At 56.7% G+C, this 68,550-nt stretch overlaps 3 protein-coding genes across 6 annotated transcripts in view; 1 reads left to right on the plus strand and 2 right to left on the minus strand.

Moving 5' to 3' along the window:
* The first annotated feature begins 17,108 nt into the window (after positions 1–17,108).
* LTF (lactotransferrin) lies at positions 17,109–42,302 on the plus strand. The gene is made up of 17 exons (XM_045857027.1): positions 17,109–17,212; positions 21,284–21,447; positions 24,212–24,320; positions 24,638–24,820; positions 25,142–25,289; positions 26,210–26,265; positions 27,260–27,438; positions 27,889–28,063; positions 28,959–29,113; positions 30,280–30,370; positions 32,131–32,178; positions 33,119–33,274; positions 33,902–34,043; positions 36,982–37,049; positions 38,925–39,109; positions 40,316–40,505; positions 42,067–42,302. The coding sequence occupies exons 1-17, from the start codon at positions 17,170–17,172 to the stop codon at positions 42,099–42,101; spliced, it is 2,127 nt and encodes a 708-aa protein (XP_045712983.1). The 5' UTR covers positions 17,109–17,169; the 3' UTR covers positions 42,102–42,302.
* An 8,724-nt stretch (positions 42,303–51,026) lies between these two features.
* CCRL2 (C-C motif chemokine receptor like 2) lies at positions 51,027–54,563 on the minus strand. Of its 3 annotated transcripts, XM_045857207.1 has the most exons (3): positions 54,428–54,563; positions 53,915–54,036; positions 51,027–52,146 (listed from the first exon to the last, which is right to left on the minus strand). In XM_045857207.1, exon 3 carries the CDS (start codon positions 52,132–52,134, stop codon positions 51,070–51,072), a length of 1,065 nt encoding a protein of 354 aa, XP_045713163.1. In that variant the 5' UTR covers positions 52,135–52,146; positions 53,915–54,036; positions 54,428–54,563; the 3' UTR covers positions 51,027–51,069. The 3 variants fall into 3 exon arrangements, with proteins under 3 accessions (XP_045713163.1, XP_045713162.1, XP_045713164.1); XM_045857206.1 differs by lacking the exons at positions 53,915–54,036; positions 54,428–54,563 and adding an exon at positions 52,853–53,060; XM_045857208.1 differs by lacking the exons at positions 53,915–54,036; positions 54,428–54,563 and adding an exon at positions 52,721–52,828.
* Positions 54,564–67,036: 12,473 nt separating this feature from the next.
* Positions 67,037–68,550, minus strand: part of CCR5 (C-C motif chemokine receptor 5) — a 4,675-nt gene continuing 3,161 nt past the window's right edge. For both annotated transcript variants that reach the window (XM_045857116.1, XM_045857117.1), the window contains exon 2: positions 67,037–68,550. This exon is cut by the window's right edge and continues 1,518 nt beyond it. The gene's annotated coding sequence lies outside the window, so the exon portion shown is untranslated.

The following is a 68,550-nucleotide window of genomic DNA, read 5'->3' on the forward strand; positions in this document are numbered from 1 at the left end:
CCAGAAGCCTATTCCCCCCATTTTAGAGATGGGAAAACTGGGGTTCAGACGGGAGAATTAGAAAGGCTGCCCCCACAGCCCAGGCGCACTGTCGGAAGCCGGAGGCTGCCCTTCCTCTCGTGGCTGGTTTATGTCACCCTCATGCTCCAGGTGACTGTCCCTGTCTGAGGTCATGCCCCCCAGCCCCGCATCCCTTCTCCGGGCAGTCAGGAGGCAGGAAACCTGGGAGCTGCTTTCTCGCTCCCACCCGGGGAAAGGGGTCTGTCAGCGTGGCCGCAGGAGAGCCGCTGCGTGGCACGGACCGGCCCTTCCTCCCTGGTTCACGGAACCCAGACACCTGTGCCCACTCCCTCCTTCTCCCCTCGCCTTTCTGGGCCTCTTCCGGGGCTGTGACAGGCCCTGGAAGATTCAGGGGACGTTCCCCAGGAGGACTTTTCCTCTGAGCTCCTTCCTGAGTCCTTTGCACGGAGGGTGGCAGCCCTGGTCTTCCTTTCCAGAGTCCACCGTTCGACGCCGTCCACTGCCTCCCTCCCACTGCCTCCCAGGTGACGTGAGCCCGGGACGTGGACGGGAGCCCCCCTCACACACTGGCACAAAGGGGAAGCTCCTCGTGCTGTGGCCACAGCACATGCCTGGACCCCATCGGGGGGCCTTGGTCCCCGTGACCATGCGTGGGCTGCTGGCCGACTTGGTTTCTATGCCCAGTAAACGGTAGCCGCAGTTGGTGTGACGGCCGATACCTGTGGGAGGCGGAGGGGCCGGTGAGCTCGAGGGGCTTCTGTGAAGGGCTGAGGGCCCCCTGCAGACCCTTTCCTCGGAGGGGGCCCCTACTCTCTCCAGGAGTCAAGTTGGGTCCCCGGAACCCCAGCCTCCACCAGCCTCGGCCAGTGCCCTCAGCATCCCCAGGGTTGACATTAAGCAGGTAGACGGTCCTCCTTCGCCAGCAGCTGTCTTGGGACCTGTGGGTGGATGACCTGCACTGCCCTTTGCCTCCTTGTCCCAGAACCTGCTCACTCATTCCTGCTCACTCTCGCTCCCCGGCAGGGAGCTCTGCTTCCCTTCCCAGGGGACACTGTCTTGTCACCCTCCCAGCTGGTCTGGGGCCAGAGCACAGCCAGAACCGGGGAGAACAAGTCCAGCAGGGCTTGTCCCCGCTTCCAGGCACGTGCCTCTGGCTCAGCCAGGCTGCACCCAGGGAGCCCTCCGAGACCAGCTCCCGTGATCCCCGAAACTCCAGCTGCACCCTGGGCTGAGGTCGGACCTGATCCAGAATCTAATCAACAAAAGAAAAGGAGGGAGGCTCACTCCTCAGGAGCTGGCAGGGGCGCAGGAGCGCAGGAGGCGGGCCGGGAGGAAGCGGGCCTGGAGGAAGCTGGCCTCAGCGGCCAGTCCACAGGGCATGGTGCCTCCTCCCGGTCCGGAGCGCCCTCTGCGGACCCCAGGGGGTGGGGGAGCTGGCCTGCCTGCCTGCCCCAAGGCGGCAGGTTCCTGCCCTGCCACCTGGAGGTGGGTGGGGGTAGGGGTGTGATACGAGAGCGCTACTTCGTGCACCAGCACTGGCTGAAGACACTGGACTCCGTTTTTCTTTCGTTTCCTTGTTCCTTCCCGGGCTCCTTTGATGTCCCTGCTTCATGGACCGCAGCTAATTTTGATCGGCAGCGCTGCGATAGGGACCCAGGCCATAAGGGCTCGCTGCCAGCGTGGGAGGAGGAGGGACATTGGCAGAACATTCTGGGGCAGAACATTACGGGTCCTTCTGGGCACTGCCTTCTCAGTAGGGACATGCACTTCCCAGCAGGGACACCTCTACTCCCCTCCTTTTCTAGGGGCCAGTGGTGGAGGAGAGCACAGCTCCTGGGCTGGTGGCAGGCTGGAGGGGGCTCTGAATTCACCTCCACGTGGAGCCTTCCCACCATGAGCAGGGCTCTGGGGATCCCGGCACGACCGACCTCCAGTGTAGGGGTGGCTGGGACCCGAGAGGTCCCGTACACACAGCACCCACAGCGGGGCCTGGCGCTGTGCTGGGGTGCTGGGCCGGGTCTGCCGAATACCTTTGTTCCTTGTTCCTTCCTCTCTCCCTCCCTCCTTCTTCCCCCCACCCCCAGGCTATACTCCACCTCCAACACCCATCCCACTCTGACTTGGGTACCACAACTTCCACTCATTTACAAATATCCACCCCTCCCCGCTCCTCCTTTCTCTCTTCAGCCATCCACAGGGGGCGGACTTTGAGGGAGGAGGTCGTTTTTCCCAGAAAAGCTTTGCTCTGTGGGTTGCAGGAGGCCTCCTGGAGGAGCATTCCTGATGCCCCCAAGCAAGGGCAGCACTTGGGGGTGCCCAGGGGAGGGGCCGACCCGGAGAAGCGCCATCACAGGCAGTCTCCCATGCCGGGCCGTCCGGAAGAGACTTTTCACTGGCGTAGGGCACCCATTCAGAGACGCAGGTCAGGGTTGGCGGGGCTGGGTGAGTCATTGCAAACCAACACCTTCCTGCGATCCGCACCAGCTCAGGGGGAAAACCGTGTGAGCAGCACCCTGAAGCCCGGCTCTCCCCCCAGCCCCTGTCAATCACTGTCCTGCCTCTTGGACCAGAGGTTGCGCCTCTCCCATCCTGTGACATCACAGGCCGATTTGGCCTCTTCTGGAGCTTTCTATGAATTCGGTGAGGTGGGAGGTGCTCCCCTATGTCTGTCCCCTTTTGCTCAGGGTTATATCTGTGTGATGATGCAGTCATATTGACACAGGGTGCAGCCCAGAGGGGGGCCCCAGACAGGGATTTGGAATGGGGTCCAGAGCTCAAGGTGTCCAGGAAATATGGGAAATATGTATAGGACGTCCTCACCCCTTCCCCTGCCCAGGTGTGAGTTGGGGGAAGGGACACGTGGAGCAGGAACATGCAGGGCTGTTTTGTACAGCAACGGCTTTGCAGCTAACCTCTGGCACGGTCATTCAACATATCTATAACCTTCAACTGGTTGCGTAGGTATGTTAAATAGCTGTGGCCATGCTTTGAGCCACGGGGGTGGAAGTGACTTCCACCCAAGATGTAACTGGGGGGCAGCTCCCCCTGGTGATAGCACCTGCGTGAGAGCTTGGAGAAGATTGGCTCCATGACAGGGGACCACACCTGCCCAGACTCACGATGGCAGCCCAGTAAACTTGGAATAATACAGGAGTGCTGGTAGGCGTAACTGACTGTAGGAGTCGGAAATGGGGGTCCAGAGGAAGGTTGGTGAGGGGATTTAAACACAGACTCGGCAGCCATGCGAGGAGGGAACTAGACAGTTTTGCCAGAGTGGGGACCCCCGCAGCTTTGGGGTGCTCCCTTTGGCCACATGGCTCATGGAGCAGGAGAGACTTTGCCTGGAAGAAAAGGGGTGAAAGGACTCTTGCTGGTGGGCCATGAGAGGGTGCCCCATGGTTTTGGGTTAACTGGAGATCCTGGCGACGACTCAGCTGATGGTGCCCAGAGCCTGAATCACAGACTTCTTTTCCTGAGACACAGTACCCCAGATTAGGGCAGAGGGAAAAGGAAGGACTGTGTGTGTCTGTGGGTATCCTAAATGACTTTAATATTTTAATGAAGACATTAGGTCGCTACATTAAGTCTGTATAACTTTAAATAAACATTTCCTTTCCTTTTCACAAATCTCTGGCATTGAGAGACGGCTTTCCTCTGGCAGCAGACATAATGAACCTAGTGGGGGGTCCTTTCGGTAATAGTATATCGTACCCCTCTTGGCCTTGTTCTGTAACAACATTGCAGCAGGTAGTAGCATGTGGTTCATTCTCATTGGTTAGTTTGCTTCCTTGTCCCAGCCCCCGCCTACCATGAAGAGACATTTTGGCTGTTCCTAGGTGTGTTTGTGGGTAACACACCTACGAACACTCCTGTTTGGGTTTTTGGCGCGTGCACACTTCTGGAGGGTGTGTACCGAGTGAGGTGTCGCCTGGTCCCAGGCAGAGCTGTGCGGGAGCTGGCTCATCCCGGCTGCTGAGAACCGGCTGTTAGATCGTCAGGGATTTGAACCATTTGGCGCCACTCTGACCTTCTCCCCCTTGCATTCCTGCGGCTCTTGAGGTGACTTGCGCCTATTGCCTGTGTACGGAGGGGACACTGTATAATGTCACATTACTCCTCTCTTCCTAAATCCAAATTTAGTGATGCCCACCCATGCTGGTAGCATGGAAATGGCCATGGGGAATTGGCGGGGGTGGGGACCTGGGGGCATTTCCACTGGCAGATGTGCCCCTGCTGTCCGGATCTCCTGTCCTTTAAAGCTGCAGGCTCTCGCCCACCTGGAAGGAAGCCTGGGCTGGGCTGTCCCCTGGAGCAGACGCCGGGTTTGAGGAAGCTCTGCTTTCTTCTAGAGGCCTCTGCGACAGGCCTCATTCTCACATCTTTTGCGTCATTGCTCAGATGAATGTCAATAAATCTTTGGTGCACTGACATTTGCGGGCAGCAGAGTGGCCCATAGAATAGCAAATATTGTCCAGAACGCACAGAAGCCCTTCCGTGGCTTGTGAATGCACCATTGTTCTCCCTGCAACCAGGGCCAACGCTCCCTTCTTCTCTCACGGGCAGGCCATGCCGAGTGTGGTCAGCGGCCGACTGGAAATGAGGCTGCGTTGTACACTGGCAGAGGCAGGCCCTGCAGCAGACGCGGACTGCACAGAGAAAGGCTTCAGCCTCCCTGGGCTCACGGCGTCCTCAGGAGGATGGAGCCACGGCGTCCTCAGGAGGGCCGCCCAGCCGAGGGCTTGCGTGGGGGGCATGGTCTGCACTCCACCGCCGCAGGCAAGGGGTGGGGGCGCGGGCAGAAAGGTCAGAGCCGGGCTGGAAGCGGTGGTTAGGGAAGCTGTGGGGTCCTCAAGTCCCCAGATGTGAGAACGTTCACGGACACGACGCAGAGTATTTCAGGAGCCTGTGCAGTTAGACACGGTGTTCTGTGTAATTAGGCCTCAGCCTTATCCTGGGGAGAAAACGGACCCATGGTCCAAAAAAGAATTTTAAACAAAGTTCCAGACCTGTACCTTTGACATCTGTAGTGCCAGTGACACTCTCGGAGGCAGCAAGTTAGGGAGCTTTGTTTCTCACTCTCCACCTGCAGGCCCAAGGCTCTGTCGACCTGATGGTGTCCAGAATGAGACATCTGGTCTACCCCCTTCCGGTGTTTCACCCACAGTCTTCCCCATCTCCGTCACTGCAAGCCCATCCTTCTGGCTTCTCAGGACATGCATCTTGGCACCATCCTCCACCCCTGACCTTCACGCCCTGCATCCCTCCGTAGGATAAGCAAATCCCTTCGGCTCCACCTTTAAGACACGTCTAGATTCCCCCATTTCCCGCTTCCCCACTGCTGCACCCCAGACTGGGCTGTCTCATCTCTCTCCTGGGTTATTGCTGAACCCCCACAGCTGTCCCTCTTCTCCTCCCTTGCCCCTTTCCCTCTCTCTGTTCTCAGCTCCCTCCAACGACTCCTACTCCCCCGGAGTAAAGGCGGAAGCTCTTCCAGTTACCCACAGGGCCCCCGATTCCTGGTGCCCGTAACTGCCCCCTCAGTCGTTTGGTTCCAGCCAAGCCGACCCTGTACAGGTTGCTGGAAGAGGTCAAGGTGAAGGAGTTGGCGGGGGGTGGCTTTCCCTTTCCCCTCCAGGGCCGCCACAGGTGGGAGGCCGACTCCCTCCCCCATGATAAGGTTTTAGGTACAGGTCTCCCATGCCTTTTCCTGGACGTTTTCCTCTCCCCTGTGGCGGTAACTCCCTGCCCTCTTGCCTGTTGTCCTTGGGGGAGGGACCAAGTCTGACCCGTGCTGATGACCCCAGCACTGGACAAGGGCCTGGCCCAGGGCACATGTTCCAGGAGGATGTTGCCAACTGCAGTGAGCTCCCTGCCCCAACCCCCGACGCAGCGAGGAGCCGGGAGCCTGACTCTGTGTAGCCCCCGCAGGGTAGGCCTGGGTAGGCCATACCCCACCTTTGGGCTGGGAGATGCCATTTGTAAAATGGTGTCGAAGGAAACATTCAGCGCTGGGGCTGACTTTTTTTGGTCAAATTATTTCATAGGAGCAACCTCAAGCCAGAATATTTCCAAATATCCTGGAAGTTGCTCACTTCCCTGACTCTTTCCTTCGTGTCCAAATAGCCGACAGGTTCTGCTTCCAGCCCACGGGCTTTGCCCCCACTTCCTCTTTCTCCGAGCCATCTTCTGCTTTTACGCCCCCTCTCGGTCCCCCGGCAGCCACGGTGCCTCCTGCCGCTGCTTCCCCATCCAGCTGCCCCTTCCCTGGCCACCAGGCGTGATGGCTGAGAACCAGCTGGGCCTGGACTCTCCCCTCGGTCCCCAGCATCCCCTGTGGCCCCTGCCATTGCCTGCTGAGAGGCAGAGTCCATCACCCGTCCTCGGGCACCAACGTAGTGGCCTTCAGCTCTTGGGGAAGTGACCAAGTGGCCACACGGGTTCTGGAAAGGCGCCCCTGCGGCCCAGGGAGCCTTGGAGGTGGGAGAAGGACCAGCCGTGGAGCAGGGGAAGGACCGACAGCTGGGCGGCAGCAAGCTGGGGGACAAGTTAGGGAGTGCCAAGAGGAGCTGCTGAGGCTGCTGGGAGGGGAAGTTTGAGGGACGGTGGGGCCGAGAGGAGAGGGTGGGGGCAGTGAGGGAGAGGCAGAGAGAGACAGGCGGAGACACTGAGGCTGACAGGTGGAATAATTCCCCCGGATCTGGGAGGCGGGTAAGGGGCAGAGCTGAGTTCAAACTCCCGCGTCTGCGGTTTTATTTACTCCCGTCACTGCCTCTGCCTTTTAGGGCCCCCACCTGTCTGGTGACCGAAGGAGGGGACAAGGGACTCCCCTGGGAAGGGGGCGCGGCCTTGGGATGGGAAGCGCTGAACCAAGGGGAAGAGGAGCACAGGGCAGGGGGAGGGAGCTGGAGGGAAAAGGTGACTTCAGGACTATGTAAAGAATTCCTTTAAGCCAAGAAAAAAAAAAAAAAAAAAAACACTGACCCAGCAATTAAAAACCGGGTGAATGACACAAGCAGCTGCATGAACAAAGAGGATACCCCAGTGCCCCCCACCGCACCCCTCAGAATGAAAGGGCGCTCAACCTCATGAGGCATCAGGGAAAGCTCAGGTTAAAGCCAGCACGCTGTAGCACAGCTCCCTCCGCAGAACCGCTGACACTGCGAGGGAGAGAATCCCAAGCACTGGCGAGGGGCGCGCAGCCACGGGAGCGCTCGCCACGGTCGGTGGGCATCGGCCGCAGGGGACTCTGGGAAACTGTCCTGCAGAAGTGTCTCCGGCAGCAGCGTGAGCCGTGCGTGTGCCCGACAGACACGAGCGCGCGTGTTTACGGCGGCACCGCGGCGAGAGCCCCGCCCTAGAAATCGCCCACGTGTCGCCTGCTGAGCGAAAAAGTTATTATTTGGTCTATTCGTGCAAACAGAGCGCATAGCAATGAAAACATGAGAACTGTTTCTTTATGGACCACGGCGGTGGGGGGGAAACCTCCTGAACAAAATTTCGAACCAAAGAAATCAGATACATTCTGTAGCGTGCCGTTTATAAAAACCTTACACACGTGAAGCGAATATGTTGTGTGAGATGTCAGGGTAGTGGTTACCTTTCGGGGTGGTGACGGGAAGGAGGCACGCAGGGGCTTCTGGGGGCTGGTGACAGTCTGATTCTTGAACTGGGAGCTGTTTTCTAGAGCGGGTTCAGATTTTTGAAATCCGTCGCGCTGTCCACTTACAAATGCCCATGCTGTCCATTTGTGCATGCGTGGTGTTATGGAAGCTTCACTTCAATAAATGGTTTACTTTAAAAAAAAATTTTATTTTCTTTTTTTTTAATATTTTGTTTATTTATTTTTAGAGAGGGAAGAGAGGGAGGGAGGGAGAGAAAGAGAGAGAGAGAGAGAGAGAGAAACATCAATGTGTGGTTGCTGGGGGTTATGGCCTGCAACCGAGGCATGTACCCTGGCTGGGAATCGAACCTGTGACACTTTGGTTCGCAGCCCGTGCTCAGTCCACTGAGCTATGCCAGCCAGGGCTAATAAATGGTTTACTTTTAAAAGCTGAGCATTACCAGACCGGGACAAAGGTATTTACACACACACACACGTATGTATATATACATACACACACAGTTTTTTAATAATAGTTTTTTAAAAATTATTTTATGCTTGTTTAATTACAGTTGTCTGCATTCCCCCCACCAAGTTTTTTAAAAAAGAAATATAAGACTGGCGTAACATTAAAAAATAAATCAGTGTAATTCATCACAAAAGAGAAAAACCAAATGATTAGCCAATAGATGCTGAGAGTCAACGTTCACTGATGTTAAAAACTAGCATTGACGGGAAATGCCTCAATTCACACCCATTTGGTGGGGAAGGTGGAACGCCCTCTGAGCTGGACCCCACTCCCCCCACAACCCTCCACACTGCACCCCAAGTCTCCTCCAGCGCAGAACGGCGGGGGAAAACGAGGTGAAGCTCCCCTCCCCTTGTTGCATTTGCGGAAATTCCCAGGTAATTAGAATTAATAAGTGAGTTTAATGAGGCTGCAAGGTATAAGGATAATATACCAAGCAGATTATATTTCTAATGCTAGAAATTATTAGAACCAGAAGTAGAAAATGAAAAAACGAATGACCTGAGGAACACGTTGAGTGAAAGAAATCAGATACAAAGAAAACACATTGTGTAATTCCATTTACGTAGAGTTCAAGTATAGGCGAAATGAGCTCTGGCTTTAGAAGTCAGGAGGGCGGTTGAAGTGGGGGTCACAGGTGCTGGGTTGAGCGCAGGGGTGAGGGGCCTTCTGAACATCAGCAACGTTTCCTTTTCTGACGGGGCGGGGGGGTGGTTCACCTGAGTGTTGGGGATCGTTTGTTAAAGTGCACGCTTATGTGTTTGCACTGCTCCGTATGAGTCATTTAAAAAATATTTGCAAAAAGGCTATCTGGCGAGCTGGAGTTAGGTGACGCGTAACAGTCCGCTGTCTGCGTGTGGCCAGATCGAGGCAGCCAGGAGGTTTGAGGGCAGCCGGTCGCAGGGCGGCAGGGCGGCAGGGCTGCGAGGAGCAGCAGAGGGTGTGGGGCGAGAACAGGAGGAAAGTGATCTCTTTGCACAGGAGCTCACCCAGACAATAATGAGTGCTCCCCACACCCCGCAGCCCGTACACACACTCATGCCTGCGTTTCTCAGGTACGCTGGCTTGGCCCACCTGGGTGCTTATTCAGAGTTATGATTCCAGAGTCATGGGAGAAACTCGGGCTATTTTCCTCCCCTCCCCTCCCTACCCCTTCTCTCCCCTCCCCTCCCCTCTTATCTTCCCTTTCTTCTCTTCCTTTCTTTTGCTTTTTAAAATAGACAAATGTTTAAATTAGATTTTCTGTTTTTATTTTTTTTACGATTTTATTTATTTATTTTTAGAGAGGGAAGGGGGGGGAGAGAGAGAGAGAGAGAGAGAGAAACATCAATGTGCGGTTGCTGGGGGCCGTGGCCTGCAACCCAGGCATGTACCCTGACTGGGAATCGAACCTGCGACACCTTGGTTTGCAGCCCGCGCTCAATCCACTGAGCTACTCCAGCCAGGGCTTAAAATAGAGCTGAGTTCAAACTCCTGGAATGGAGTAGCCATTCCCCTCACTAAACACAGCCTATAATAAAATAAAACGGAAAGCAGACTAGGCGGAGTGTGTGCTGGTTGGTGCGTAGGCCTGGCTTACTGGGAGAGCCTTGGTTGGTTCCAGGGGAGGAAGAGGAGGGGATGCGACAGGGACAGAGTACAGGGGGAAGAGAGGAGGGGCAGGGGGAGGGCCCTTGGAACCCCGTTAGCTCCGAGGTCTGGGGAGATTCCCTGCAGGACGGGACGGACCGAAGTGGGGGACGCACGAGGTGAGGGGAGTGCTCGGGAGGAACTCAAGGCTATTTCATGACCATTAAAAAGGCTGAAAAGGAATGAGGGGGCACCAGAGGCAGGGTGGAGGAAGACAGGACGTCAGGGCACCGGCCGCACGCCATGAGTGGAGGAGAAGGGCACTGGACAGGACACACGGGTGCCGGCCCGTAGAGAGAGCGGCTGAGAGCCTGGGCCCACTGCTGCCAGCCAGGGGTGAGGAGAGGACCCTAAGGAGGGACAGGGGTTCGGAGAGGGAAGAGGAAGAGCTGAAGGAGGGGCAGGAGGGGTCAGCAGAGAGAGAAGCTCCTTGATTGCCAAGTTCCCTTTGCAAATGCGGCTGCATTGGGCAATGGCCCCCATGCCCCCGGCTTCCTCCTCACCCCCCACAAACACCACATGCTCCAGGGACCTCAAATCTCTTTTCAAAAGGCTCAGCCAGGTGGCTGAACTTTTAGAGTCTCATCCCAAATGGAGTTTTCTGGAAGTTAATACTCCCTGGAGAAAGATATTGCTCAGGATCAAGATCTGCTCAGCGGATGGAGAAAAGGGGCCACGGTCTCCCCCCCTCTGCCCCCACCCTCCCTTTCAACATGAACACGTGTCAGTAAGAGTACACACTTTAGGAGTACATGCCTCAGTTCACATGCAACGCCTGCTAAAGGGACCTGAGCTCATGCTGCCTTTACTTCTGATTTCGGCCGAAGGAGAGCAGAGGGAGGAAAGGGGAGGGGAGAACCCAGAGCTGGGAGGGAGAGGGAGGGTATTCCTGGAGAAGACCCACACCTGGAAGGTGCTGGAGACAGAGGTCCTGGGCTGCTAAGGACCCCTCTGGGGTCACTCACAAGCCTTTGGCTGAAAGCCAGTCCACTGAGATGAGGATGTCTCCGGCCTTGGAAACGGGGTGCATTAGGGTGTCGGGGGTCTGACCCCCGCCTCTGTGGTTCTCACAGCCCATCTCCGGGGTGTCCCGGGGTGCTGTCTTCTTGTCTTTGGAAGCTGACGTGGCTGTAGGGGAGGAGAGTGGCCTTGCAGGAGAAGCAGGTCCTCGAGTCCCTGCAGGAGGGGGCTGGGGCTGGGGGCTGGGGTGCCAGAGGAATCTCTTCCCCAGCCTCTCCCCTCAATTCCCTGCTGCTGTCCTCACACTGACAGTCCTCGGGCCACCTGACAGGCAGGGGCCTCCTCTCAACTGTCCCCGTGTTTTCGGGCAGGCCTCAGCCTCCTCTGCCCCGTCACACGAGGGCTCAGATTCTGCGCAGCTCCGACGAGCCTGCTTCTGCCTGAGGTCGGGGGCAGGAGCAGGTGGTCTGGCCTGCTGGGCGGTCTCTGCAGGGCACAGACTGGGGGCAAGGAACATCAGGCACGGACACGTCCCCCCACGGACACACATTGTGCTCCAGCCAGAGCTCCAGCCACTCTCAGGGGCCAGCTCCGGGAGGATGAGAAGGGGTGGGGGAGCCGTCAATTACAGTTGTAGCCAAAGGGTCTTGAGGGGTCGTGGCCTCTCACCCCACGTCTCTCTACACTTGCCTGGTCAACAAGCCCTCAGTGAGGCCGTCCCCGGGGCCAGGTCTTGAACTGGGAGGATCTCGAGATGAGTCAGCCGTGGTCTGTTTCCTCCTGCAGCTCCGAGTCAGGGGCTGGACGCGGGGAGACGCGTCGGTGATCACGGAGACTGCGACAGCGGGAAGGTCAGCCAGGGTCCGAGCAGGCTCCCGTGGAGGGGCGTCCGTGACACCTGTAGGCACACCTGAATGAGAGGGCGAGAGAAGGAGAGGGCAGGAGGCAGGGATTAGAGACGGAGGCATGGAGAAGGGGTGAGAGAGCAGGACAGGGTAGGACAGAACAGTCTAGAAAACATGGGCGGGTGGGGGCGGCCATTGCTCTGTGGGAGGGAGGGGCCCGTGGGAAAACATCTCTGCCGCAGCCTCTGCTCCAGGGTGGGCGAGGACAGGACTCTCAGCACACACAGCCCCTCCCGCGGCACCAGGAGCCCTGAGATGCTACTTCCCGCTCCCCATTGTACCCCTGTGCCCGCAGGGACCCATGCGGCAGGGCTCAGGAGTGTGGGCAAACACAGGCAAGAGTTTGTCCGAAGGGAGCGCCGAGCCAGCATCACAAATGTCAGGTTTTGACTCTGTCCCCTCCATGAGGTGGGCAGGATTGGTGTCCCTCTTTTTACACACGGAGAAGCTGAGGCTGAAACAGGTGGAGAGGCTGGCACTGGCCCAGGCAGCTGTTCAGGGTGGAGTGGGTTCAAACCCAGGCATCCAACCACATTACCTCCCCCGTGCGCCCTAGCCTGCCAGGTTGTGGAGAGGAGACAGGGGCGGAGGGACTGGGAAAGAAAGTCTGTCCAGAGCACAGGTCAGCGGCTGGACACTCCCGTCCTGGAGGGGCCGAGGAGGTGGCGCCCCGGTGCTGCCCAGGGAGGTGGAGGAAGACGGTGGCTTCTTGCCCCTCGGAGGGCCCAGCTCCAGCGCCTTCTGCACGAAGGCCGCCTGCCTTCCCTGAGCAGGGAGCGGGGAGCAGACACGGGGGTCGCCTCCGGGCAGCCGAGCTGCAGACGCTGAGGCTGCAGAGCAGGCCCCTCCCTGCCAGAGTGCAGCCCCCGGGGACGGGCAGCAAAAGGGGGCCAAGGTCAACCGTCTCCGCCTGGAGGTTTCCCTGGACAGGGACCTCATTCCTTCTGGGAAGGTGTTTGCATGGCTGGCCCTGCGCCAGCCGCTGGGGCTGCCCTGGGCTGGCACCTTCCTGGAAGTCTCCCTGGGCCGTGCCTCCTGCACATGCTTATCTCGGGGGCTGTGGGATCCGATGCCCAAGGAGATCAGATTTCCGCCAGGGGCGTGGGTCGCTACGCTGGCTGGAGGCTGGGAATCTTGCAAACGGGAAACCCGGGTTGTGATTAGGAGGGGCGGGGGAGGGGGAGGAAGAGAGCTGTCCGAGGAGACAGAAGCTCCTTGTCTCTGTGGTTGTTTTGTAAATTGGGCAACATTTGGCAACAAGCTATATTAGTTCATAAAGTCACCATTTTCCTGCCTGCAGCCCTCCAGCTGAGCTCCCTCCCGCGGGCATCTACCCACAGGTGCACCCGAGGACCCTCCAGGACCTTCGGCTCTGTGCGAGGAGCCCACTCAGGGCCAACGAGAGAGAAGGCCTTGCTCTAGAAATCATGGCCACCTCAGAGGCGAAGGGGCAGGGCGCCCCTCTGTCCATCTCTCCCTCGTTCTTTTTCACTCTCTGCTCTCTCTTCGGGGAGCAGCACAGGGATGATCAGCAACAGTAGGGGACCCCTGGGGAGGGGCCAGGGGTCAGTGGCAACTCTCGAAGTCTGCAGATCTGCCACGGACCTCACTGTGTGGCTGTGGACAGGCTGCTTTGTCTCGGCCCCCTCACCCAGACAGCAGGCCTAACGGGGCAGTCTGTGTGTTTCCGTAAGAACCAAAGCCACGGCCAGTGTGGGCAAAGGGCTGGCCGGTGCCTGGTCCGCAGAAGGGGCTCCCGTCCTTGCTGAGATCCAGAGCAAAGGCCACCACCCCGGGGCCTCCGCCTGCCCCGAGCGCTCGGAGAGTGCTGGGCCCCGTGGAAGAGAGCCCGGGTTGGGGGAGGCTCGGGGCTAGCCGCTTTGTGTCTGCAGCGCACGCACTGTGCGGCCACAGGAAGCCCTCCGCGTACCTGTGTTTAGAGCAGAAACAGAGACTTCCTTAAGGCACAGAGCTGTTAGGGTCACAGGCGACAAGAGCATGGACAGCCCTCTCCAGACTGAAAAGTGCCACCCCGGTGTTAGGGGTTACTACCTCGTCTCTCTCCTGGGAGCCCCCCATCACCCCACACTAATACAGATGCCGCGTGCTTCCAAACCACGCCGGCACCGCAGTGGTGTGCCGTCCGCTGGCTCTCCAGGGGCAGAAATGCCCCGATGTACAGCGTCTGCTAATCTCCATGGTGTAAATGCTCCCGCCGTGACTGATTTGGAACCAGCAAGGGCTTAACAACCCACCACATGGTCTTAAACATAGAACAGGTGGCTCCCTACGCAGCCAGTCACCTCACACCACTGGCAAGGGCAGGAAACACGGCCGGGGTCCCCCCCACCGTCGGGCAGCCCGGAGCCCTGCGTGAGTGTGTGTCTTGGGAACTCCGTGTGTCCTTTGTTCCATCTGGAGCCGGTTCCGCCCAGAAGTCTCATTTCCCTTCCAATAGTCCTCTTGGGGTCGGAAGCCAGAGGCCCCCCTGGAAGGCAGGGGTGGTTGGAAGGGCTTAGCTTGGGGCCGTCCTTGGGGTGATAAAGGGTCACTGTAGGAATTTGGGGGACGGAGAGGGACTGGGGGAAGAGAGTTAGCACCCCTCACTTGTTCGTTAACCAGCTCCTGCCAATTACACGGCGGTTGGCACCGTAGCCACCTTCTCTGCACTCCGTACGGTCACATCGTGCCTCTGTCTCAGCGTTTGGAAACCTGCGTCCTACCTGCCTGCAGGCTGCCCGAGGTCTGGTCCAGCTCCCGCGTGCACCCAGCTCTGGGTGGCCAGCACAGCCAGCGCTGGCCCCACTGGTCTTCAGGCTTGACCCTCGGTAAGCAGGAACCTTCACCCGCCTCCTGTCCCTCCTCCGCCTTGCTCATTCATTCATTCAACCAACATTGACCATCAGGGGCCCATCGCATGCCCAGGGCTAGCTGGCCGGAGGACCTGAAGATGACTCCGAGGCTCTCCATCTAAGGGTTTGGAGGGAAGGGGTAGGGGTGTGAGAGACGGGGCAGGGGTGGAGGAAGCGGGTGAGTTCCGTATTCAATGCACTGCACTTGGGCACTGCGGGCCCCACAGGGGGAGCTGCCCACGGGCACCTGGTGTGGAGGTCAGGGCAGGGGAGGCGATGCTGACCCTTCCCACAGGAGTTCCAGGCCGGAAGGCTCAGAGTGACCTTCTGTTGCCCCTCATGCCCAGGTCAGCGGTCACTGGTCACTGAGTCCACGCTTCCGGGCCTTGGCTTGGCTGCTCCCTCTACCTGCAGGAATGCTCTCCCTGCAGAAACCCCACCCCTTCCTTCAGGTGCCCAGGTCAGAGGCTCTTCTTCAAACTCCTCTGCAGCCTGCATGATGGGAACTGGCCGCTCTTTGCTCCTCTGGGTGCCACCTGCCTTGCTTTTCCCAGATGGCATGTATGACAGACGTGCTTGACTGTGTCCCCTGCCCCCAGTCCCCATCGTGCCATGAGCTCCTGCTGTCCAGGACGGTCCCCTCTTCTCTGTGTCCCTCGTGGCACCCACCAGTTCTGGTATGAATGAATGAATGCATGCATGCAGGCACGCATGTTGATAATAGATTGGCTGGACTTCATTTTCTGGGCAGTTTTACATCAGCTTCCTCTGTAGATGGTCTCGGAGGGCTGTTGTGCGTGTGTCCAGCTGAGGTCTGGTCGCACCCTGCAGCCTGCCCTGCTGCCCACCCCGGTCCCGCCTCCGGGGCGCCCCTGGAGTCCAGCCCCGGGTTCTCTGCGTTCCTGCCAACGCTGTGCCAGACACAGCGGGAACCAGGAGCCTCCGACCTCCCATCCCAACCTTTTCCTGGTTTGCACCCGGAGACAGAGATGGGGGTTGTGCTGGTTCTCAATTCTTCCAGAATCATGGGACGGTGACGCTGAGCTGCTTCTTTAGGGACAAAGACGCTTCAGCGCTCCCGAGCATTAGTCAACTTTGCATTTCCTCACTCTTTTTGAAAGAGCTTATTGCAATTATTGATGAAAGCCTCTTTTAATGTTGCCATACTGCATTTCCAAATAGCGAGAGACCCTGGCCCTGTCTCCTGGAGCCCAGCTGGCAAAGCCAGCACCAAGCCCCGGGCCCCGGCCTGCACCCACAGAGCAGGATCCCCGGTCAGACCCCATCCCGTGCTGTGGCACGCTCCCCGCCCAGGGCGGGGGCCCGGGAGCTTCCACGAGAGCCTCAAAGCCTCGGCGGGGTCTGCATCTCCACGGCCGAGGGCCTGCTGCGTGCCCACCCTCCGCAGCACAGCTTCTCCGGGGGGCCGACACCCATCTGCTCCAGGAAATGCAGAGCCAGGGCCAGCTTTTCAGGGTCACATGCTGGCCAGGCTGCCGGGTCAAGAGGGCATGTTCAGGTGGTCTGTGATTTCCCCCCCTGTTCGTGCCTTACGTCTTCACTCAGCTTCTCTTGGAGATAAGGCCACATCAGTGTCTCCGGGGAGGCCTATCCTCGCTGGGGCCCCCTGTGTGTCCCACTGCGCACACGGCACCACACTCCGTGTGACACCTCCCAGAGACGACGTTTAGTTTGCTTCCAACTGGTTAACGACACGCAGGGCTGCCCGGGAGACCCTCGTGTGCGAGCCGCCGTGCATCGTGGGAGTGCATTTACAAGACCTCTTCCGGAAAGCAGAATTCTAGCTCTAGAATTTAAAAACAGCTCCCCGAAGTGGGGAAGGAGCTGGTCAGCTCAGGTACTGAGGCCTAAGCAGGACATTTATCAACATGAGGTTCCATTTCCTACCTCACTCCGTCACAAAACGAACAAAACGTGGAGTGGAACCTCCTCCTGTTTGGCAAAAAGGGGGCAGGGAGACAGCCACTGGGGTCTGGGCGGCGGGTGGGCTTCCCCTCTGAGACCCGTGGTTCTGTTTTCTGGGAGCCGCACTGTGGTGTCAGTAGGGCCGGGAGGGACCCCGTGGACAGCCCAGGTCAGCCTCTGGGGGGCCACTGTCGTCCCTTCATCTCCGCGGTGTCCCAGGCTGCCGCCGACCTCAGGTGAGGCAGTGGGTTCGCTGTGGCGCCGGGGCAATAGGCAGCCCCGCCTGCCCTAGCCGGCTCCCGGACAAAAGGACAGGTCAGGGTCACAGTCAGGATGATTCACAAATACTCCTCTTGGGACCCCTGCTCTGCATCCCACCCTGCAGGCGGCACTGAGACCAGGGGGAGGACCAAACCCAGGGGCTGCCACTCTCCAGGGGCTTCCAGACCAGCGGGAGGGAAAGGACTTCCCAAAGGGAGGCAGCCCCCGGGGCAGACCGGTCAGGTGGCTGTGGGCTGGGTTTCCTCTCTCTCCAGGTGCGAAGCCCTGCCCAGGCCCCTTTCCTCCCCCGCACCCCCCCCACCTTTAGCCTCCAGGAGCCGGTTGGGGGGAGGGGGCGACAGGGGCGCCTGCGGGGCCACGGGGCGGGGCCAAGCCGGTGAGGTCAGCAAGCCCTGGATAAAGGGAAGCGGAGCGGGCGCAGGTGGCAGAGCCTTCGCTGGCGGGAGTCTCGTCGGGACCTCGGACATGAAGCTCCTCTTCCTCGCGCTGCTGTCCCTCCTGGCCCTCGGTGAGTGCGGGTCCCTGGTCGCTGCGCCCTGCGGGGTTGGCTCGAAGTGTCTGCCGTCACCCGGCGCGGCCGTCCCGCCCACCCACCTGGGGAGGAGTCGGAACCCGCGCTTCTGAGATGTGCCGGGGGCGCGCCGAGAGCCGCTCCGAGCTTCCCAAAGGGCCGCCTCCGCAGACCCTGTCCCCCGTCGTGGGAGCAGGACCTTTGGCACCCGTGGTGCTGTTGTTACACGCGCTTTACCTGGGACGCAGTGAGACCCAGAGCAGGAGAGTGACTTGCCCAAGACACACAGCCGACCTGGGACTCAAGACCCCAGCTGCCGCCAGGGCTGTGCCTGCCTGGGCGGGGCAGAGCCTCTCGGAGCCGGTTTCCTCTCTGGAAAGAGTGGTCCACACGCCCGCCCACGCAGCGGTGCGGGCGGCAGCAGGGCGGCCCCTGCTCGGGGCAGGCACGGGTGCAGTGCCCTGGCTCCCGCCCCCCACCAGAGAGGGGCAAGGCGGTGGCTCAGACCTCCTGGTGAGACCCCTTTCTCCGAGGGGGAAGGAAATCGACGTCTGGTTTCAAATGTGCCCAGACTAGAAGGGACTAGAAGGCACCCAAATATCTGAAGTAGTTTCTGGGGTGCCCCACGGGCACCCACCGGTGACGGATGTTGGCGATGTAAGTGCCGGAGCTCGGGGCGTCCTCAGGGAAGGGCAGGGTCCCAGGCAGCAGCCGAAAGGGCTGTGACCACCAGCACTTGAGCCCCGGGGGCAGGGTGAAAGCCTCCCCCACCCCCTGCCGAGTTCCGCTCCAGCCCAGCACACCCCCTCCTGTCTGCCGGAAGGGGGTCGTGGGAGAGCAGCCCTGAGCTTATGCCCCCAAACCTAGGGAGTACGGTGCTGTCCCTGCCTGCCCCTGCTTTCTGGTCCCCTTCTCCACATTCCTCTCCGCGGGTGCTGCTCATCCCTCTCTTCTCCAAGGCGGGACCTGGCCGGGCCAGGACGGACTTCCTTCCGCTCCCTGTGTGTGGCCTGCTGGGTGCACAGCACAGGTGCGGCCCCCTGGGAGGGGCCGAGAGGCGAGGAGGTGGTCACGGGCCAGGGGCCAGGGCTCTGGCTCAGAGCTGCTTCCGTTTGCACCTGTGTCTGCGGCTGTCTTGGCACCCCCACTCCTCAGCCCTGGGAGCCACGGGTCTCCCCATCCCAGCCTCCCAGCCTGCCTCTGACACCTTGGGGCTGACTGAGCAGGGCGTGGCCCATGAGCAGGGGAGGCAGATGGCTGAGGGTGCCCCCCCCCAAAGCCCACGCCGCAGGGACGGGGGCTTAGGCAACCCAGAGTTCCTGTGTTTTATTTGTAACAGCTTTACTGGCGTGCGTTTTACAACTCACGAAATTCACCTGTTTCAGGGACTGTCAGCGGTTTTTCCAAGGGGTGTGACGGCCCCCCTGACCCCATCAGTTAGGTTCAGCACACGTCCATCCCCTTGCTGTGTCCATCCTTACAACCACTTATTTACACGTCCTCCTCCCCCCAGCCTCCAGCAACCACTCCTCTGCTCTCTGTGTCTGCCAAGTGGCCTCTGTGGACATGTCACAGGAGGGGAGTCACACCGCGCGTGCTCTCCTGTGTCTGGAGCGTGAACGAGGCTCCCTGACCTCGTGGTGCCCACCAGCCATTCCTTCCTTCTCAGCACCGAGGGCGGTCCCACGGGAAGGGCGTGCGGCTCACCGTCGGCGGGCACCCAGGCTGTTTCCGCTTTTCGGCTGTTCTGAATGTCCACGCGGCCGTCTTTATGTGGACAGACGCTGTTACTTCTTTCTAGGTGTCTAGAGGTGGGGTCGCCGGGCCACGCGGTAACTCTGTCTGTGTTCACCGCTTTTCCAGAGCGCAGACCGCTTCCCATTCTCAGCAGCACACGAGGGGTCCCCTCTCTCCCCATTGTCGTCCTCTGTTTTAGTGGTCACCATGCCAATGGCTGCGACTCGATGATCTCATCGCGCTTCTAATCTGCATTGTCCTGGCGACTAAAAACGTCGAGCATCATTTCAGGTGCTTAGTAGCCATTCACGCGTCTTCTTTGGAGAAATGTCCCTTCCTCTCTTTCGCCTGGTTTTGACCGGGTGGTTGGTCTTCCTGTCCTCGGGCTCTCAAGGGCTCTTTGTAGACATCTTCTCCCAGCCTGCTGGACTTTGTTTTTATTTTCTTTGCTGCCTTTCGAAGCACAGCAATTTTGAATTTGGATAGGTCTCGTTTATTGATTTTTTAATGGATGGATGTGCTCTTGGCGCCATGCTAATTAATCTTTGCCTAACCTAAGGCGGCAAAGTTTTGTGTTCTCTTCTGAAAGTTTGTTTCCTCTCTTACAGTGAATTCCGTGATCCACTTTTGAGTTGGTTTTTGTGGGTGGTGTGAGGTGGGGCTCTGGCTTCGTCTTTTTGTATGTGGGCATCTGATGGCAGGAGCACCCTTTGTTAGCAGATTGTCTTTTCTGCTATGTGCCTTAGCACCTTTTGGAAAAATCAATTGTACAGATAAGAATCTACTTCTGGACTCTTAAATCTGTCTCATTGAACCATATGTGTCTATCTTTATGCTAAAACCAAACTGTTTTGATGGCTGTAGCTTTGGAGTATGTTTTAAAATCAAGAAGTAAAATTCCTCCAACTTTGCTCTTTGTCAAAATTGTTTTTGGCTTTCCTATAGATGTTATAAAATATTAATGATAAATTATATAAATGTGGGGGCTATTTGCTATAAATTTATTTATTTATTATATATATTTTAGAATTTGTTTATCAATTTCTGCAACAAATGAAAAAGCCTGCTGGAATTTTGATAGAGATTGTGTTGAATTTCTATATCAATTTAGGGAGAATTACCATCTTAACAATATTGAGTCTTATCAAGTACAAATACAAATGTCTCCCCATTTATTTAGTCAAGTTTTATAATTTTCCTTGGACAAGCCTTGCATTTTTCTGTTAAATATTGTCCTGGGTATTATTCTTTTTGATGTTATTATGAATAGAATTATATTTTAAATTTTCTTTTTGGATCGTGCAATTGTTTGTATGCCAAAATATATTTAGTTTTTGTATATTGACCTTGTGACTCATGATCCTTTGTACTTACTACTTTTAATAGTCTTCTGGGGACTCCTTAGGATTCTCTACACAGAGGATCATCTACAAAGAAAGACCATTTTATTTCTTTTCCTGCCTGGATTTTTTTTCTTGCCTTATTGTTGTGGCGAGGACCTCCAGTACTGTGTTGAATAGAAGAAGTGAGAGTAGAAATTCTTGCATTGTTCCTGATATTAGGGGGCAGAACATTTAGTCGTCACCATTTTAGTACAATGTCCACTGTAGATTGTTCATAGATACCCTTTACCAGGCATCCATGGGATTTTTAAGAGCTCTGGGCCAATCTGGTTCAGCCCTCTCCCTGACTGTGTAGATTCCAGCAACAAAGCCGGGCTGGATGGGGGAATCTGTCTTTCTGACTCAGAGGTGAATGGTTGTAACTCAGGCGCGCTGACCCACTTGGTACACCACTTACTGCGGCTCCTGACAAAGAGTCAGGTACATTTTCTTTAGTTCCCTTGGCATCCCCGGGGGAGATGCTTATGGACACAACAATCTAGGGGACCTGGAATTTAGGCTGGACTTTGCCACTGCCCAGCAGCCAGCCACTCAGCCTCCTCAAGAGCCAGTGTCCACATGAGGAGCAACAATCCCTTTCCTGCCCACCTCCCAAGTTCAAGCGGGACAAGGCAGGTGGAAATACTCCATAAACTGATGCAAGGGGCCATCATCATTTTTCTAGTTGCAGGAAGGAAAAGAACCCAGAGGTTCTGAATGTCTCCTCTAATTTATTGAGAATCATGGTCCTCTGACCAGGACAGGGTGCTCATTATGAGGCCAGCGAGACACCTCCACCTGAGCAGAGAGGCCTGGCTTAGCCGCAGGCTGGAGAGGGAAGGGAAGGGGCAGAGAGAGGTGGAGGGGTCTGGAAAACGCCGCCTGAGGGTTAGGCGGTCTCTTCCGCGAGCAGCGGTAGAAGCCTTACTCCTTGGCCTTTTTCTCCCAGGACCGAGTCGGGCCATCCGCAGGAGAGGCGTTCGATGGTGCACCATATCACAAGCAGAGGCAGCCAAGTGCTCCAGGCTGAAGCGGAATCTGGAACGAGTGCGTGGGCCCTCTGTGATCTGCACAAGAAGAAACTCCTACCTCCAGTGCATCCAGGCCATCGCGGTGAGTCAGTGTCCTGCGTCGGGCAACCAAATGGAAAGGAAGGGAAGCGGAGGGAAGGGAGGGGAAAGGCATGGAATAAAATGTAAACCCCCTGCTCTCCCCTCCTCCCTCTGCTTTCCTTCCTGGGTGCTTGTCAGTTGGGAACAGTCCTCTCTCACAAGACAGGAGGCTCTTTGGAATGCAGAAACCAACATTCAAAAGCCAGGAGACCATGCGCGGGGGGGGGGCGGGAAACTGGGACCCCAACATAAATTGCTGGTAACAGCTGTGCAGAAAGGACACAGCAGCAGATGACCATGTAACACTGGCAAGCGTCAAGGTCACCCTGCAAGGTAAAACCCCTAGAAGGCCGTGACCTCTAAGCCCTGACAGCAGTGAGCTCAGCCGGTCACAGCCACCGCATTGTGTTGTGGACATGAGACACGGGGCACGAGAAAGACACTTGTCCAAGACACTTCCAGAGAGAGACAAGAGGATCGTGACTTTTGGATGACTTCAGATTCCGTCTGTTTGCTGGGGTGCAAGACCTACTGAGATAATTTTTGCCGATTCACCCCACACATATGTCCTGTGTGCCGTGGTTGAGGGTACTGGTCTCCAGCACAGAGCGGGTAATCCGTGTAAAAGTCTTCAAGAAGAGCTAGGTTGTCGGAGCCAGTGTGTAGGGGAAAGAATCTAGTTTGAGCAACGTTTTAGGATATAATTTTGTAACTATGGCCTGTGGACACACAGCTCCAGTCTTTCTTGCCGGTTTAAAATGCCAATTCCTGGGCTCTGTTCTGACCTGTTCAACCCGAACACCTGGGAATGAGGTCACAAAATTTGCCTTTTTCACCAGCGTCTGATTTGAAATCAGTTTTACATATCATACATCAAACTAAAGTTGGGGTCCATTAAATGATTAAAACGGAAACATGCATTATTGAAAAGCTAGAGGATTGATTAATCAGCAGCACTATAGCAGAAAGAGGCATCGCTTAGCTTTTTAGCAATGAACTAAATGATGAAGTAAACTAACAGATTTTAAAATATAAAAGTATCGGTTCATAGCCAGTAGAAACATTTACACAGAAATTTTAGAAAGCACCGGAGTGAATATGCGTCGGCTCTGACAAGTGATCACAATTCACAGTCTGTAAAGAACGGATTCAAACAGGTAGGAAGTGTAGGATCACACGAAAAAAAATGATAGGAATGGAGTATTCATAAGTGGAATTCATAATTAATAAAAATACTTATACAACATTTCTCTTGATAATCAGAGAAAAACAAACCAAAGCAATTTGTTAGCACTTTCTTTTTTCTTTCTTTTTTTAAAAAATATTTATTTATTTTTAGAGAGAGGAGGAGGGAAGGAGAAAGAGGGGAGAGAAACTTCGATATGAGAGAGAAACATTACTTGGTTGCTTCTCATACCCGCCCCAACTGGGGACCAAACCCCCAACCCTGGCAGGTGCCCTGACTGGGAACTGAACCCATGACCCCTCACCTTGCGGGACGACGCCCATCCCACTGAGCCACACTGGTCCGGGCAACACTTGCGTTTTCTAAAGTAATAATGTACTAAGATGAAAGCCTGTCCTGCCAGTGATTCTGTGGCGAAATGATCCCTGCACTTGGTGGCATTCTAAGCTGGCATCATGAATCTTCTGGAAAGCAGCGGCAGCAGCAGCAGCAGCCAGAGCTGGGAAGATAAACAGGCTCCTTGCCTGTGTGACTCCACCCTCAGATGCCCGCCACGTGGTGACAGGTCATCGGAAAGAAGGAAAAGCCAGCCACGAGGACAGAGCTGCTCCTGCAGGCACCGTTTCGGCAGCCAGCATGTCAGAAGCAGCCCAAGTGTGGGACGTGTGGGGGGGATTGTTTAATAAACTACAGAACCACCACATTATAATGAAACAGCACGAAGTCAATAACATCCACAAAGGCTCTACAGAAGTGAGAGAATGGGTGGTTTTAGATGAATAAAGCAGTCGACAAAACATCACCTACGCCAGATTGCAAATGCAAGAACTACGTGAGCGTGTGAGAAGTAAGGAGCCAAAGAGCATAAAGATAAACACGGTTTGTTAGGATTTCAAGGTGTCTAAATAACTACATTTCCTCTTCCATAAAAAAGAGCTTGAAGTGACTAGGGAGCAAAGGTGTCTCGGGGAGAAAGTGTCCAGAGCGTGAACTTGAAACGTAAGCCCCTGCGGAAGGGTGTACTCAGCGGAATTACTCGGGGTGGGCGGAAGTAGGTTTGCAGTCGTTCTTGTGGAAAGTACCTCATTAAGGGAACAAACTTGAAGGACACATGGTCAAAAACTAGGGGGAGGGTGGTAATGGGAGGGAAGTGGGGAGGGGTGGGAGGGGGGGCTGGATTGGGAGTAAAAAGGAGAAAACTGTATTTGAACAATGATTAAAATAAAATTTTAAAAAAAAGAAAGTACCTCAATAAATAACCAACCATAATAGGAGAATAAACTGTGTCTCACACACTCGCAAGTATAAACCTGTTTTTGCCCCGCCCTGCACAGGGGGGCAGGCCCAGGAATGAGTCAGCGTGCCCCCCTCAAGGGCTAAAGCAGCTGGGCTGGTGCTCGTTGCCCCAAAAGAGGGACCCTCAGCTGGTGCCCCTGTCATGGGATGTCAGTGGACATGATCCAAAGCTGACCCTTTAGAGGAGCCCCCCAGCCACACAGAACCTCCTGATGCCCCGCAGGCCCCCTGCCTGGGGTGGGGAGGGCTTCCTCCTGAAGCTGGTCAGCCCCTTTGCTTTCAGGCGAACAGGGCAGATGCCATCACCCTTGACAGCGGTCTGGTGTACGAGGCGGGGCAGGACCCGCACAGACTGCGGCCTGTGGCGGCGGAGGTGTACGGGACCGAGGAGGGTGAGTGCTCCCTGGGTGCCCGGAGCTGGGGGCGCTGCGGCCTTGGCCCCGGGCTCTGTGGAGTCAGAGCGGATGAGTCGCCGATGTGGGGTCTCGGCGGCATCATGCCTGAAGGCATCGAGTCCCTGGTGGGCGCTCTGGGGCGGAGGCCGACCCGCCGGCAGACAGCCTGTGCTCCCCGGGGAACCAGGGCAGGCCCCGGGCAACTCTGCGCCAGGAGAACCTGCAGCACCCGGGTCCCCTGCCCACCAGGGGCCGTTCTCCCGCCCCCCCCAGGGGTCCAGGCTGAGCACTTGTTTCTCTCTGCCCCTGGGCAGCACGGCAGACGCACTATTATGCTGTGGCCGTGGTGAGGAGGGACAGCAGCTTCCAACTGAACCAGCTGCAAGGCGTGAGGTCCTGCCACACTGGCCTCAACCGGTCCGCCGGCTGGAACATCCCTGTGGGCACGCTCCGTCCGTACCTGGACTGGGCAGGGCCGCCCGCACCCCTTCAGGAAGGTGAGCTGGCCGGGGGATGGTGGGTGGTCTCAGGCAGGGGTCTCTTACTCTGGCTCACACACAGCCACTTAGGAGTCACACAGGTGAATGTCCAGGTGACTCCAAGGCAGGGGCGAGGTTAACCTGGCGGGTTCGCTGCACCGGCTGCCCTTGGGAGCTGGTTTTTGAGCTCCGAACCTCAGCACAGAGGTCACACACCTGGCAGGGGTGGAGGGAGGGGCTGCCCCCTGTCCCGGGGCCTGAGGAGAGGGCACACTGGGGGGCGTGGCTGGCTGCGGCCAGGGCTGCCTCACGCTCGGTCCGTTCCCCTGTGTCCCGTAGCCGTGGCCAACTTCTTCTCCGCCAGCTGTGTCCCCTGTGCGGACGGTGCGCAGTACCCCAACCTGTGTCGCCTGTGTGCGGGGGCAGGTGAGGACAAATGTGCCTGCTCCTCCAAGGAACCGTACTTCGGCTACTCCGGCGCCTTCAAGTAAGTGAGACGGTCGTCCTTTCTCCAGCGACCCGGGTGCCACACGTCCTCAGGCCGGGAGACCTTTTCTCTGGCCCCCAGTGGAGCTCAGCCTGCCTGTAGGGACCAGCGAGGGGGCCCAGCCCCCACTGCGGTGCAGACAGAGGCCCTGCGCACCGGGAGGAGGGTGCCGACTCTGCCCGGGGGGGTGGACCCTCACCTCCACTCCAGCGGCGGTGGCCCCCTCGGTCTCTCCGGAGAACCCCGAGTCTGGCTTTGCCCTGTGTGGTCCTGGGTTCTGCCTGCCGACGCTGTCCTCTCCCTCACCACACAGGTGGGCGGGAGGAGCCTTGTCAGGAGACAGCCAGTCCCAGGCTCCTGGCTGGGCACGATGGCGGGAGTCTGGGCTGCCATTGGTCTGCCCTACCTGGGCCCCACCTCCCTGAGCTGGTGACAGCGAGCCCTGCCTGCCCGAGTGACAACCCTGTGCCCTCTCTGCCCCCATGCAGAGGCTGACGCCGCTCCCCTGGCCCCTGTCTGCCTCCTGGGCTCGGGCAGTTTTGCAGACGGGGGGTGGGGGGGGGCCTCCCCGCCTCTCTGCCGGCCAGGGCACGTTGGCCCACTCAGTCCTGGGGGCAGGAACCACGTGGCCAAGGATATGGAGACTTTGTCTTCCGGCGTAGAGGCTCCAAAACTGTGTTTTACACAGGAAGGGAAAGTTTTGCCCTCTCAGCTCTCAGAGCGAAAGGTGGGGTCCTCTGGCCAGCAGCTGAGCCCCTCCTCCTCAGGACGCACCTGGTCGTGGCCCCTGCTGCCCGCCCAGTCGGGCTGTCCCTAACCCTCCGGGCCCCGCCCTGCGAGAAGCAGACGCCCACGGGAGACAAGCCCCCGTTCCCCCGGGAGGCCACTCAGGGCTGACCCCCCTGTGCCTTCGCTCACAGGTGTCTGCAAGACGGGGCTGGAGACGTGGCTTTTGTCAAGGACAGTACGGTGTTTGGTAAGAGCAGCGAGGAGAGCTGCGGGACAGCCTCCTTTCACTGTATTTTGTCATAACTCCGCATAGCGAGCGAATTCGATGCTGGCACACTGTGTATATGGGCTCCATACTGGGCGCGGCGCTGCCTCCCCCTCCCCCCCTCACAGACACCGCGCCAGGGTTCTGGGCGCCTGTCCTCGAGGTGTGTGTGTGTGGTCTTGCCACTGCCCGTGTGGGGCTGGGCTCCTGGGCTCCGAGCTGGCGGGAGTTCCGCTGGGCGCGAGGAACCTCGGGACTGAGCGTTTGCGACCGCCCCGCCGCCCAGATGTTCCGCCCAGCGTTTTGTTTTGGAGGTTTCTCTGCGCCCTTGCAGGCGTGTCCAGTTCGGTGGCTCTGACCACGTAGAGATGCTCCTCGGAACGTGTCCACCAGAGTTCACTCACCCACCACCCTTGGGACGGCCTGGGTCACCCTGCCCTCCCCTTCCCCGCAGGACAGCTCCGTGACTCACGCCTTTAGTGTGTCCTCTTCCTGTCTTGCTGGAGAGTGTCCCCGAGGGGCTACACGCTGAAGCACGGTAGCTGGGTGCCCACGGGGGCAGGCCTACCGCACTCCATCTGTTTTTATTCTCTCTAGAGACGTGGGTGAGGCAGCGCTCCCTGGCTGGTCCCTGGGTTTGTCTCCATTGTGAGATGCGTGTCTAGGTGGGGTTGCCATGGAAACGGGGGGCTCAGCCACAGCTTCCTTGACCCACCGGCACCAAGGCAGCCCGTGTAATCCAGTCACAGCATCCCTAGGCGGAGCCCCAAAGCTGGCAGAGCCCTGTCTTTACCTTTCTGAGTGTTCTGGAAAAACTGGGGTGTCCTTTTTTTCTGACACCCCCGTTTTGTCAGCTGGGCAAGACATCGCCTTGAGCTCAAGTTCCATGGCGAGACAGGGGCGATGGCTGGCTCAGGGCTGCTGCCTGCAGCAGGCTTGTCTGGTCCCCCCAACCCCGCCCCTCTCCCTGCCCCAGAGAACCTGCCAAACAAGACGGAGAGGGACCAGTACGAGCTGCTCTGCCCGGACAACACCCGGAAGCCGGTGGAGGAGTTCGAGCAGTGCCACCTGGCCCGGGTCCCCTCTCACGCGGTCGTGGCCCGCAGCGTGAACGGCAAGGAGAACGAGATCTGGAGGCTGCTCAGCAGGGCACAGGTGCCCGCACCCACAGTCCCCCCGCCTGCTCGGGCTGCAGCTGGGGCCTCCCTCCCTCCTCCCCCAGCTCCCCGCCGCGCTGGACACGGAGCTGTGACCCCCCACCCCCCGGTGCAGCAGTGTCCAAACCCAGGAGGGGCCTCTGGACAGCAGACGCCGTGAGACCCACTGGGGTTATTGACCGACAGCGTCTCGTGGGCTGGAGGGAGGACCACGCCACGTGCTCGGGACTCTAAGGGGCTCGGAGCCCAGCGGCACCCTCAAGGCTGAGCCAGCACCGAGCTGCGTCTCGGAAATGGCCCGAGTCCCTCACAGGAGGAAGCCAGCCACGGCTCCCACTCTCAGAATCGCCCCTCGTTCCAGACGCTTTCAGTGATGTGTGCGTGTGTGTGCGTGCATGTGTTTCCTTACTGACCACTGGCATCATCGACTCTCTTTTCCCTTCACTAGGAAAAGTTTGGAAGAGGCAAGTCAAGGAGGTTCGAGCTCTTCAGCTCCCCTCGCGGGCAGAAGGACCTGCTCTTCAAAGATAACGCCCTCGGATTCTTGAGGATCCCCTCCAAGGTGGACGCTGGGCTGTACCTTGGTTCCGGCTACCTCACCGCCATCAAGAACCTGAGGGAGTGTGAGTGAGGGCGCGGGCGGCGAGGTGGTGAGCTGCGGCTGAGTCCCGCGGGGAGAGCGGGTCACACACCCACCGCTGCGTGGGCAGTGGGGCCCTGCCCCCTAGTGGTCACTCCCCCAAGTCGCAGCCCCTGGACGTCTTGGCCGAGGTTGTGTTTGATGCAGGTGCAGGTGCCTTCTGTTGACCAAGTAAAGGCACTTGAACACGTGGGAGAGTCTCCACACGCGTGTGTCAGCCACGTGGTTAATACTGGCACATGTTCCTGTGAGCCTCAGGCTCCAGACTCCTGATTGAAAAATCAGTTTTCCTCTTACGAAGGGAGACATAGGGACAGGGGCCAGGAGAGCCAGGGCCCCTGGTGGGGCGAGGCCAGAGGCCCGGACACACACCGCCCTGTGCCTGGGCTCTGGTTTGGGCTCAGGGCGCCACAGTGGGCCCGCGCGGCCATGGTCCTTCCCCTGAGGGGGCTTGGGGTGCAGTCTGGTGAACCCTGAGGCTGCACCATGGCTGCTGGTGGTGACTGCCAGCTCTCGGGGAGGTCGGAGCTGAGCTGGACTCTTGGGGGCCGTTGCTGTCTCCCCGTTCCAGAGCTTTCATCCTGTGGGACTGAGATATTAGGCGAGTTGTCATACTGAGGACAGGCGGGTGGGTTAGAAGCCAGGAGAAGAACGGGGTTCAGAAACAAAGGGGGCAACCCTGCCTGAGGAAGGCACTGGGTGCAGACAGTGGAGGGAGGGCGGGGCGGGTGCGGAAGGCTCTTCCGTCTGGGAGCAGGGGCGGTCGGGCAGGGAGGGCACTCAGGGTGGAGCTGGGCCCCAGGGAGGTGAGCAGAGCTGGGTGTCGGGGCCTCCGGGGCAAGGCGCAGCCCCCTGCTGACCGCAGTGTCCCCGCGCAGCGGCCGCGGAGGTGGAGGCCCGGCAGGCCCGGGTCGTGTGGTGCGCGGTGGGCCCAGCGGAGCAGCGCAAGTGCCAGCAGTGGAGCAGCCAGAGCAACGGGACGGTGACCTGCGCCACGGCCGCCAACACCGAGGACTGCATCGCCCTGGTGCTGGTAGGGGCGCACCCGCGGGGGAGCCTGCGCCGCGTGCGGGTGGGGCCGGGGGCTCCGCGCAAGACCCCAGGTCGTGGGCTTCTGCTTAGAAGGGCCTGGGCACTACAGAGGCACTTTTGGGGGGTCAGGCAGGGTGGGCCCTGGAAGGGCTCCCCGGGGCGGCGCACAGTGTGCCTGCAGGCACAGCTTCCTGTTGAAGAGCCATTTCCTGTGGGCTCACGGCTCCTCTGGTTATAAGAACAGCTCACAGTGACTGCAGGTACTTCAGAACATAGAAAGGTGTGGCGTAAAATAAATAACAGAAACCAGGCGTGATCTCACACACGGAGACACCACAGTGGAAGTCTGGGCAGTGTCCCACCGAGGGTTTCTGGGGGCATCGGTGCGCAGGCTGGCCACGGCGCTGGCTCCCCGCACTGGCTAGGTGGGTTCTGAGTTCTTTTCACTTAACAGTGTATCATGGCCTTTTCCCCGCGTGAATGCAGGGTCTTTGAAAACGCTTTTGAAACAACGATTTCAGGGTGCCTTTTGTGAGGACGTGGCTTGGTCGTGACCCTGTTCCTCTTTGTCCCCTCATTTGTCATCATCGATGACCCTGGGATGTGCATCCTTGACTAGAAATCTTCATGCATGTCTCCAGTTATTTTCAGTACCTTTGCAAAAAACATATTACTGGGCCAAAGGGGGAGTCTGGGATCTCGATACATCCATGTTCCCGGGCTGGAGCATGGGCTCATCCATCCTAACAGTGAGCCAGTTTGATTAGAAATTTCTGCTTCTTTGTCAACCGACTTCTGCGTGGTCCTCCGAGCATAGCCAGCTGGCCCCCTCTGTGCCCTGAGCGCCGGAGGCTGGCCCAGGAGGGGGCCCCACGCGCGTGCGGAGTGCAGGAAGGGCTCCTTTCAGGGCACGGAGGAGCATTCGTGCGGTCTGGGCCTGGTCTTCCCAGCGGAAGCGACAGCATCAAAGGCTCTTGGGGGTGGCCGAGGGCCAATAGCACACGTGTGTCCTTCAGGTGCTCCGTTCCAACACCCCCCCCCCGCCCCGCCTCCCTCTGCTGCTTCAGCTGGACGGTTGACACAAGGCCGTCCTCGCAGAGAACTGTCCAGACAGGCGGGGCGTGAGACAGCCTCACTGTGATGCCGAGATGCGCTCTGTCTTTGCAGAAAGGAGAGGCCGATGCCTTGAGTTTGGACGGAGGATTTATCTACGTCGCCGGCAAGTGTGGTCTGGTGCCGGTGCTGGCAGAGAACCAAAGTAAGTGGGGGGCGTGTCCTCCCTGGTCCGTTCCGCCTGGGCCATGGGATGGGGGCGTGGAGGGGTCGTCCCCCACGGCAGGTCCGGGGGGGAGACACTGAGGAGGATGGATACGTTTGAACTCGAGAGTGTGTCACCTGACGAAGCACACAATGGCTTCCCCTCCTTAACCGTGTTTGATAGTTTAAGGTGTTTTAACAGCAGCGGACAGGAACAGCACAGAGGACAGATGACATTAAAGACATGTGTTTGCATGGAGGACGACATGGAAGAGTGTAGTAGTAAATGGGTGGAATCAGCTGTAGGGTAGAAATGCTACCAACACCGTTCAGTTGCCATCCACAAGAAATGTACTTGAAATTTACTTGTTTTTATTTGTCTTAAAATCCAAATGCTGGCATCGTCCACAAAAACGTAACAGGTTCATTTCTAACTGTTACAAAGTCGAAGTGCCGAAACGTGTTCACTGAAGCATTTGGACTCGCATTAACGCGTCATGGTGCCGGCCGTGTATTTGAAAATTCACACACGAATGAAACGGAAGAGCAGCCGGCACCCGATCCTGCCCCTGTTTTCCACCTGCCGTGTTACACTCAGGCCCCTTTGGACCCCATGGGAACAGAATACCTAGCAGGCACAGCTACCAAGGACAGGAAGCAGAGATTTTTTTTTTTAAGAATGAAATGTTTCCTGCCCTAGTGGACTCTTACAAACGTGCTCCGCCTGCGGGGCTCCCTGGCTGGGTGTCTGTCGCCAGCACAGAGGTGGGTGTCTTCCGAAAGGCGCCCCACCTGCCCCTGCAAGGCACCAGGAGCAGCTGCACTCTGGAAGCGCAGACCTGTTTTTGAAGCCCTGAGCAATTTCCCGCACCGGACACTGGCGGGAGGGAAACTTTGCGAATCAGACATTCAGTGGACTTCTGAAAACGTCCAATTTTGTGGAGTGTCACGGCGCCGGGCCTGTAATGAAGAGGGTCCTGCACCCCTCAAGCGGGGCAGGGGGTGCACAATGTTAATAACTCGTTTATGTGTGCCACGAGATGAAAAAGGTTGAAAATCGCTGGGGTAGAGCCCTCTTCATGCACATCCCCCTCCTTCCGCTGGAGCTCGGTGGTGTGGCGGTGGCTGCGGGCACAGTGGCCCCTCTTCTTAGTTTTTGAGACGCTTTTAGTGAAGTATCACATACGTGCAGAAAGGGCGAGCAAGGGTCCGACTCAATGACCTCCCACACACGGGCGCAGCCCCAGGCACTCGTGCCCAGATGGAGACACAGCTGGTCTCCCGAGTCCCCCCGTGTCCTCCCGTCACCGGCCCCCTCGCTCCAGCGCGGGTAACGACTCCTGGCCTCCACGGGCGCAGTCAGCGCTGCCTCTTTCTGAACTCCACGGGGAAGGGGCTGCACACACGGGCCGTTTTGTGTCTCTCGCGCAGTGTTGGATTCGTGCCGTTCCTCTGTGGGGTGCGTGGTTGCAGAACGTCCAGCCTTGTTGTGTGGCGTTCGGTTGTGTGGCTCTGCTGCGGCTCCTGACCTCTGCGCCTGTGGGCGGGTGTCTGCGTGACTTCTGGTTGGCGGTGTTGTGAACAGTGCCGCGGCGAATGCCCGTGTCTGCCTTCCGGTGAACCGGTGGACTCGAGTCTGCTGCCTGGAACCACCGGGACGCTTTCTTTGTATTTGATGCCCCACGGCTGAGATACAGCAGTTTGCGGTTTCCCAACACATCTGCATGTTCCACGACCTTTTGCTTGTTTTTATTCTTTTAGGACCCAGAGAAGGCAATAACTTGGATTGCGTGAATACACCGACGGAAGGTGAGTTGGAGTCATGTTCGGGGTCAAGGGTGAGTTCTTGTTGCCGGAGGAAGAGGCGGCAGGAACTTAAAAAAAGCTCACAGAAAGAGATGCAGCCAAAGTTCTTTTGGAGATGCAGATAATTCACAGATGCTCATCACTGATGTTTACATTGACCTTCACACTTGGCCACGTCTCGGCCGCGTGGGAGGAGAGGTGCCACAACCCCCCATGTCTCTGTGGATGCGGACGCGGTGGCTCAGACTGCCTCCCGGAGCACCCTGGGTCTCGCTCACGGGCAGAGATGACGACGCTGGGGCAGCTTCTGTCTCTCCTGCGACTCCTGTGCTCTGGTCCCAGCCCCAACTGCCCCCGCCCACCCCAGAGCTGGTGCTTGCTCGGCCTTGGAAGATCTCTGCACAGCCCAGAGCGGGAGTCCGTCAGGTGCACCGGCAGGAGGAGGACAGTCGCCGCACTGACCCCCCCCCCCCCCCCCAGTGCAGGACTCCACACAGGGCGGTCCTGGAGACACACCCCGGCATCCAGACAGCCCTTCGCCCGGTGGCCGCCATGGCTCTGGCCCGGAGCATGTGGCCGCTGGGGATCTGGGCGCTACTGGGGTCACGCTGGATGCTCAGTGTTTACTGCTCTAGTAGCTCACACCTGAGGGTGGATGTGCTGGTTTAAAACTTAGCAACAGAGTGTGGCTAGTCAAGGACGGTCCGCAGAAATCACTTGAACGACCGGCTTTTCTTCCTGTCTCATTTCCCAGCCCAAGTTAGTCTCACCCTAACATGGGACAGCAGCGTAGGCCTTCTGGTCCACCTCACAATGTGTTCCCTGGGGGGCCGTTGCGGAGGGTGCGTCCTGACCTGCTTTGGCCTGAGGTGCAGACAGATGCCCTAGCGTCCACATGGCAGGCCCCCCCCGGAGATTAAGACTTGCTCTTCTGTCCTCCAAGGGTATCGTGCTGTGGCGGTGGTCAAGAAATCCAATGCCGGCCTCACCTGGAATTCCCTGAGGGGCGCGAAGTCCTGCCACACCGGTGTGGGCAGGACGGCAGGCTGGAACATCCCCGTGGGTCTGCTCTTCAACCAGACAGGCTCCTGCAACTTCGGTGAGGAGCCCTGAGAGGGGAGGGCGGGCATCCTGGGGGGCGGGAGCCTCCGGGAAGGGCGGGCTGCCCTCCGTCCTGCGGCGTGCACTGGCTCTCTGCACAGCCGAGCATGCCCCGGGCAGGCACCCCTCTCCGAGCTGAAACGCGGGCCTGTCCACCTGTTTCTCCGCACCCTAAGAACGGGTGCAGGCTCTGAGCGGTACAGGCGGTACTTTTTACCTCCTGGTGCTCCAGGTCTAAGTTCCTCAGCAGCGCTGGCTTCCGAATTTGGGAAAAGGCGCTGTCTGCCCCATGTGACTTCGGTTACTGCAACAGAACCGACTTCTAGGTCCACCTTGCAGCGGAGGGAGGAGAATAGGACCTCAAGGCTTCCGGCCCCACCTGCTCCGGGGCCCATCCCCGCTCTCGCCACCCCGTGCCTAAGCCCCGCCCCACCCCGTGCCTAAGCCCCACCCCAGCTCCCCTGAGCCTGGTGCGGTGGAGGTGTGTGTCACCGCTTGGGACAGTGACTGTTCTCTGTTCTGGGCCACAGAAGGAACCCGCACCAAGCTGCGTCCCCTGCTAGGGAGAGGCCGCACACGTTGACTCAGGCAGGAAGAGCTGACTTCCCGTGCTTCTCCTGTGCAGGTGAATTCTTCAGTCAAAGCTGCGCCCCTGGGGCAGACCCGAACTCCAACCTCTGCGCCCTGTGCATTGGCAACGAGCAGGGCCAGGATAAGTGCGCCCCCAACAGCAATGAGAGGTACTACAGCTACAACGGGGCTTTCAGGTGAGTGCTACCGCCCGGCTCCAGCTCCGGCAGGGCCGTGTGCCCCCTGCATTTCTAAGGGGCCGGATCTGGCCTGTCACAGCAGAGCCAGGGGTCCCTTGGTGGTCTGCTGATGGGCAGCACCGATGAGGGCTCCTCCGGCCATACTCACCGCCCCAGAAAGTGGAGGCGGGCCCTGGGCTGTCTGATCTCGGCTCTGATGGGCTCCTCCCCGGCTCCTGGAGGCAAAGCCAGCCTTAGTAGTGGAGTGCCACGTCCTCATCCCCAAGTCAGACGGAGAGAGCAGGCGGTATCTTAAGTCCTATCTACAGCTCAGTTTCGTGGGGGAAGAATTGTTTTTTCCACAGTCACCACCCTGCCCCCTACTCTGCCATTGTGTTCCACATGCCACTTTTCTCTCTGGTTTTGGCCTTGGACACGACAAAGAAGATAAGCAGTATTGCGGTGTTGTTCTCCACGGGTGAAGTGGAAAATAGCCCCAAAATAGGTTTTCAGAATTATTTGCAGTGAATATCCACCACCCACGTTTTGTAACCCCATTCACTGGGACATTGGGCACGTACTGCGTTTGTTAGGCAGGGGTTTGAAGGACAGAGCCCTCTCCCACCCTTTTCTCCAAGAATGCATCTCGCCACCAGATGGCGCCATGTGTCTGAGAGTGACAGGGGTCGGACTGTGGTCTTCGAACTTGCTACATTATGAATTCAGTAGCCTTCTCTCTAGCGAGGAGATGATACAAAACGAGCTTTTACAATATTACACTCTGAGTGACTCAAAAAATATTTTGTGAATGTGCAAACCTATCTTTCAGGGACTAAGGGTTTGCAAATGGAAAAGTTGTGATGGGATTTGACTCAGAAATATTGAATAGACACATCTCTGATAAAAACCCAAAGGAATCATTCAGGGTTTGTTTGTTTGTTTGTTTGTTTTCCCCAAACCTATGCAAGGTATGATTTCCCTGGAAACACCTAGTCTTCAGCATCCCTATTTGTACTTGGGGAAAAGGCTTTGCTCCTCTTTTCTTTTAAAAGATTTTATTTATTTTTAGAGAGGGAAGGGGGAGAGAAAGAGAGAGAGAGAGAGAGAGAGAGAGAGAGAGAAACATCAATGTGAGGTTGCTGGGGGTCATGGCCTGCAACCCAGGCATGTACCCTGACTGGGAATCAAACCTGGGATGCTTTGGTTTGCAGCCTGCGCTCAATCCACTGAGCTATGCCAGCCAGGGTCTGCCCTTTTTTTTTTGACTTTTACTTTTTTATTATTTGGAAACTTCTCTGGCAGACATTCTCCCTGATACTATCTACTTTTCCCATTCACTGGTGTTTATTATATTATTAACTTAGTAGAAAACTGGGGACTGCTTCTTTGCCACTGAAAAAACTCACGTAAGGTTCTCATCAGAACACCACGCTTTGCCTCTTGTTCAAACTGAAAGCCGGAACCAGAAGTCCTGCTCACCTCTGTGTCTCTAACACCTGCCCATGGCCGGCTTTTCATGTTTCACTCTCGGCCGTGGCTGGCGACTTCCTCCTCAGGGAGGAGGAGACCTGGCCTCTCGTTCTGTTCCTGTGCTGCTTCTGCCCACAGCCCCAAACTTCGCTCCTGCTCAGCTCCTTTCAGCAAGATTAGGTCATCTTTGGTGCTTAGATTCTTATGAATATGCAAATATTAGTCTCATGAGTGTGTGTTCTAATAAGCTATTTCCCTCAGTGTGCAAAGGGTCTGTACGCGCTGCACAAAGGTAACAGATGCCCCACAGTGAAACGCCACCAGTCGGCTGCCCAGGAGTGAGGCCCCATCTCGCCAGGACGTGGCGGCCGGCGCAGACCTAACAACGCCGGTGCCTCTCTCTTAGAGTGGACGAGCCGCCGGAGAGCCCCGGCTCTTGGCAGAACTGGCAGAGGCATGGAAACCAGAGCAAGGACAGGCAGGGGACCCAGGCACGATACAGGAGAGAGCATAACACTGTTTTATTTACGCCGCAGTTAACATCGTTGAAGAGGCGAAAGGGGGTGCAGCGTTCACAAAACGAGAAGGGGAAGATCTAAAAAGGAACAGCCAGACTGCCAACGGAGCTTTTAGGAAGTACAAAAATAACCATAAAAATTCTTTAAAATGACATCATGGTGAGATTGTGCAACTGAGCGAATACCTCAGACGCTAAAAGGGAAAGAAGGGCAAATAACACAAAAATATAAATCGATGGAAAATTAGGCGGTCATCCAGGAGAGTCTGTCCTTTAAGGATTAAAGTGTAAAGAGAAACCAGAAAACGAGTACAGAAATGATCAAAGAGCTAATGAAGTAAAGGGGCTATGAGTAGAGTTTCCAGGTTACAGATTTCCACTCCGTCCCTGGATTCCGTGTGGGGGCTCTGCCCTCAGCTGTGCCTGCTTCTTTGGTCCACAGCGGCGCTCAGGGTCAGTCTCCCCGTGAACAAACCTCCGGTCCTGCCAGGGCGAGGGGGGCGCTGCACGGGACGGGGGCAGCTTAGAGGCGCCTGTGGAGGCTGGATCCAGTCCTCCTGTTCTCAGCCGTTTTCCACGGCCCTCTGGTTCCTGAGCCTCTCTGGGGCTCCGCTGTGCCACGGCTTTTCATTGCTCTGCTGGGCCGATTACCGCTCATCCATTTCCTCTCTGTCTTCCATCCGTGGTCGTGATTGTCTTCTGTCTTTCCGTCCTCACACCGCTCACTCTCACGCGTGTATAGCTTTAAAAACACCCCATAAATGTCATTTTACTGGGGCTTTAGAAGGAGGGAAGCCACACATATGTGTTCAGTCTATTTTAAACCGCAAGGTCCCGGAAATGTTTGTCTTTATCTTTTCCAAGTTTACTGCAATGTTTCAGATTTTGGAATGTCTATTGCAAACGTCTATGAAAACTCTAATAGTTTCTCTTCTCCGGCCGTGTGTTTTATCTTCCGGAACGTTCCAGGTGCCTGGCTGAGAACGCCGGAGACGTGGCCTTTGTGAAAGCCTCCACCGTCCTGGACAACACGAACGGTGAGCGAGCGCGTTTCCCCGGCCCCTCGGCGCAGAGGCTGCGGCCTCGCGGCGCCTCCTCACGGTCCTGCTGGCGGCGGGGAAGAGGGCACACGGTTTTCCAGACCCTTGCGTTAGTCTCAGGATGTGTTACTTTGGGATGCGACATGGTGATGTCTATAGTGTCACACTGATCCTGAAACAGTCCCCTCTCTCTCTCTCTCTCACACACACACACACAGACAGACAGACAGACACACAGACACACACACACACACACACACACACACACACACCCCAGCAGTACTCCAAAGCAAATGTCTCCCGGCTTTGTCTAGACAACCACAGAAACATACGTCTTCCTGCCCCAGCCTATGGGAGACCGAATGTGAATGATACTGCAAAAACAAACAAACAAACAAAAAACACAAACTTACGCAAATAAAATTTCCCTTTTAAAAAGGAAGTGGGGAACCTCCATTCAGCCCCATGTGAGTCCCCGTCTGGAAACTCCTTGGGAGTGAACGGGGGCCAGAATCGCAGGCAGCGGCGGATGCTGGAGGGTGAACCCCCAGCCCATGTTGAGTAACCGCTTTCTCTCTGGGCATCTCTGAATGAAAACCACGGTGACCAAGTTCAAGGCCCCCAACGGTGCCCCTCCCGTTGGCCCCACTCAGCACCCCTCCCCCCCTCCTCCGCAGCAGGGGCCTTGCTGCTGCGTCCCCTGAGTAAGAACTGCCCGACTTTCTGCCTCCTTCCTTCAAGGATATCGACGGTCACGGCGGCTCTTTCCTCCTCACGTCTTTTGGGAGAGGGATCGAGTCCAGCCATGTAAATGTGGAATGACCTCAGTATCAAATGGACAAAGCCAACAGAAGGAAGGGGTGGGGTGCTTTCTGGAGGGGAGACGGCAGGCGAGAAGCAGGGGCCTGAGCCATGACCCTGCATCTGGACGCACGCAGACCTGCATGCGATTCCGTTTAGAATTTATGAACCATGCACCTAAGTGATCTCCCGGGATCTGACGTCAACTTTAGTCATAAACTTCTGCAGGATTTTACAACTGTACTTTATTGGAACTGACTAAATACATTGGAGAAACCCAGAAAGTTTCCTTCTTTTCTCTGGTCCCACTGAGAACACTTGAATGGGGAAGGAGAGAGGAAATGATTTCTCCTTGAACAGAAACCAGCTGTTCTTTTTCTGGAACTCACTGAAAAAAAAATATGGCACAGAGGGAGGGATTTCTTTTTAAAAGCTAAAAAAATTGGACAGCTTTATCGAGACACAATTCACGTACCATAAGCCCGCCTGTTCAGAGTGTACAGCTCCGAGGTCTTCCGTGCATCCACCACCACGGCCCTATTCTAGAACGCTCACGAACCTGCCTAAAAGGAACCCCCATCCCCACGAGCACTCGGCCTGGCCGGCACCTTGATGTCAGCCCTGGAGATGCTCAGAGCAGAAAACACAGGCACTCAGTAAGAAAGAAAAAGGAAGAGACGACACCCTGTAGCTGTCGGCAGTCACTTCCCCACGCCCGTAGCCGGCAGGCATGCATCCGCTTTCTGTCTCCCTAGGTTAGGCTGCTCCGGGGGATGGAACGCTGCACGGCCTTCTGTGACTGGCTTCCTTCCCAGAGCATCACGCTCTCGAGGTTCACCTGTGCTGTGGCGTGTGCGAGCACGCCACTCCTTTCTCTGGCTGAGTTCCAGCCCGCCGCGTGGATGCGGCGTTAACACTCAGGGTGTTTGAAGCTTGCACAGCGTGTGCGGGACGGTGATTTCTTCTCTGTCCTTCGCATCCCCGAGACCCCAGGGCGTGCGTTTCAGGAGGCCAGTGGATGGCGACACCCGGAAGGGCCCTTGGCCTGACGCTACCTTCTTCCCTCCCCAGGAAGGAGCACCGAAGCGTGGGCTCGGGATCTGAAGCTGGACGACTTCGAGCTGTTGTGCCTGGACGGCGGCCGGAAGCCTGTGACTGAGTCTGAGACCTGCCACCTGGCCAGGGCCCCGAGTCACGGCGTGGTATCCCAGAGCGGCAGGGTGTCATTCGTGGAGCAGGTGCTGCTGGACCAGCAGGTGGGACCGCCAGGGCCTCCTGCCCTCTCCTAACTGCGTGGGCTTCTGTCAGCTGGGGCGGTCACGGAGCTAGGTCAGCCAGCCCATCCGGAGCCTGCCTTTCCGGTCCCTCTGCTCGGAGCTGGTAGTGACGGTGTTTGCGTCTTTCAGACTGTGGGGGCACCCAGAGTCTCAGCGAAGACAACCTCGGCTTCTGTCCTGGGGTTTCTGGGACTGACCTAACCTCCGCCGGCAGTCTCACACCCCTGACCTTGTGCCCACTGCCCGGCTCAGACCCGGTTAATCTTGTCGCTTTTTTTGTTCTTCAAGCCAGTGAGGGTGACCACTGAGCCCTCCCCCCCGCAACCGGATAGAGTGGCTTCCTCAATGCGCCCTGAGTCTTGGCTGAGTGGCCAATGCTCTAGACAAGGCAGCCACGTTTGTCCCCCCTAAAGACACCAAACCCAGAATTTCTGCCGCTTTAAGGCCTCCTATGAGAAGTGGTGTCCAGGAAATCCCACCGTTTCCTTCAAGTCTGTGACTCTCCATGGAAACTTCTAGTCTTGTATTAAACCATCATGTCTCTGGGTGTGCTCTAAAGATAGGGCCCTGGAATGGCACCCAGAGGCACACCGAGTGGCGGTTATGGGCCCTTGTGGTGGCGCACGTGCTGGGGCCGGTGGGAGGTCGGCTGCCGTGGAGACGCTCAGCGTCCCAGCTCAGCCTGCGGGAACTCTGGGCGTGGAGGGGGGATGGTGGCCCCAGGAGACCAGGTGACCTGATCACTGGCAGAGACGGTTTCCAACACAGACTGCCTTTCCAGGAGAGCTGGCCGATTAGAATGCCCCTGGTGACCCACTTTGGGGGCAGGTCCCCCAAATCCTCCGCTGTCACTTAGTCACCCACCCCTGACAAGTTCTAAGGGAAGAGGTGACAGATTAAGTAGGAAGGAGGGATGGCAGGAGGGGAGATGAGAGAGGCTGAGGGCCTGGGTGCTGCCCACCCAGGGTGGGTCTGCCGGCTGGGCCCCGGGCAGCAGGAGGACACGGGGCAGGGGACGCTCGGCCAGGGCAGTGGGACAGCTCCAGAACTCAGCTCCTTCCGGCCCTTGTTTGTCCCAGCGTTGACCCCGGAGGTGGGCAGGGGGAATGTCCTTGGCCTCGAGAACCCATGAACTTGCCCGCGCTGTCCTTCGTCCCTCACTTGCTGTCGGCCCCTTTGACACAGAACAAGTTCGGAAGAAACGGCAGCCGCTGCCCAGGCGCGTTCTGCTTGTTCCAGTCGGAAACCAAGAACCTCCTGTTCAACGACAACACCGAGTGTCTGGCCAGACTCCGGGGCAGACCAACCTACGAGGAGTATCTGGGCCCAGAGTACCTCACGGCGGTGGCTAACCTCAGGCAGTGCTCCACCTCCCGTAAGTGCGCCTGCGGTGGCCTCTCTGAGAAGCCAGCACGGGCGGGTGAAGGTCAAGGTGGGAGGGCCAAGCGGCTCTAGGGCGGAAGGTGGGCGTTAAAAGGTGAAGGCAGCGTGTTATCTCTAGGCCTCCGGAAGGTGCAGTCCCACTGATGAGGTGAAAGAATGAGAGAAAAAAAGAAAGTAGCAGATAATATGCTCAATTTTATCATTCTGATCATGACTGTTACGGAGTTTTAAGAAACTGATCATTTTATTCAATAAAATGAAATGTGGGTGTATGTATGTAAATGTGTATATACATGTATGTGTGCATGTATACATGTATATACACATGCATTTAGACACACACATATTTTTTAAAGATTTTATTTATTTTTAAGCAAAGGGGAAGGGAGAGAGAAAGAGGGAGAGAAACATCAGTGTGTGGTTGCTTCTTGTATGCCCCCCACTGGGGACCTGGCCCGCAACCCAGGCATGTGCCATGACTGGGAATCGAACCTGTGACCCTTTGGTTCACAGGCCGGCGTTCAATCCACTGAGCCACACCAGCCAGAGTGACACATATATATTAAGAAACGACAAATTCTGATTTCTAGACAGTTTCCACAATTACCAACGATAGAGAATACAAGTGCTCAAGAAATACTTTAGCCAGAAAAAATATACTGCCAGTAATTCACTCTTTTAAAAGCATTTGGGAGACTCGGGAGCACTGTGAGGCTCTAGCTGGGCGATGATGCTGAGGTTCCAGCACGCACGGCCTCCCCGTGCCAGGCCCCCTCCCCCCGCCCCATCCCGAGTCAGAGCGCTGCATGGAGGGGCCGGTGGTCCAGGCTTGGAGGCAAGGCCAAAAGTCTCTCTCTCCCTGGCTCTCAGCTCAGGCGACTTTGCCCTCTAGGGGACACAGGGCAATGCCTGCAGATACTTAGATTCTTATATGTTAGGGGATGCTAAAGGGAGCAGAGAACAGCCCTCCCAACAAAGATTTCCCGGGTGGCACCTGTGCCGCCAGGGTGGCAAAGCCTGCTCTCCACCAGCCGCGGTCCCAGGGAGTCGTGCCGCAGGTGTTTCTGGGAATACGCTCGGGGAAACCCGGCTGTGGGCCGTTCTTGCCAGCAGCCAGCTCGCGCTGGCATGGACCGCACACCCCAGAGGGCAGCGCGACCCCGTCTGTCCCAGCTGACCCCTTGGCCCTTAGCAGCGTGGTGACTCACTGGTGCATGCAGGAGCCTGTGAACACCACTGCAAACAGATCTGCATAAAGATGACACGCCAGTTGCTCACGGTCCAGAAGCTGGGGGACCATCAGTGTCAGGGATGAGGTGCGGGGGGAGGTCGTGTCACCCAGGCCAGAGCAGGGAGTCAGCCAGGCCGGTGAGGGCCAGGGCCAGGGCAGCCGCGCGTGCTGCCTTGGGCTGTGGGGACGTGTGAGTGGAGCATCGGTCTGCAGCGGTGGGGGAAGCGCGGAGGAAAGTCTCTGGTTTAGCATCGTCTTTAATTGACACATGGATTAAAACAGAAACCGGGTTCTGAAGCTCCTGCTCCGTTCTCTCCCACAGCACTTCTGGAGGCCTGCACCTTTCTGAGGGGTTGAGACTCAAGAAGGTGGCCCAGCCCCCTGCCACCCCCGCCACCCCACAGCTGCCGCCGCCGCCGCTGCCTCCACTGCCTTGGCCCCGTCCCCCGCCCGCTGGGGCCCGCTGCTCCCTTCCCGAGGGGCAGCTCGCTAGGCACACCTGTTTTCACAATTTCCTGCTGTCGTCGCAACAAGAAATAAAACCGGAAATGCCGTTGATTTGTGTTCCTTATGAAGCATCCTTCACCTTTTCTAGAATTTCTTACTGAAACCTCGAGTCTGACCAAGTCCCTGCACAGTGGGACCTTTCCTGCCACAGTTTTCGGTTCCGGATGGCCCTTGTTCCTGTGGTTGTGGGTGTGCGGCCAGATGGTGCAGGGGTCTGAGGACAGGCCGGGAACCGTTCTCCCCACGGCCGTGTGGCTGGACGGCGGCAAAGTCGTCCCCGCGTGTGCGGCCGTGCAATGCCTTGTGTGAGTGTGCGTGTGAGTGTGTTTCCAGGGCGTGTGCAGCTGTGCAATGCCTTGTGTGAGTGTGCGTGTGAGTGTGTTTCCAGGGCAGGGGGAGGGGACAGAGGACGGGAGTCACGGGGTCGGTGAAGGAAAGTGGGCGTCAGGAAGATGGGTGCGTGTCTGGTATTTGAAGTAAACAGCAGCGGCATGGTAAATGCACAGTACAGGCGTCGTAGGAAAACGTGGAATACCTCTGTCCCTTGGCCTTACTGGCCCTCGCCCTCTGGTTGACCTCCAGTTGCTAGTTTCCCCTCCACCCCCTTTCCGCAGCCAGCATCTTAGAATGTGGTCTCTAAGTGGCCACCTCCACTCACTTCCGCAGGTAGGGTGGGCGGTTGGGTCACTCTTGCATTCTCCCCCCTTCCCCCCGCGCCCAATACTTTGATTCTAACTGTTCCCTCTCCTGCGGCGTGCGGCGTGGTCTGGGACAAGGACCCCCCCCACCCCCCCGCCTTCCTGGACTGCTAGGCCCAAGAGCGTTCTCAGATCTCGCCCTCCGGAGCCCTCCGCTGTGTCCGATCCTGTCGGCCACACACTCGTGCTTGAAGCCCTGCTCCCTCGGCTTCCGTGCCTCCTCCTCTCACCTCCTTGGTCTGCCTTTTGGGGGTCCTTCAAGTGTATCCCCCATGGCTTTCCTCTCCAGAGTGCTGTTTCTGACCCCTGTCTCCATGCCACGGAAAGGAATTAAGGGAGAACCAAGTGGCTGGGTTCCGGCTGCGAATGCGCAGACTGCATCACCGGGGCAGTGGGGTCCGGTGCCAGCAGGCACCTGCTCCCCGGGTGAGTCCACCGGGTCTGTGGTTCTCGGGTAAACATCGGGGCGTGTGCGCATGCCGGGGAGGCACACGGACAGAGGCTGGCAGCCCCCGGGGAGGAAAAGGTGGTAGAGCAACGACGAGGGAGCAGCAGGGATGTGGGCGGGGGGAGACCCATCAGGGAGTGCGGCCCCCAAATGCGTACAATGCTGAGAAAGACCCTGAACCTTGTGCAGCGCAGGAGGTGGATGCCAGGGGTTGTTACCTGGATTTTAAAGGAGAGTCTCACCCTGGAAAGTTGGAGGGCATGCAGACTCTTGGGTGAGGCAGAGGTAGATGGAGAAAAAGGAAAGAAAAAAGGCACACTTTCTCAGCTTCCGCTTTCCCGGGCAGCACTCGGCGCTCTCTGGTCTTTGAAAGGAGCCGACGTGCGGACTTGGTCTCAGCAAGAGAGACGCCCCTCTGAAAGGCTGCTGAGAAGTGTGTCTTGCAGCCTACGATGGGGTAGGGGGACGAAACCCCAAACCCCAAACCCCAAACCCCATCCCCAGGAAGTCCCTCAGACAGCCACGCTCACACCTTCCTGCAAAGGTCAGAAATAGGCGTGTGGAGCCCCCCAGCCACTCGGTGCCTCTCTCTCGGTCCGCTCCGTGGCCAGGCCACACGGGTCAGACCCCAGCCCCGCAGCCAGCCCTCTGGTCCCTGCAGTCACACCTTCTCACACTGAATGCAGCGCGGGCTCTGCTCTCGGGCCCTCCGACACCCAGTTCCTCCCCGTCTCCAAGGGGAGCTCGTGCCTCGCAGTCCACACAGCCCCCAGTCTCGGAGTCGCCTTCTCTGCTTCTCTCCCCCCGCGCAGCAGGGCCATAGGATGTCCCGGATTATCCTGTGCATGTTACCGTGGCCTCTGCCTTCCTGCCTGAAATCCCCTCCGCCCCTGGGCCTGGTCCCCGGGGAAGTCTGCCTCCTGGCCTTTGTCCGTGTGTCCTGGTGGAGAATGGCCTCCAGAAGATTCCGGAAGGTCATCTGGCCTCCTTGATGTCAGACCTTTGCCCCCAGAAACCCACAGCGAGATGCTTTCTCCGCCCAGGGCTCTGCCCTAGGCCCCGTGTTCACAATGTTGCATTTCCTAGAGCTCAGTTGTGCTGGTTGAACTGCCAAGTACAACAACAAACCAAAACAAAACCCAAAAAATAGTCTGAACATTCTGTTTCCTCCTCACTGAGCTGGGAGGGAGCCCGAGGGGGTCATTTCCGGGTCCTACCCCAATATTTCAAATCATTAAACTTAAGATACCTCTTCTCCTCCACCCTCTACTGCCAGAGGAAGGGAGAGAAGGAAGGCCAGGCAAGGAGCATATGGCCTGCAGGGTGAGAAACTCTTGCCCCAGCGGGCTTGGCTCCCGGGGATAGGAAGAAGCAAACACCCTTTGCGGACCAGAGCCAAGGAGATGCGGAACAGGAGGAGGCTTTCCCGCTGCTCCGACCCTCTGGCCACCTTCTGGCCCCGGGCACGGGGGCACGGTGACTCGGCCCTGCCCTGCAGAGCGGAGGGGAAGGGCGTAGATGGGAGAGAGGCGCGTCCTCTTTTCCGAGCCCTGTCAGAGGAAGTAGCACCTTCCTCATCTTCCCTGAAGTGGAATTCACCTTCTATACATGTCAGGAGTCTTCAGCCAAACCGAACCCCCGAGAATCCCACAGGAAAAGACCGGGCACACGTGCGCCCACACAGGACGGGCCGTGCGGGGGCGCGGGGGATGCTTTAGAAGCAGCAGCTGCAAAGCATTTCATGGCGCCTGGTCCGAGAGTGGGCAGGGGATGGCCTTGCCGGCCCATGAGGGCCCCTGGGCAACGTCCAGGGAAGGTGGCCCTGTCCTGGGGTGTGTCCTTGGCAGGGATGGCGCCCCCGTGTGCCCTGTCACCTGGATGCTGTGGGAGGGCTTGGCCTGCACAGCTGCTCCGGCCGCCGCAGAAGCAGAACACTGACCAGGCAGGAACAAGGTAGCCCCGGGCCCCCCTTCCCTCTCCCAGTGTCTTCCACGCCCTTTCACGGGTTCACTCACAGTGATGCCACTTCCCCATGCAGAGAACCAGAGGGTGGCTCCCCAGGCCGGTGTCCCCGTGGGGGAGTCACTGGCGTTGCATCTCAGACGCTCTCCCGTCAGGCCCCTGCCTGACCCCGTTGTGTCACCAGTGGCTCGCCCTGGCCCGGCAGGGACACCCTTCCCCCGACTCCAGGCCACGTCTGCCTTTGGGACTGTTTGGGGTACATGTCCTTATCATTTTTATATCTGACTAGTGGGCACTCTCCGTGGAATGGGTGGAGCGATTCTGAGATCTTTTGTGTGTGTGTAGGATTGAGACAATGAGTCCGTGTGTTGACCTGGAGCCGCTGGGAAAGAGGGAAGGACTGCGGACACAGGCGGTGGGCCAGAACCCGTGTGCTGACCTGGGATGGGAAGTGTCAGGGCAGACCCCTCACTGGGCTGCCCTTGTTTTGTTTTTCTGTAATATGGGCCTGTCTACTAATGAGAAGAATGGAGTTCTTTTTGGGGGGGGTGGGGATACAGTTTTGCTTAATTGGGGCTCAGAATCAGTACTCTTTATTGTGAAAATGGATTGCAAAGGTTCATGGGTTAATACTGGTCTGCGGTGAAATTTTACACGAATTCCTTCTTGAAAACGTCTTTTCTGGTGGGCGCTGCCACGTACGGCTGCCAGTCTGCGAGCGCACGGTTTCAACTGCGCGTGTGTGTCGCCGGGGAGGCCTGTATCGGATTGTGTTGGGTTCTTCTCTCGGTGTTTGCCTCTGAGCGGGGCGTGTCATTAAATTGACCACCACTTCCAACTGAAATTAGGTCTTCCATGGCGTACGTTGACTTTCACATACGGAAATCTCTCTTGGTCTTGCATTGAGGTCTGAAAGACACGCGGACCAGTAGTCTGAGCTCAGAAACTACGTCCAATACAAATTTGTATAAACAAGGAGATCTCCTTTGTCTGAACTTTTATTGTATGGGCAATGTGGCTTCACACTTCTTGTGATTCAAACACTAGTTGTCACGTTACTTTGCTGCGGTGTATGTTTCGCATTAAGTGCGGTTTTGCCTCGCGCTTCTAGGTTGAGTTTATTAAGAAACACAATCCATCTTGCAGAGCCTTTCAGGGTTTGTCAGGTAGACAAGGATGGCCCTTCTTCAAAAAAAAAAATTCAATCCTGGTCCTGACCGCAAAATTCCATCATGAAACGGCTGACCATTGCTAAGCCCTCAGACTGCTGTACAGGAGGGTGAATCAGGATATTAAACTTTTATTTCTGAAAAAAGAACTCACAGGATTTGATGATGGTTAAGTGCGTAAGAGCAAATGAAGTTCGTGTTGACACCACTGGTTTGATCCACATCCTGAATTACCGGTAAAATATTTTCCTCAAAGTACCACTGATGAATAATCCCAGACTTGAAACACCTTCCATTTAAAAAAAAAAACAACTTCGTAAATTTGTCCGAGACTTTTTTTGCTTAACATACATGTTAACCACCATCAGCTGTAACACATCTTAGCAGATTTCACTTCAGATTGTTCCGAATTAGTATTTTCTCAATTTTCTTTGATGACATTTTTGCCTGTAGTTCTTCCATGCGGACTATCTATGGAGGCTAATTCTTCACTCGCATCAAACTCACTGCTGACCCCTCGGACAACAATAGGTAGCATCCGTAACATCTGCCAGCCCGTCAAAAGCCAAGAAAAACCACTGAAAATCATTTGCTTCATTTAAATCAAAATGACACTTGGCATTGTTCCCAATGTCCTCAACTCTTCCAGCAACCGTCATCAATGAAAAGCTAACTGACTTAAATGAGTTTATTTTCTCTGGACACTTTTTTTTTTACTGCTTCAATCAAACATAACTCGATTAACTCAGCATAGTTAAATGGCTTTCCTTGCTTGGCTAAGCAATGAGCCATTCAGAAACTTACTTTGCTTGCAGCCTGGGGCTGCACAGAACGAGTTAGTAACAGAAGTACTCCCATTATAAGAACGAGGCTATTTGCATAACCTTTAAAATCATGAAAAACAACACTACGTCTTGCCTATGGGGACCTGTGGTAAAAGCAAAACAATGTGGTGGGGAGGGAGGAAGCAGATCCAGGAGGCCCTGGGTAGGTGCTTCTCCAGCTCAGAGATGCAGCAAGGGGGTCCCTCCGGAAGCAACTCCTGGGCTAGGCCTTGGCCTTGGTCAGTGAGAGATCAGCCCTGGGCATCCTCAGGCATTGGGTGGGATCTAAGGTCGGGAGTGCTCTCCCCTGGGGGTGTGCTGCTGGCCTTGCCAGCTGAAAACAAACAGCTTCTGATGGTCTGTACTGCTAGGGCCAGAGAAAAACACTGTCACCCGCAGAGCAGGTGCCAGGGTGGAAATGCTGAGGTGCCCTGGCGTGGAAACTACCTCTGAAACTGCCCTGCACATGCAGTCCCCACCTGGTTAAGCTGACGGGGGTCCTCGGGCACCCTCCAAGGCCCACCCGGTCTCTGCACAGACCAAGTCAGCCATTCTGACGGAGGCACATGCCTTCATCCTTCAGGTTGCTGCAGGACTCCTTGCAGACACACAGGACTGTTTACGGTTAGCGCTGTGGCAGGTCGAGGCCGTTCCACGGGCTTCCACCTGGCCTTGCCCGTGATGATTGCCCTCGCTCCACGGGTCAGGGGATCAATAAGAGGAGTCTGCCTGTAGCTGAGTGTGTCTATTCTGGAATCGGGAGAACAGCTGGTAGATTGGATCAGGGACCCCCTGGGCCCACGGTGGGACAGGCCTGGCTAGCACTGCAGTGACCCCCTGATCTCCAGCAGCCCTGCGAGGAGAGGGCCTTCCCCTCATTGTCTGAGGCTCAGGGAGGCGGCCAGCTGGCTTGTGTTAGTTCTCACAGGAAGAGACAGACACCACTTCCCAGTCCCTGGTGAGCAGTGGCCTCTGGGGAAGTGACCCATCCCCCAGCTCGTAGCTAAAGGCCAGACCTCGGGGCAACATCAAGGGGTTTAGAGTCTTGAAATGGGGATCAAAGATTTTCTTCTGTTTGTTGTGCCAGGGATAGCTCTTTGGAGAAGTTTGCTTTTCTCAGCGTCTATAAATGGACAGCCGAGGGAGGGGAGCAGCGGTCATGGGACCTGCCCCCCGGTCCTTTGGATGGCTGTGAGGGATGCAGCGCAGTGAGCTACAGGAACCCACCCTGCCCCACCGGGGGGAGAGGAGGCCCGGGGCGGAGTCAACGCGCAGGCAAGGAACCGGCGCTGATGTCAGAAGGTGACAAGCCGGGACTATGACGTGGCAGCTGGGAGAGTTAAACCTCGGTTTCTACTTTCCTAAAAACCAGACTGATGCAACTCAGTTTTCCCCGTAGGACTGCTGCTCAGTGCAGATGAGATGTCTGTGGAGGCACTCGGTCACGGATAAAGGTCTTCTGAGGTCTGGGCTGGGGGTGGGAGCCTGAGACCAGGAAAAGGTCGCAGTTCCTTGCGGGGGCGGTGATGACAGGGGCTCGTGTGACTGCATCACGTGAGAAAAAAACGGGAACAGACACGATTATTTATTGGTAAGGGAAATCCAAATTTAACTGGGCATCCTGTATTTTTTTTCACCTTTAAGTGTTACTCCCTTTTCATTCACTATATTAATCGTGTTTCCTGTTTCCAAATGTGTTTCATTTGTGCCCACCAACAAGTAGCATGGAGGGGAGTAGAAAATTGTTCATGGGGTTTCAATTGTTCTCTCAAATGCCCCAAACCAGAATACCTTGACTGGGTAGGAACATTTTTGCATTAGGAAATAATTTACAGTCACAGCAGAAACACAGTGAGTTTTTCTTAATACACTAGCCCATCTCTTTTCACGGGTTGTTAGTTTTCAAATGCAGTCATTTGTAGAGAAGCGTGTGTTATTTTTACCCTTAAGATAACTAACTGTCTTCTTACTCTGCCGCGGGAGGAAGACCTCGCTGAATTGTTAGCGTTCTCACTGTCAATGCCTGAGGCTGTGTGGTTGGATTGCCCATCACGGAGTTTTGAGTGTCAGCAACCGTTGCGCCCTCAGTCCCTGTAAGAGTTCGCAGACCCTCACTCTCTCCGCACTCTATGTTTTCATTCTGAAAACCACCATAGGATTTGTTCTTTGGGTTCATCCCTGCATCTATACTCCGCTGCCAAGGCTGTCATTTCCTCTGAGGTCCTGTCCCGAGTGTGCTGGGAGAGGTGGGTGCAGAGTCCAGACCCACATGGATAAATTCCTGAAAAGACCTCTGTCCCTTTCCCTTCTCTTTATGAACGACGACGAGACTCTCTTTTCACGTCTGCTGGGCTGCTTTCTCCCGTGGTCTCGTTTTCGACACGTCGTGGTGTTTTTATTTGCTATTCCATGTCGTCCTGGAAGGGTCTTGTCTTGGTCTGCTTGGGCTGCCCTGCAGGATACCACGGACTGAGAGGCCTGAGCCACAGAAATGTATTCCCCACTGTCCTGGAGGCTGGGGGTCTGAGCTCAGGGTGCCGGCAGGGTCGGGTTCTGGGGGTAGCACTCTTCCTGGCTTGCCGGTGGCCACCTTCCCACGGTGTCCTCGCGTGGTGGGCAGAGAGAAGGAGGAAGCTCTCTGGTGTCTCTTCCTAGGAAGGCACGATCCCATCACGAGGGCCCCGTCCTCGTGTGACCTCCTCTAACCCCAGTGACCTCCCGGAGTCCTTACACCCCCATAGCATCCCACTGGGGGGTTAGGGCTTCTACATATAAACAGGGGGGCACGGTTCATCCATGGCCCCCACCAAGACATGGAGGAGCCAGGGCTTGCTATAGATTGTGTTCCTGTGGGGTCTCCCCAGAGGTCACCTCCTCTGCCTCCCTCCTCAGTGATGGAGGTGAGAGGCTGTGGTCCACGGGCATCCTGTGTGTCCTCTGTCATCTGTGCTCGGGACATGCCACAGAAACGCGGGCGCTGGATTTTCTCGGGCAAACACTCATTGTGACGTTTTATAGCCACGGGCTGCTGAGGCCTGAGGCATATATGTTAACTGAGTAGGACAAAACATGTATCAGGTTAAATATTTCTTCACCTACTCGCACACCTGCTGTGGTTAAACGGTGGAAAGAACTAGAAACATGGGAGGCTCACAGGTTGGGGAGAGGTCGGGGGCCTGGGTGGGGTGGGGAGCACGTCACTTTGCCGTCTCTATCCCCTGCCTCCAGCCAGCTGGCTCCTACCACGACCTGCAGGAAAATGTGCCTGAAATTTGTTTCTGTGTGAATGGGTCACTTCTAGTCTGAAATGTGGTCCCATTGGTTTTAAAAGTGCATATTCGTCTCATGGGTTTCCTCGCCCAACATTTGGAAGCTGGGCACGCTGGACACAGCACAGACTCTGGAGCGAACGCCACCACGGCTGTGTCCCAGCCCTGCCACTGTGTGTCTCCTTAGACACGTTTCCGACCCTCGGTTTCCTCCTCAGAGGAACGAGACGGACGCCACCTGCACCACGGATGGGAAGTGAGGCTCGAAGGGGCTCCCGTTGTGCAGAGCCCCGCACGGCGCCCCACGCACGTCAGTGCTCGGTAAGCCTCTGCCTCCCCTCCCCCTTTTCCGTCTGACTTCATATCCAAATGCGTAAAACAATCATACAAAACAGTGTGGCAAGACCCAGCAGCCATGTTTATTGGTCCCACTTTGACGGAGGCTGGTTTATATATCAGTGGACTGCTCAGGTCCTTCCCACGGCCGGCCGTGTGCAGGGTCCTCAGGGGGTGGCAGGGAAGTGTCGCCACCCAGGCCACAGCGGCAGCACAGGTGTCTCCGAAATGCCTCGTCCAGAAGCATGTAGAGCAGCGGGTTGACACAGCAGTGGGTGCTGGCAATGACTCTGGTCACCTGAACACCTCTGTCCAGGCTGTAGCTGCTCCGGCAGTCATGCAGGGAGAAGGGTTTCTTGAAAGTAGACAGGAACAGTGCAACGTTGTAGGGCCCCCACATCAGAAGGAAAACAACCATTACGGCGAAGACGAGCTTGACAAGGTCGTCCTTGCTGTCCCCGGGCCTTAGCGTTTCTCTCCTGCGCGTGAAGAGCACGGAGCTAAGTATAAAAACCAGCAGCGGGACAAGAAGCACCACGACGTTCGTCCTCAACGTCAGAGAGCGCTCCCAGGAGGCATCCTCGCCCGGCAGGAAGTGAGGCCGTATCAGGAGGCACTGGTATCGCTGGGTTTCCACCCGAGACTTGTGCACCAGGAGTTCAGGCAAAGTGACCAGAATGGCCACCCCCCAGGCCAGGACACTTGTGACAATGCCGCAGGACACCTTCCTGGCGGCTGAGAAGAAGCCGCTCGTGTGGAAAAGCACCAGGTAGCTGTGCAGAGTCAGAAGGGTGCTGAAAAACACCTCGCTGTGCAGGCCCACGGAGGACAGTGTCACGAGAATGATGCACATGGGATGGCCCAGGATCCCCCCGTGGGAGGCAGCGTGAGCCCAGAAGGGTAAGGTGAGCAAGAAACACAAATTGGAAACGACCAAGTTTAGGAAGTAGATGTTCTCCACGTGTCCGAGCCCTTTGTACTTCACCAGGGCGAGCACGGCCAAGAAGTTGTCCAGGAGCCCCGCCAGGAACACCATGGTGTACAGCGGGGGGACCACGTGGGCCAGGAGGACCGCGGCGTCGTACTGCTGGCATTGCTCCGTGACACTGTTATTCAGGTCATCCTCGATGAGGATGTCATAATATTCTTCGTCTGGTGCCAATGTGTAATTAGCCATCGTCAGGCTGCCCTGCAGAGAAATGAAAAATTATTATTATTATTATTATTATTATTATTTAATCCTCACCCAAGGATATATTTATTGATTTTAGAGAGAGATCTAGGGGGAGAGAGAGAGAGAGAAATATATATATATACATGTGAGAGAGAAACACTGAACCGTTTCCTTCTGCACGTGCCCTGACCAGGGATCGAACCAGCAACTTTTCAGTACCCAGGATGATGCTCCAACCAACTGAGCCACCCAGCCAGGGCAAAATGAAAAATTGTCTTCCTGCATACAGCTGCGTGGTTCTGGAGGGAACGCCAAAGAGATGAGTGCCCATGTAGCCCTGCTTCCCCTCCCCTGGGGTGTCATTTCAGCCAGAGGAGGTCTACAGTTCCAAAGAGTGGAAATAAACATCTCTGTAACACACCCCTCCTTCCCCAGTGCGGCTGCAGTATGGGATCTGGTCACTGTGCACCGGGGGGGCTCAGGAGCGTGCTAATGCCACAGGCAAACCCAGGTAAGCAAGACAGCCAAGGACAAGTTTCACACCATGGGTGCCGCTCGTGACAGCTGCACGTTTAAAAAGCTTGCTCACCCCTGGAACAGCTTCCTGTGACAGGCTGAGAGGTCTGGGTTCTTCCCTCGGAGGGCATGAACAGACGTTTGCAAAAGCGAAACCATCCTAGGTCCACACAGACCTCCCCGGCTGAGGACGGAGGTGACTTACCACTCGACCCAGCTGCTGTGGGAACGGCCCCGGGCAGTGGAAAGATTGGCTTCCTTCCGAACACACTAGACTAGACGGTCCTGACCCGCAGGGGCACGAGAAACCGCTGTTTGTCCCCGATCGCTCTGGCCCAGCACGGGGAGGTCTCAGGCACTAGCTGAAATAAAGCCACCTGAACACTCCCCCAGACCCTCGGCGTCCTTCTTGAGCCTCGGAGGGAAACCAGGAAGTTGTTTTCTCCTCCGCCTCCCCACCCCTCCCCGGACCCCGCCTCTGATTTCCCCCGGCCTTTGCACGGGCCGCGTCCTCCTGGCTGCCCAGATAAGGGAACTAGGTTCTGCTGCTCCTTGCTGATACGGAGGGAGGACGGGAGGCACTTCTGTCTGACATGGATCACCCAGCAGGGGACAGCCACCGCGGAGGGAACAGTGTCACCCACCGCATACCTGCAGACCCCAGGGGCTTGGCGGTCCGCCGCGGCCTCTCATCACCGGCAGAAGCCCCTCCCTGAGTCCATACGGGCTTCCAGAACTCACAGGGAGGACCCCACTGACCGGCACGTGCTTGGGTTTTTACTGTCACTTTGGAGAGGGAGGTGCGCTTTGGCTGAGGGACGGGGTGTCAAGGAGAGGCTTTCACCGCAAAGGCAGCCAGAGTGATGTGTGCTGGGCAGGGTGGGGCGTGCAGGGAATGTGGGGCTGCCGTGAACCCTGACGGGGGCGCCAGGGAGGTAGGTGGCTGTTGGGCGCTGACCCTGCTCCCAGAGGGGGAAGCCAGCGCAGGAAAATCCCATGGTCAGGCCGCGGGGGCGTCATCAAGTCGGGGCTGCGCAGACTGTGAGGGGAACAAGCTGAACCGCAGGCGAGGCGGGGGTGGGGTGAGGCTGGGGTGGGGCGAGGCTGGGGGCCAGAGAGAGGAAACTGGAGACAAGCGTCCGCATTTGGGGTGGTGGGAGAGGGCGAAGGGGAAGGGACGGGGATGCTTCGGAGGAAAGATGAACTGAGAAGAGGAACTGGAAGTCACTGAAGAGTCTGGATGACCTCCCGGGTCAGGCCGTCGTACCTGCGGCTGGCCCGGCGCGGGGACCAGTCCTGCAGATTGGTTTAGCAGTCGCGTCGCAGGTTAAACGTGCATCCTGCCAATGCCAGAGGTACTCGAGGGAGCCGTCGATACAGAACGTGGACCTGTTAAAACAGAACTAGATGTAAGGAAACTAGAACGAGAAAGGAAAAACAAACATAGGAAGGGCCCAGGCGAACAGGGGACTGAGCACCAAATTGAACTCCAAGGGAAACAAACGCAGGGCTTTCTTTGCTCCGCAGGCAGGGGAGGGTGCTGCTGGGAACCGGCGCTGGGACGGATTCCCAGCGAGTCCTCCGCCTCCCCACCCCAGGATGGGCTTCTGCGAGTGAGGGAGGGTCACTGTACCCTGGGATGCTATGCTCTGTCCCCTGGTGGCAGCCTCAGCCCTGGGACCAGCACGGGTGGGTGTTCCCTCCTGGGGCTGTACCTCCCGCAGCCCGGCTATTTGGAGCCACGCCCCCCCAGCATTACCCCGCCCCCAGCCCCTCGGACCTGGCTGAGTAGGTGACGGTGGTGGGGACTCCTGATGCTCTGTTGTCTGATGGCCACTGGTCAGTCCCAGGCCAGGGCATGAGAATCAAGTCCAAGGTAGAGACTTGGAAAACCCCCAGGAATATCTACCCTGCACATGACATGGTTAAGTGGAGGGAAATGCCAGGCAGGAATCACGAGAAATTTGAAGTTTTTCTAAGAAAAACACTGTTTTGTAATCCAGAACCACCCTAACTTCCGGATATCAGCATGGATTTCGGTTTCAGTATTGTCTTATTTTGGCTCGATCCCCAGCATTCTGCTTATCCACACGCCAGCCATGAGACTGCTGCTTTTTTTTTTTTTTTAAACTGTTATATAATTGACACGGAACCTTGTGTATTAAAGTGTGCAGCCTGCCGGTCTGATACGTGTATGTAAGTGACACGGTGGCTACCGTGGCGCTAGCACCTCTGTGGCTTCACGTCCTCACGCATTCTGGGGCCGGGGACAGCGAACATCCAGTCCCCTATGGAGTTTCGTGTTTACGATACCGTCATGCTGTCTGTGATCACTGCACTGCGGATCAACGCTCCGAGGCCACGGGGTTCTGGGAACTCTGAAGTGGTGGGAAGGAATGGTTGAAAGGTCTGAAGTGCAGGCAGGAAGAAAGCCTCATTGAGCATGTGAGCATCTGGAGCCATGAAAGGGTCGTCCTGTCTGAGAAGCGGCACCGCATTCTGCCGCTGTGGCCTGCGGCTCACAAACCTCACCCCTGAGCCCAAGCCAGCGCCTCCTCGTCGCCGTGGGTGAACCCCAGTTTCAGTCCAAGAAGCTATTGTGTTGCACGTAGGTCTCGCTTCCTGGCGCCCATAGATCCCCACGTATGCGATTCATTTATTTAACGAGTATTTATAGAGTGCCTGGTGTGTGGCCCGCACCGTTCCGGGCACAGACAATATAGGCAGACATCCAGTCCTTCGTGTGGCTTACATTATACGGACAAAAGCAAAATAAACCAGTACATCGTTGGGTGGTGGGAGAGGCGTCCGCCGGAGAAAAACAAAGCAGGGAAGGAAGCCAGGGTGGTCTGGGGTTCGCACTGCCCTCGGGATAGTCAGAGAGGCCTGGCTGGTGAGGAGCGCCCCAGCAGCCCACGATCGGGTCCCGTGATTAACGCTCCTTTTCCTGTTCCTTCTTGTTACTGAGCTCTCGCATCAGGGAGGTTGGCTTCTGGTAATGATATTTTGCTCCCTCGTTAAGGATCTTGATTCCTTACAAAAGTTTTTTTTTTTTTTAAAGATTTTATTTATTTATTTTTAGGTAGAGGGGAAGGGAGATAGAAAGAGGAAACAAAACATCCATGTGCGGTTGCCTCTCGCACGCCCCCTACAGGGGACCTGGCCCACAACCCAGGCATGTGCCCTGACTGGGAATCCAACTGGCAACCCTTTTGGTTTGCAGGCGGGTGCTCGATCCATTGAACCACACCAGCCAGAGCCCTTATAAAAATTTTGATCAAGCCATGAGTTAATCACATCTTTCAGGTTTAACTGTGCTTTGTGAAGCTGCCTACTGTCTCATGGGGACCCATTTCCTCGTGAGTTTGTAGTCTCCAGGGGAGTTCCTCTTTCCTGGGGATGATTTTCTTTACAGCAGCTTTGTGTGGCCTGAAGGGGGCGCTCTCCCTTTTGGCGGAGTTTTGCGTTTGTTTCAGCCAGAAGCCTGAGGGACACCAAGGGCCTGAGATGAGTTTTCTTGGTCTGGGTTGGGGGGTCTCCCATGTTGAGACTGTTATAAAAATGGAACCTCATATTTGCATGAGGCACAGGTTTTGATTTCCAGGAGAGATTCTCCTTCTACCTCTTAGAGCCTCGGCAAAAAACTTCCTTATTGTCCTCTGCCCGTGGGCGAATTTTTCCCAGTCCACCCTCCACACCCCCACCCCCGGCCCCGCCCCAGCCAGCCAGCTTCTGCCGGGACCGCTCACTTCCTGCTCCCCAGTTCACACAGCCCACGGCTCGGCTGTCTGCCCTGTGTTGGAGTCACACTTAGTGGCCTTTAAGAAAAAAAAAAAGATTTATTAATTTTTTCAGAGAGGGAAGGGAGGGAGAAAGAGAGAGAGAGAAACATGAATATGTGGTTGCTGAGGGTCATGGCCTGCAACCCTGGCATGTACCCTGGCTGGGAATCGAACCTGCGATACTTTGGTTCGCAGCCCACGCTCAATCCACCGAGCTACGCCAGCCAGGGTTTTAGTGGCCTTTTTACGCGTGTGGCTTTTGACTTGTCTACACCCGATTGTGACCAACATGATATAAACATCCATTGAGTAGTGTTTCAGCGAAAACGTGTCATTTATTTTTCCTTCTGTGTCCACTCTCCTCTACCCTGCTTTATGTCCAGGGAGACTTAGCTTATTAATAGCGGGCCCTTCCCCCACCCCCTTCACCCCCTGCCTCCGATTATCAGCGGGGTTTGGCCAATGGGGAGTTTTAGGAAGGACGCTGGAGAGTGACGTCAAGGGATTTAGCTCCCCGGCTCCTTCCTGGTGGGGTCTCGGAGGCCTCCTCCTTGGTGGGGCGGACATGTCCTCTGACCCAGGGGCAGCTCTCGCCAGACGGCACCCTCCCGTTGCCTCTAGCAGTGGCAAAGGCGGCCCGCTCTCGCCGGCGCCAGGTGCCGCAGCACCAGGTGCTGCGCTCCCCGTGCCGCGTCTAAACCTTCGTGCAGGGCCCTCCCACCCGCAGTTCCTCGGCTGCCCCGCTTAAGTGGCCGCGTGTTTTCTAGCAAGACCGCAGGGCACACTCCCAAGGGCCGGGAACTCCCCCCTGGGAGAACAGGGTGAGCCCCTGAGCCCCCTTCGCTGTCCTCATGGCATTGACCTTCTAGGGCAGCGGTCCCCAACCTTTTTGGCACCAGAAAAGTCTTCCACGGACCAGGGGCGGCGGTGGGGGGCGGGGGGGCTGCAGGGGTGTCAGGAGGCAGAGCTCCGGTGGAAATGGGAGCGAAGCTCCGCCCACTCACCCGCCGCTCACCTCCTGCGATGCGGCCGGGTTCCTAACAGGCCATGGACCCCTTCGCCCGGGCTTGGGGACCCCTGTTCTAGACGGAGATGGTCAGGTACGTCACGGATTATAGTTCAGGGGGGCATGTGCCATGCCGGGGAGGCACGTGGGAGCTAGGGGGCAGGTCAGCAAGGGCACCTGGCCCAGCCCTGAGGGCCCAGGATCCCTCAGGGCGGGCGTCATCTAGGCTGAAGCCCGGATGGGAATTAGCCCGGTGAGAAGTGCACGTGAGAAGTGCTTCGACCCTTTTTCCTCCCTTTTCCTCCCATTGTCTCCTTGTGCAGGGCCTGGAGGGGCCCTTGATGTGTGTGTTGGAAATGGGTCAAGGGCAGGGAAAGGAACACAGTTCAAGGCGAGACTTGTATTGCTTCCTGGCCTCTGTGGCTGAGAGCTGGTGGAAGAGAAAGTGGGAACCGGGTCGCAGATTTCTCTGGACGCAGCCCTGGGAATGCCGAGTCCCCAGGCAGGGGGTTCCCGGAGGTCTCGCTGGGGAGGGCTCCCCGGAGACCGCCTGGGAGGGACGCAACTGAGGCAAGCCCCAAGAAAGGGAGGAGCTGACCGCAAGGGAGCCTCAGCTGACCCTGCAAGGAGGGGCCCCGGAGCTGGGCTGGGCCTGCGGTGCTGTCCTACCCTGAGGGGAGGGGCCCGGGCTTGGGCATCCAACATCAGCCGGTCACTGGCCTCCGCTGTCCCCTGGGAGGGGGCGCAGTCTGGCAGGCAGGTCCCAGTGGCCGAGGGTGGTTCCCAGGGAGCGGGGCAGCCTCCCCATCCCAGCAGCAGGGAGGGTGGGAGCATCGAGCCTGAAGAGGGGACCCCAGCAGAGCCCACCACGCCCACCCCACACGCCGAGTGTCCTGGGTCTCCTGCCAAGGTCAGTTACCCGAACGACAAGAAATGGAAGCTGAAATGCACAACGCCACTGTGTCGTAAGACCACGCGTCCGTCCGCCGTGTGTTTGTGCAAGAGCAGTCATGGGAGCTCATGCCGCGTGAGCGGCCAGTCCCTCGGCTGCCCACCCGTGGTCATCGGGACGTGAAGAGAGGAGTTGACGGAGAAGTGACAAACGTCCCCCCGCCCACCCCTGCCCCCCGCCACCCTTAGCACCACCCTCCACCTCCATCGAACACGTCCCATGCCAGCCCTCGCAGGGTCAGGCGGGTGGGACAGTCACTGGCTCCACCTTAACCGCGTTTTGAAGACATAAGATCTTTTCTTGTGAACAGAGGTGAGAGGTAGTAAACGAAGCAGCATCCTCCCTTCGGAGATATTATTCCCTTGAACAAAGTGAAACCACGACAGATTTTAACTTTGCAAGACTGGGTTGGGCCCTGATCCTCAGCCCGGGCAGTCGCTCTGGCCCCTTTAGGGCCCAGGCCGGGGCCAGCCCCACGCACTGGGGACTGAAGGCTGTGCCCCCTCCCTGCCCTGTGCTCCCCCAGGGAGGGTCCCCGAGGCCCCCCTGAGGCTCCTCAGCCATTCCTATAGACTCCGAGGACTTGACCTGAGCGGGCTGCTCTGGGTGCCCCAGAGCCTGAGGTACCCAGCTCTTTCCCGTCTCAAACAGCTCAGCCACACCCTCTGGAAAGGGTCCTAGCAAAGGGCCCCTCCCTCTCCCAGCAAAGCAGGACCTTCAGACCACAGAGACTGGTGCTGTCGCCTCCGGAGAGACCAGAACTTGAGGACAGAATGCTTTCCTAGGGGGAAGGGGAAACAGGGTTCTGAGCTCCTCTGCTGTGAGCCGGTGCAGGCAGGCACGGGCCGGAGCCGGGAGGTCGGCTTGTTTTTCTGATTGCGACGCAGACCCAGCGGGTACTTTTTCCACCCTTATCTCTCTTGGCGTGTCCTCGGCAGCTGGCATTGCTCACATTTCCTCTCCCCACCCCGAGCTCTCCCCGGCCCTGGCTCTGCCCGGGCCTGCACGCCTTCCCCTCCTCTGGGCCCCTTCGTGTCTGTGTCCCTCAGGGTTCTGTCCTGAGCCCGGGTCCCCCGACAGACGCAGTTCCCAATGAGGGAAAACGTGTTTCGTTGTGACGTGGCTTCACCTGTGCTTCCGAGTTGGGGCCTGATGCGAACACGGGAAGTCGGAAGGCTGCCCCCGGGGTTCTCAGGCTCTAGCCGAGCCGTGGTCCCCGCCAGGAAGCCAGCCCGACGCACACCCCGGTGCCGGGAGCGTCCCTGTTTACCCCCAGGTCCTGTCTCGAGACTCTTACGTCACCCCTCAAATACGGGAACCGGGGCCTGCGGCCACCCTGGCAACAACATACGGGCTCCTCAATATGCATTGGGTGAATACGTGGTTCACTTATTTATTTTTATTTTTTAATATATCATTGATTATGCTAGTACATTGTCCCATTACCCCCCTTCATTCCCCTCCACCCTGTACACCCCTCCCACCCACATTCCCCTCCCCCCCAGTTCATGTCCATGTGTCATAAGTTCTTTAGCTTCTACATTTCCCATACTATCCTTGCCCTCCCCTGTCTGTTTTCTACCTATTGTCTATGCTACTTATTCTCTGTACCTTTCCCCCCTCTCTCCCCCTCCCATTCCCCTGCTGCTAACCCTCCATGTGATCTCCATTTCTGTGGTTCTGTTCCTGTTTTAGTTTTTTGCTTAGTTTCTTTTTGTTTTTGTTTTAGGTGTGGTTGTTAATAATTGTGAGTTTGCTGTCATTTTACCATACATGTTTTTTATCTTCTTTTTCTTAGACAAGTCCCTTTAACATTTCATAAAATAAGGGCTTGGTGATGATGAACTCCTTTAACTTGACCTTATCTGAGAAGCACTTTATCTGCCCTTCCATTCTAAATGACAGGATAGAGCAATCTGGGATGTAGGTCCTTGCCTTTCATGACTTTGAATACTTCTTTCCAGCCCTTTCTGGCCTGTAAGGTATCTTTTGAGAAATCAGCTGACAGTCTGATGGGAACTCCTTTGTAGGTTACTGTCTCCTTGTCTCTTACTGCTTCTGGGATTCTCTCCTTCATTTTTACCTTGGCTAATGTAATTATGATGTGCCTTGGTGTGTTCCTTCTTGGGTCCAACTTCTTTGGGACTCTCTGAGCTTCCTGGAGTTCCTGGAAGTCTATTTCCTTTGCCAGAATGGGGAAGTTCTCCTTTATTATTTGTTCAAATAAGCTTTCCACTTGTTGCTCTTCCTCTTCTCCTTCTGTTACCCCTACAATTCGGATATTGGAATGTTTAAAGATGTCCTGGAGGTTCCTAAGCCTCTCCTCATATTTTTGAATTCCTGTTTCATCATTCTTTTCTGATTGGATGTTTTTTTCTTCCTTCTGGTCTACTCCATGGATGTGAGACCCAGCTTTCATTTCATCACTATTGGTTCCCTGTGCATTTTTCTTCATTTCATTTACTGTAGCCTTCATTTTTTCATCTAATTTGTGACCAAAATCAACCAATTCTTGTGAGCATCCTGATCACCAGTGCTTTGAACTGTGCATCTGATAGGTTGGCTATCTCTCGGTTGCTTAAAAATACTGGTGTGACGCTTTCACTTCTATTTGAGCCACCTCCCCCCCCTCTTTGGTTGCACCTCTTACGTATAAGGGGCGGAGCCTAGGTGTTCAGCAGGGCTGGGCACCCCAGTCGCTGGGCTGTGACGTTGTATGTGGGGGCGGGGACTGAGAGGGAACAATGGCACTTGCTCCGCTCTCTGTGGGACCTCAGTCCCTTCTGCCGCTTCCCCCAAGCAAACTGGACCTTTCTGGTGCCGATTCCCATGTGGGTGGGCTTGTGCACCCCGTGGGCCTTTCCAACGACCTCTCCTGTGAGGCTGGGAGTCTCTCCCTGTACCTCAACCCCCACAGGTGTTTTCAGTCAGTGCCCCGAGGCTCTATTTCCTGGCGCTGGGATCCTGGGTTGCACGCCCTGCCTTGCTTCACAATTGCCGCCTCGCTGGGCCTGCCAGTTGCCACCCCTCGGCCGGGCTTTGCCAGCTGCCGCTTGCGCGCTCAGGGTCCGAGGCTGCGGTCTTGCGCTCCCCGGATGCCTTACGTGCCCGGTCCCAGCGCTTTCCACGCTGTGACCAGCGCCTGGTTGCCCAACTCCGCCCCTCCTACCGGTCTGGATGAACGTGTCTATTTTAACTCCTTGGTTGTCTGACTTCCATACAGTTCAATTTTCTGTCAGTTCTGGTTGTTATTCTGTTTCTAAATTGTTGTTGTCCCTATCTTGGTTGTGCGAGGAGGCACAGTGCGTCTACCTATGCCTCCATCTTGGCCGGAAGTCTCAATAAGTGGTTAATTTAAAATGCAGTTCCCCTGAATTAACAATCCTTTCCATTTACTCTGAGTGAAGGACAGGAGAGGAGGCGAAAGATGGGTGGGTGGGGGTGGGGGAGGCAAGAGTGACTTTTTTTTTGTAATATGAAGCAATTTCCAAAGGGACTGGCGAACACCTTGCGGAAGAAAGGCGATGTCGCCATCAGCGCAGTCTGCTACAGCTGATCGCAGCGGGCTGGGTGGCTCGCACAACAGACTTCACCCCTCGCAGGCCTGGAGCCCAGGGTCCAAGGTCAAGGTGCCGGCAGATCCGGTGTCCGGCGGGAGCCCGCCTCCCGGTTTGCAGACGGCCGTCTTCTCCCTGCGTCCTCCTCACGCGGGCGCAGCAGAGAGAGCAAGCTCTGGCGTCCCGTTCGTCAGGGCACTAATCCCACTCGTGAGGGCTGCACCCTCAGACCTAAGCGCCTCCCAGAGGCCTCGCCTCCTAACACCATCACCTTGGGGGGCAGCATTTCAACACACGGAGTTTAGGGGCCACGAGCATTCAGTCCCCAGCAGCCGGTGAACAGATACCTGGATAAGGAAAGGGGCGGTTAAAAGTGGGGAGGGGAGGAATGCTCCTCGTGGAGCAGGTGGGAGACTGGGCACGGGCCGTGCGCGTCGGCGAAGGTGCCACGGGTGCTGCGGGTGCTGCGGGTGCTGCAGGTGCTGTGGGTGCAGCGGCAGAGATGGGCTCCGGCTCACCTGGCCGCGAAGGGGGCGCTGCGAGATTCTTGGGGTCAGTCACGGGAGAGGAGGAACGGCGGAGCACCTGGCCGCAGGAAAGGTGTGGCCCAGGCCGGCTGTGTTGCGACACCTCCCCCAGGTGGTCACGAGCCTCCTCTCCAGGGCACTGGCAGCCAGGGTGGGGCCCGTCACGGACATTATTTCTGGGGTCCCGGCGGTGACGGACTGGCCCACACTCCACGGTAGGCAGGTGGCCTCTCTGATTTGTGTCCCCGGCAGTGGCCCTTGAATGACCATCAGAGGCTGATGGGGACTCGGTGGCTGACCTGACGGCCCCTGAGCCCGCTGACCAGGGCTCACATCACAGTAACGGTGACGGTGCCCCCCCCACTCCCGGCAGGTGAGACGGAGCGGTGGAACGCCCCCCCTCCCACCCAGAGGGGTCTTGCCCAGGAATCACACCCGCAGCTGCTGACTGCAGGTCCAGAGAAAACAGGACATGAATGAGTTCTGCGTCTGTGGGTTTGCTTCTGTTTCGTTGGTTTGCTTATTTTGATTTTGGGGTTCCCCTTACCAGTGAAATCACAGGGTGCTTGTCTTTCTCTGTCCAGCCTGTTTCACTCAGCTCAACACCCCTAGGTCCGCCCACATCGTCACAACTGTAAGACCCCATTCTTTTTTACAGCCGAGTGATATTCCGTCGTGTGTGTGTGTGCGCGCTGCATCTTCCTCCTCCATTTGGGGGGTCAGAGGGCCGGGCGGAGGCGGCGAAGGGACTAAGGAGTACCAGTCGACGCTTACAGAACAGTGAAGGGGATACACGGTGCAGCACAGGGAATATGATCAATATATTGTCATAACGACGTACAGGGTCAGAGGGCGCTAGACGAATCTGGGACGTCACTTCGGAAGTCATGTACACGTCTAACCCCTATGTGGTATACCTGGAACTAATATAATATTGAATATTAACTGTAGTTATAAAGATTAACTGTAGGATTATCGTTGCCATCTTCAGGGCTGACACAGACTTCCAGTGTTCCAGCTCTTCAGGGAAAATGTTTTCCTGAACAGAATCAAAGGGATGGTTCCCTGGAGGAAGGAGAAAGTGGGGGGAGGGGGAGAATCCTTTCACCAACAAACGTGAGATCTGTATTCACTGGTAAAATATCCCCACAGCACCCCCTTTTCTGCACGAGAGATGGCCTCTGGAATTTGAAACCATAAGCTCAGCATGGGCACCAGACACCCCACTTTTATGAACAGTTCATTTGGAACAAACGCGTCAAAGCACAGTGCAAACCCAGTCATGAATGTGATAGACGTAGGGGCTGCAGTGCAGATATTTTATACCGCCAATTCAGTCTGTTCGCACGCTTTAAAGACCAGCTGGCGGGAAGACAGCGCTCACATTCCATTGCAAACGTCAGGAGCCGAATCTAGACTCTCGCTGGATTCCACCCACTTCCAGCCGGGTCGGGTCTTCCCGGGGCGGCAGCCCTGGCTCCCGCAGGCTCAGCAGGACGGGCTTGAAGCAGGAGTTCTTGGACCAGCTACCCTTAGAACCCCCAGGAACTTCTAAAAGTAAAAAACGCACAGATCCTACTGCAGACCGATTCCATCAGAATCCCTGGGGGTGGGAGTCAGGCGTCCCTGTTAGTAACTGCCCCCCACCCCCGCCGTGAGTGCAGGGTGCAGCCTAGATTAAGCATGGCCCCTCCCCCTGAATTCCAGACCCACCTGTCCTGCTCCCACCTGCCCTACGCAGGGGCTCCCCATCACACCTGTTACTCCAGCGGCTCTGGAGCTGGCGGGGGGGTGGGGGGCGGGGGAACAGTGCGGGGCGCTGCTCTTTCTCTGTAGAGTGAGTGGGTTGGGCTGGCTGGTCTTTGCAACCTTTCTGGTTCCAAATTGTATGATTCCGTAAGAGTGATCGAAACGAGGTGATCACAGTGAGGGAGACAGAGGGTGTGAATGAAGGCCAGCCGCATCCCAACCGTATTTGATGGCTTCGGGCACTTGGCCCCCGCCAGAGATAGGTGGAAGGGGCTTGTGGCGTTTTAAGGGCTATGACGAACACGAGGCCTTTCCTGACCTTGTTGCAAGATGGTGAGCTCAGCGGTCTGCAGGGATGGGCAGGGGCAAGCCGGGACCTTTGCTTCACGGCAGGCACCCACTTATGTCCTCCCCGGAGGTTCCTCTGGTTCCTCAGAAACTTTGGGAGTGCCCGCAGAGACAAACCTGAAACAGCTGCCGGGGGAAACCGCCGGTCTTCAGCCCCTGCGCCACGCCCTTGTTGCTTTGCTGAAGCCGCCACAGGGGGGCAGTCGAGCTCTAAGTTCTTCAGGCCTTTGCCGGCCTCTCGGCTGAATCGCGTTTGAAAAAGACTTCTACACCTATACTTAAAAAAACTAGTTACACCTGGCTGGCGTAGCTCAGTGGATTGAGCGTGGGCTGCGAACCAAAGTGTCGCAGGTTCGTTTCCCAGCCAGGGTACATTCCTGGGTTGCAGGCCATGACCCCCAGCAACTGCACATTGATGTTTCTCTCTCTCTCTCTCTCTCTCTCTCTCCCCCCCTCCCTTCTCTCTCTAAAAATAAATAAAATCTTTTTAAAAAAAACTAGTTACCACACTCAGGAAAAGAAACGAAAATGAATTCCTGAAACACGATCACATGACAATGACACAGAACTCAGAGTCACATGAAAGTAGGAACAAGAAGGAGTCAAACAGAAGTTAAGACTTGTACAAATGCTCGATGGAGCAGAATTTGGCGCAATTATGACCTATAAAATCTAAAACATTAAAGCCTGACAACGTTTTGGAAACATACAAGCAAGATTTCTGTAGCGAGTATTATTAGAAAGCAAAGGGGCTGTGGACATGCGTTCCTGTTTCGGCCTTTTCTGTCCACGCTCGCCCGATGGACGCCCCCCACGGCGCCCGCGCGAGGTTCCGTCAACCTGGTTGGGAGGGCGGCCAGAAAGTTCCCGTGTCCTGGTGAGTCGTGCCCTTCCTGGGACAGGTTAGCCCTTCCTCGAGTTGATGTTTGTGTTTGGGAGTCTGTCCCCCCCTCCGACAGACGAGAAACGACTTGGAAGTGCAGTCGTAACCGTGGACAGGCATTTCAACGCAGAGCTGTTGAAACTCAAGAGCCCTTAGAACACAAGCGTCAGCGGGATCCTTACTGGTGAATTCGTGCCTGAGCCCCGCCCTGGGGAGGACAGTCGCCCTTACTGAGGCTTTGTCCGTGGTCTGCGCGCCACGCCCTCCTGGGCGGGGCCCCGTGCCTGGAGGAGCAGGGTACGCCCCATGAGGGGACAGTGAAGGGGGTCAGGACTCCAGAGGGGAGTGGGCAGTGGAGGGTCCGGGCGAACCAGGAGTGAAGAAATGGGGAGGGGGAGCTGGGGGGGGATGGGGGGGCCCCCGGTAGCTATTTCTTCGTGTTAATTCCAGAGTCACTAATTCTCAGCCCTGAAAGTGGACACCTTCCAACCCCCCTCTGCAGCTGCCCTCGTTGTACGGGGCAGATCTACCCTCTCCCGCAGCCCTTCCCTCTAACCCCCGCCGCCTCTCCGCTTCCCTTGACTCATGCCTCCTTTTGGCCGAGATGGAAGGCAGCAGCCCTTCCATGTTGTCTGGGAGAAGTTAGCACCTTAAGGGCCCGCTCCAGCGGTCCTTGCCTTCGGCCCATTTCATGGACCTCCAAGCAGGATGGTCACTGGCTCTTCTGCCACCTGCTGGAAGGGGAGAGCACAGCAGGCTGAAAACCCCTGTGTTCCCAACTATGAATGCTCGCAGCCGGGCACCTGGAGCGCCTGTCCCCTGTGAGGATGAGAGACACATGCACAGACATCCACGCGGGGACCCTTGTCATCACCGCAACGACAGCCAGGTTTGGGGGAGGGATTTTAAAGGGAAGAAAAGCAACCTTTATAGCAACCAGCCCCATCCTCCTGCATCGCATTGAGGCCACGGCACTATCTCTTGGCCTCATTCTCAAACACACACAGCGGCCGCGCCCGTGAACCCATGTGGGTTTTCTTGCTTAAAAGCACGTGTCAATTCTTTTCCTGGCGTCGTGGAACTAAATTCGAAACCTGAGCATTTTCGGGGGCCAGTTGCTCAGAAACCCCATCCTGGGGACAGCATCTTCCAGTACAAATTATTCTGGCCATTTGACCCAGGTGCGGGGTCAACTTTTAAAACTATTTAAAGAGAGATACAATTCTCAACGTGTGCGTGACATTTTCCCAAACAGCTACTTACAAAATACTCTTACAATTGTATTGTGCTATTCTGTACATGTACACCTGACCAAAGAAACCCAGGAATATAATAGATTATTTTATTTTTTAAAAAAGATTTCATTTATTTACTTTTTTAGAGAGAGGGCAGGAAGGGAGAAAGAGAGGGAGAGACACATTGATGTGAGAGAGATATATCAATCGGTTGCCTCTCACACCCCCCCCCCAACTGGGGACCTGGCCCCCAACCCAGGCATGTGCTCTGACTGGGAATCAAACCAGAGACCTTTTGGTTCATGGACCGGTGCTCAGTCCACTGAGCCACACCACGCAGGGCCAATCAATTATTTTAGAGTGTGGTTTTATTAGATGCATACTTCCTTCCAAGCAATTTGTAACTTTCTATATACATAAGAATATCGTATACATATGTATACACAGACGAAGAGATCAGATGCCCAAACCCACCCGTAGGCGGGGGTCCTGTGCTGTGACGCCCTCTCAACATTTTCTAGAACAAAGGAACAGGCACTCCCAGACACTTGCAGTCGACAACCACAACCCTCAAGGTTCAGGTTTCAGGGGCTGAGAAAGACCAGTGACACCTCCTGTTATTCTCACACCTTAATCTCCCGATTCTCACTCCTTCAGGCTTCTTCCCCTCATGTGTATTGCCGTGGTTTCCACTGTCCCAGTTTCAAAACATGCTCGTCTACAAGGTACGAAAAGTGGCGGCTGCAGAAAGAGACAGAGCCCATAGCTCTCCCTCGGAGCCGAGTAGCTGCCTTAGTGTTTGGGTACCGTCTGTCTGGAGGGGGCATCTGGAAGGGGTGTCTCAAGGCCCCACGCTCAGCCCGCAACACAGAGGCTAGTAAGTTGTGCTTTTGTGGTTTATGAAGCTGGAGACAGCTTGTTTCCAAATAAGTGCGTCTCTCCTCCCTCTTGCCTATTGATATCCTTCTAGCCGGAAGGCGATACTTCAGCACTGATGCGTGTGTGCGGCAGGCAGACACTTAGTCATCTGGGCTTCCCTCACCTCTGGGCTCATGCCTTGTCCTGCCCGACCTGGAGTGGTTCCCGGACCCAGGCGCGTGCATTCCCAAACGTGTTGTTTCAGAGCCTCCGGGAGATGCCTCGTGATCGAACTGGGGTGGGGGGAAGGTGTTTGTTTCTAAAGTGAGCTCATCGAGAGTGTCAGCCTGCGCGGGGCTGCCTGCGAGCTCACAAAAGCGACCCACCCTCTTCACCTGCCCTCCTGGTTTCCACCTAAACCTCCCCTGCCTTCCGTGCCTGAAGTCTCTTTTAGGGCGTCTCCAGTCTGCGTGCTTGAAGCCCAGGGTCTCTCCGACTCCTCCGGGCCCCTCGCCGCCCGCCCAAAGGGGCCCAGGTCTGCTGACTGTTACCTTAAATACTGTGAGCGGACACCCCTCGTCCTCAGCTGCTTTCCCGTGCCTCGACCCCAGCAGGGGCCTCCTCACCCTGACCTGCTTGCGGCTGGGCTCCCTGCCCCACATGCTCCCCTTTCAAGGTCATGCTTAGGGCAGGGAATGAGCCTCCTGCAGCACCAGCCAAGGCCCCGGCTCTGCTCTCAGACTTGGGGGAGCAGTGCCACCCAGGTTCCTCATAATCCAGCCTCCACCGCGCCTCCCTCCCCCAGTCACATGTCTTTGCCTCCTTCCGTCTGGAGCTCCGCTTCCCTCTCTTCCACCGACAGCCAGTGCCCCTGCAACCGCCCCCGCCCCTGGCTGAAGAAGCTCTCCCTGAGCTCAGGTGGCCACGGGGCTCCCCCTGGTGCCGAGCTCCCCCTGGTGCCGAGCGGCTGTGGAAGCAGTAACCCACCTCGCAGGGAGATCACAGG

This window comes from Phyllostomus hastatus, unplaced genomic scaffold (assembly GCF_019186645.2).
Source record: "Phyllostomus hastatus isolate PE091 unplaced genomic scaffold, TTU_PhHast_1.1 phas_scaffold_129, whole genome shotgun sequence".
Lineage (NCBI taxonomy): Eukaryota > Metazoa > Chordata > Mammalia > Chiroptera > Phyllostomidae > Phyllostomus > Phyllostomus hastatus.

Coding starts and splice junctions, on each gene's coding strand:
- LTF (XM_045857027.1), top strand. CDS start 17,170: ATGAAGCTCCTCTTCCTCGCGCTGCTGTCCCTCCTGGCCCTCG. Junction 26,266..27,259: donor CAAGGACAGTACGGTGTTTG/GTAAGAGCAGCG, acceptor TCCCTGCCCCAG/AGAACCTGCCAAACAAGACG. Junction 30,371..32,130: donor GGTGCTGGCAGAGAACCAAA/GTAAGTGGGGGG, acceptor TTATTCTTTTAG/GACCCAGAGAAGGCAATAAC.
- CCRL2 (XM_045857207.1), bottom strand. CDS start 52,134: ATGGCTAATTACACATTGGCACCAGACGAAGAATATTATGACATCCTC.